We start from the raw sequence: 72,089 nt of genomic DNA on the forward strand, positions 1-72,089 counted from the left end.
TCTTCCGCCTTTCTGCCGCCAGGAGGGTGGCGTAGGGGGCGACATACGTAATTCATGAAATGACGAAATCTTGAAGACTGAGCAGGTTCTGTTCCTTCATTCCGTGTTTTTGGCTGGCAATGCGGCGGAGCATCCTGACGATCTGAGCGGTTGACGAGTCCAATTTCCGGATTAGTTGCGGATTTTTACCATTTTCCGGGTAGGTCATTCCCAGAATTTTGATTTTTCGAGTGAGAGAAATCTTGATGCCATCCAACATGACGTGAATGTCCGTGGTGGGATCCTGGTGGTGTTTTTGAACCAAGAGAAGCTCCGATTTGTGAGGCGCAGGCGAGGCCGCATCACTTAGCGTACGCATGCACTGCGTATGCGGCCTGTTGGAGGCGGTCCTGCATGTTTCCCAGCGATCTCTTACCCACCCAAATCGTTATATCGTCGGCGTAAATGCCGTGCATGATGTCCGGACTTTAGTTCAGCTCTTTCGGGAGGTTAATGAGGGCGATGTTGAACAGTATTGGGGACAGAACCGCGCCTTGCGGCGTACCCCTACTTCCGCATGGGAAAACGTCGGAATGTAGGTCTCCCATCTTGATGACAGCTTTGCGGTCTGTGAGAAAACAGCGGACGTATCCGTACAATCTTTCGCCGCAGCCGAGGTCATTGAGGTTCTTCAGAATGAAGCTGTGAGCCACGATATCGAAGGCCCCCTTGAGGTCTAATGTGAGGATCGCCTTCGGCGTGGTCCTACTGGCTGCTTCGAAGATGTCGGCTTTCAATTCAAGTAGGATGTCTCGCGTGGATAGGTTCGGACGAAATCCGAACATGGTATGTGGCATTGGTCTGTAGTTTCTAGGTGCCTTTGCAACCTGTATAGAACAACGTGTTCCATGACCTTCCCGATGCAGGAGGTGAGGGAAATCGGGCGGACTCAGGATATCCTGTCTTGATGGAGCCATGCACTGCAATGCTTTATTCCTCCTTTTCAAACTCTGAAATGCTTTCAGAACTCGCCAACAAGCGCATTTACCTTGGGTGGCCATAAGGCACCCGAGGCAAGTATCACTGCTGTATGAGCATCCATCAGATCACTTCAAAACTCGCTCAAAATGTGTTTCTGTCTTTGAAGCACCACTGGATGCATGTAGCAAGGACATCTTGCACTGAAGACGTACACCGCGAGAGTGAACGGCTCAAGCATGTTCCCTTTTGCTCGGAATAAACGTCCATGTCTCCTCCTCGTACTCGGTCTGGGCATTGTTATGGATATAGCTATTCGCGTGCAAACGTTGTATTTTCGGCACCTAAAACTTCTCGTGACTAAGTTCTTTTGTCTTTGGGGACAATGTATGCCTGACTGCGAACGAATATGCCGTTGCTACGCACTTCACAGCCTCCTCGTAATCAGCCTGGTCATCCGATGCAGTCTTCTCTAACGTGAGGAGCCTAAGGAGGAAGGGAAGAGGCAGCGGCTTAAACCGCAGGATGTTCAATTGAAGTCGCTCTCATCACACAGCACGAGCCGGGAGGGTGCGCTTAGACACCACGGGCAGGAACATTATGGTGGAGAATTGTGTAGTTAGTTCGAGGGTAAGGGTGCCGACGGTATAAGGGTTTCTGGGGGTAAGTAATTTTCCCGGGGTTTGAAACCTCGGTAATGTGTCACGTTGGGACAGAACCTGATTAGGTGCTGGTAATTGCTTTGGTGGCATTCAATCAGTAAGTACGCTTGGGTATCGGAGGAGGAGAGTACAAGCATGTAATTTTTCAGAAGCATAGCTGGCGTTTGCAATGCACTCATAAGGTTTCAGAAGCATAGCTGGCGTTTGCGATGCACTCATTGCTGAACACTTCGGCAGATCAGTGGAGGTCGAAAAGGAACGCATAGGAATCCGGGTCACTATTGGCGATTTTTTATCTAGTTATTACCCAGTGCCCAAACTGAAGTGTTACTAATTGGGACGAAAGGAGGAGAATAGCAATAGCAAAGAGTGCATCGGTGTTCCCCTTTTAATTAAAATGTTACTGGCTGGCCCCGAAATTCCCCACTCACGCCTTGGGGTCTCTGCCATTTAAATAACAGATTATTTCCTGGCAGCTTTTGTTCTCGCGCCGTTACCCTGGATTCCTCCTTTTTCTGGGTGTCGGTGGTTTGACGGATGATAGAAGTGGCTGCGTGTATACCGAAAACATGGCGGTGAGATTTGCGTAGACGGTGTTTTACCAAACGGCAGTGACGAGCACGCGATCTCTCCTTTAAAAGTTACGCCCCACGTAGGCGTGATCCATGGGTGAAAAAGCGCTGTTGCTCGGGCGGCAAACTTTATCAACTCATCAGACCGAACATCCACGTGGGGAGAATGAAGTTTCCTGAACGAACGCGGCGCCCGTTCAATTCCCGTGTAATTGCTATTCGTCGTTGTAGTATCATTGTCGGCATGCTTTTTATTAGAAGGGGGGGATCCTATATTTACGGATGAGGGTTAAGGTAATACTTCGTTTTAGGTGCGGAGCACCTGAGGACCTCACAATGTCCGTCCGCGTCCGTGTGTATACCATTTGCAATCGCAAAAAATCCTACAGGCACCGGCAGCATTCGAGCCTGTGCCTCATAGACCAGACACAGTTAGTGTCAGTCGTCTTACCCACTGGGCTACTACCGTGAGTTAGTACCGGAGAGTCAAACCGCTTACTCCCTCGCCTGTATCGGTGCGGAGTACATAAGGACCTCCCATTGTCCGTCCGCGTCCATCCGCGCGTACATCACCATCAAGCGATTTAGGGAATAATCAAGGTGAAACTCACGACTGAAATTGAATGACGGTCGGGGCGCAAATCGGATGTCACTGCACAACTTGGATGTCCTTTCGAGTCCCCGTACTCCGCATCGTCGCCATCATCCACGGAGAGGAGATGCTGCCATTTTTATGCGCACTTTCTTCCTTTTAAACTGTAACCTGCTGGTGTAAGGGTGCGAATGTAGCTACAAGACAAATTTTCAGGAATTACGACAGGGCCGTAGCCAGAAACTCTTTTCGGGGAGTTTTTTTTTTTTGGTGGGGGGGGGGGGGGGGCGTGTGTTATGGTTAGAAAGAAGTTTTGCCAAACGGGAGCACTCGTACACTGCCCGAAGGGGGAACACGTACATTGCCCGAACGAACGGGGGGAACACGTACACTGCCCGAAAAAAAATAATGTGGAGGGAGGGGGGTTGATCCCCAACTCCCCTCCTGGCTACGTCCCCTAGTTAAACAGATGAGGCTCAGAAAAATATAACTAAACGTGCAATTCCAACTTTCACTTGTGAAGAAGGAACGTAGAAAAGGATATGGGAATTCTTGAATTTATTCGAAGGCTGTCCTGCGCAACATTACTGAAGCAGCGCCGACGTGAACAATGTCAAGGCCACTGCTCCATGGCACCTGAAGACCTTAATTTGAGCGGTGGACTCTGGAATAGATATGGGGAACACCACTGAGACGAATTCAAGTATTTCAAATATATTTCATTCACTTCCTGATGCGAAGAGTACCGAGCTAAAACCCCATCAAAATGAATAATAATTGGGTATTTTTAAGCTGTCGCCTGCAGACATGACTGTTTTCCTCGGCAGGAGCAGGCGCCTTCCAGGATCTTCATTCAGTCCTGCACGTATGGCTCACACGTTGATAGCAATGTGCGAGAGCCCTGCCCAAACACGGCGTACACCCATCTTCCCAACAGCTCTACCCCGCCAAGTAGGGGGGTGGATGCCGGGCTGGCAGCGGGCGCCGTTGGAGCACGCCGCTGCGGTCCTCCCTAAGAGGGGAGGACAACACGGATAACATGAAGCCGCAACATGTGCACAGCTCGCTGCTGCTGGGGCGGACTACGGTCCAGATACACTGGCTGTCGCTGGAGTACCATGGGGTCGTGGTGAAGCCATGGACGCCGAATGGACGGCCTCCCTGGCTGCGGAGTTGCAGCGGCCTCCAAGGAGTCAACCGACCCAGGACGGCCGCCCAGAACTGGGAGTGGCAGTGCAGCGGCGATGGTCAGCAGCAGCAGCAGCACCTTGCTGGCAGTCGGGAGGCCTTGCCCATCAAACACACGACCAGCTGGGAATACGACCGAGAAAGTGGTCAGTGAAACAGGCGAACATCGCTAGATGATGGTACCGGCAGAAATAAGCGAGACACCCGCCCCTCCCCCCCCCCCCCCCCCCCCCACTAGATCCTCACCATTTCCCCAAACCCTTCCGTCGCAAGCAGGCGTGTAGTGTGCAGACGTCCTGACAAAGCACGTCTTGCTTTCGGTGATCTTTTGCCGCAGTCATCAGCAATGTTGCCGAACTTCGACAATGTTGCTGCGCTGCCTGGTTAAGGACCATGGGGAAACAGTGGTTTATCTGAAAGTGGCTTTTTTGTGAGCCCTGGCTCAGTTGATGAAAAGGCAGCAGCGTACCTTCTGCAGCTATGATGAGCTGACATTATAATAACGATCTTTGGAACACTCATTGTCATCATTGAAGAGATAGATACCGGTAAATATTTTTGATGTAGAAATGTTTGGGATTACCTCAGCGTCTCTTAATGTAGCCGGGGTGAGACGAAATAGTGTGCGATTTACGGAAACGTAAAATATGCTGATGATCTGTCCGCAATCTGCATTCCTTGCTACGCAGTGCTGGCCAGCCGCGAAGATCAATGTCATAAAATGAAGAAGAAAAAATAGAAGTTTCGCTCTTGAAATCCATCGCAGCTTGGTTATGCCTGTAAACGACTCTGATGGGCAATCGCAAATAGCATTAAAATGCGGTAAAAACGAATATATACTATTTTCCCTAACTGATGAGTAGGAAGACGCCCTACACGTGAATAACTTAACTGCTCAACTTAAAAAAATTGATTCTCAGAGGACGTCCCCGCAAGTTCCGTGGCACGCGATATTCCTCGTACACATACGGCTGCTTACGGTCTAAGAATGCGAAAGTCTAGTGATACTTATCAAAAACTTCTTTACCGTTCCATTGTATTTGCGTCTCTACGTTCGCTTTCATTTTTTTGTCTTTTCTCTGGGCGTGATTTTCTTCGACGGCGTCCTTTACTGCTAAATCATGTTTGCTCGTCTTTCTACATTTCTGTTTTCTCATTTTTTGGGGCGAATAATTCAATAAGCAGACCATAAACAGCTTCCCCAGATCCGGATTACTACGGTGCTAGGGCGCCCCTGTTCTACTTACTTGCTGTCACTTTCACGTGCCACACTACACGCGACACATGTAGAGCTGAGGAACTTTGGTTCCGCCACTCGCAACGTGCAGAAATAGGGCGTCTCGGCAGCGAAGAAATGGTTCCCGCTTCGCTCACTGTCAGGGAGGCAGTCAAACGCATAGAGAGAGTACGTTTTTTTTTCAGTGTGGAGCCCGTTTGTTTCAGTGACCACACTTTAGTAATAGTCAGATTTTGGGTGTTTAACGCGCCGAAACTACACCTGGGCTATGAGGCGCACCGTGTGGGCTCCAGATTAACCTCGACCCTCGGAACCTTTACCGTGCGCCCGAATATCGAACACACCGGCGTTTTCGCTTTTTGCCTCCGCCTGAAAAGCAACCACCACCGCCGGGACCGAGCCCGCGTCCCTGGCCTCAGCAGCACAAACCTTAGCCACTTAGCCATCGCGGCAAACAGTTTAGTTATAGTCACAATTGGAGTAAAGAAAAAGAAAATGTGTTGGGACACGTGGAAATTAAGTGCTGAATTGCTCAGGGATGATGAGTTTGTGGTCGCGACAAAGAAATATACGGGGTCTTCGTTGATGGAGTGAAGCCAAAGTAGTGGAGGAAAAAAGGGGTGTTTCGAAAAGAGAGAAAAATAAAGGTCAGGGAAAGTAAGAGTGTAATCAAGTTCACGCTCGCAAGGAAGCAAACAGTGTGAGGCAGCACCTATCCATTTACTCAAATTGGCGACAGATTGGCGATACATTGGCGACAGACAGATCTCGTACATCGTAGGGGATGTACGAGATGTGAAGAAAAACCTCGAAGTAATAGATGAGCAAAAGTGGAGAGGCACAGTGATTCGGGCGAGGTCGGAGAAACTGTGGGCAGGTGAAGCGCCGTGAAGAAGAGCCTCGTCGGATGACAAAGCCTTCGAGGAGCATTATGCTCAACTTTTCTGGCTTTAGGCACACCAAGGACAAGGGTTTGAGGAGGAATTCACAAAATAAGGAGGTACTGGCTACATCTAAACCCATTGTGCGTCCGTGCCAATACCGCTGAGTGCGCCGAGTATGCGTCTGCGTTTCGTCTTTCGATGCAATTTGTTGCGCGTTCACTGCGCTCTCTCGGCGCGAAAACTGAGCTATCGCTCCACAAATTTGGCTTAACCGACTACAACCGCGGCTTCTTTTATTACGCCTCGTCCGGCAGTGAAAACAAAAGGCACGGAAAGCGCGCAGTAAAAACGCACTCGCCTCCTACTCTAAAGGCCTGGGTTCAAATCCCATGCTTTGCTCTTTCCAGATGTGGTCATTTTTGGCACTAGTCAACAACGTCAACTTTTTTTTTGCAGAATGGGGAAACTAATGCTTTCGCATTAGCATACTTTTTAGATCTGCCTCTAGAAAAGCACAAGTGTCACCTCAGGCTGTTGCACTGTGTCGGGTGTTTGTCCACAGGGAAAATCATCAAGTGTCCACGTGATGTGAACTTTGTAAGCAAAATCCAAATAAATAATTTTTCTGTTTCTTGAATTAGGCCTAATTTTAAGGACCTATGCATGTAGATGGCAACAAAATTAATGTATGCGTTGGAAATTGATAGATACCCTTTTGTCACTAACCCTGGGTCCATTTCAAACAATGCTAACGTGACCTCCATTTTTTCCCTCAAAAGTGTTTTGTCGTATAACTATTCTGGGTATATGAATAGCTGATACTTTAAAAAAATCTTTAGCTGCCGAGTGTTCAGCCTGGATTACTTGGCATGTAATGGCCCGCTAATATTGAGCATTTTGACCGCAATCAATGCGAAGAATTTTAAATGGTAAAAAGTGCACAGCCAATGCTTCCTCTGTGTGTTCAAGTATGAACATTTTCCTGAAAAACAATCACTGAAGCGCTTGCCTGGCGGACTGACTGCGCCAACAGCAGCAGGCTCCTGGTTTGCCGGAAGCACTTCCCGACATGCGTCGGAAGTCCTGAAACCTGTACGCGAGGCACTCCGAGGCTGAGCTTGCCGTGACAGCAGCAGAATCCCCTGAAACGCAAACACGTCAGCATTTTAGCTTACTCAACCACCGCATTGTTAAGTCAGAGGGTCCCTTTCTTTAATTTAGGTCAAGAGTAGAAAAAAAAAACAGCGCACTGACATGTCCCTGGGCATCTCGGCAAACGTTTGTGCCGTCGAATTGTGCACACAGAGCGGTGGAAGAATAGAGAACGACAAAGCTCGTACAGAGATGGGAACGTCAAGCCAAAGCCCGAGCCGGTATCAGCATTGGCTGAGATGGTGACGCTGGGATGGTCAGAATGCAGAGGACGGTTAGAATAGTGTTCCAGGGACGTGAAAGAAGCACCATTCGCGCGCTTCTAAAACCGCGCGCATCGGGTCGAGCTTCATTATCGCGAGGGAAAGGAGAATGGTGCTTCTCAAACGTTCATAAATATCCACCGACAAAGCGAGCTCCCCGGTCATTTTGTTAACGAGAAATTGTCCGAAAGAGTACTGGTTAAGTGATATGTCCGCAGGGGATGTTTCATCATCGCCCCTATTTTAGCGCCCCACCTGGAGCTCCTTCGTGGAAAAATTGAAACTATATAATTCGCGGATTTAGTTCAGTAGGATGCCAAGTAAAAGTTTAGGCCCTTGCGATGGACATGGCCTTCCTTTCTATTTTGCGCCGATCCAACGATCGTTATAGAACACCTGATTCGTCACAAGGAAAGTTTGCGAGATCATAGAGAGCAGTGTCAGTTTAGTAAATATGTTGGGGTGTGATACAGGGATTGTGAAATACGCCCAGCTTTCTCGAAAGCGTTCAAGAGACAACCAGTATGTCTCATCAAACGCGAAAAGTGGCCGTCGTCGTCGGCTGTGGCGTCACCACAAATGATACCAAAATGGCCGCCGCTGAAAGGAGAAAACAAAAAAAAAAACACATCTGGGTTCGTCTGGGATTTCAACCCCAAGTGCGATACCACGGCGCTAACAGTCACTCTGCCAAAAAGGAAACAAGAAGCCTAGTGCCTGTCCCCTGACAATTCAACGTGACGGCATACGACTAGAACAGGTGCATGCGAGCCAGGGAGAGCTCTGATTCTAGGGAAGCCATCGCGTGAAATGCGGGGCGTTCGTGCCAGTCGACGAAAAACGAAAGGGAATGAACAGCCGCAAGCACTGGGTAGCAGGAAATAAGTCTCCGTTTATCGCTAGGCTTTCCCCTTCCTCGTGTGAGCAGTCTTGTGTGCTGTAGAATTTTTTTCATTTATTTATTTAAGATATCGTCATTGCCCTAGGGGCATTAATAAGAAGCGGGGTACACGACACATGATAAGTACAACGCTAAGAAATCCTTGACAACGCAATCATTCCCAGGTATCGTACAAAAAAATCTTGACAAGGTCGAGTGCCAGATATGCGGTACCAGTCTAGATATTTGCACTAGCTACGATATGCATGTTGTATTAGTGCGTAGCATTGTTTGCCGAGTACCCCCCCCCCCCCCCCTCCAGCCAGGATCGTGTAACACCCTCCATTTACACAATAATTGAGGTTTTGGGAAAGTTGCAAATGTAATCGTCCTCACAACTTAAATGGATCCAATTGATTGATGGAGCGAAATTTTGAAAACCTGAAAAATAAGAAAAATAATAATTACGGAAAATGTGAAAACGTATAACGCATGGCGTTTCTACAATAATGCAGATGTCGCGAAAGTTCCACCTGTAATAGTTATAATAGCGTACATGAGATAATTGGGCGAAAGAAATAAAAAAAATGAATAAGAAAAATACAAAATCATTACTAAAATTGGCAAACCGTGTAACGCCCTGAAATTTCCACAATAATGCAGATTTCGGGTAAGTTTCCAATGTAATTGTTATAATAACGTAAATGGAGATAATTGGTCGAGTGAAATTGAGAACTAAAAAAATAAGAAAAATAATAAAAATTGCGGAAAATGTGTAAGCGTATAACGCATGGCATTTCCACAATAATGCAGATATCGCGAAAGCCCCACCTGTAATCGTTGTAATAGCGTAAGTGAAGATAATTAATCGAATATTATTTTGAAAAAATTAAAAAAATATATAAAATAATTACGAAATGTGACAAACCGTGTAACGCCCTGCATTTCCACAATAATGCAGATTTCACAAATGTTCCAAATGTAATCGTTATAATCACGTAAATGAGGACAATTGGTCGGACGAAAGTTTAAAAAAGTAAACAAATAAGAAAAGGAGTGAAAAATGACGGAAAATAGTAAGACAGATAACGTATGGCATGTCCACAAAAATGCAGATTTGGCTAAAGTTTCCCCTTTAATCGCTATAATACCGTAAATGGAGATAATTCGCCGAGCGACATTTTGAAAAACTAAATATTGGGACAAATACAAAACAATTCCGTAAAATTCCGAATCGTGTAACACCCTGCATTTTGGCATTAATGTGGATTCGAGAAATTCTACCTGAAGTCGTTATCATAGCGTAAATTGAGATAATTGGTCGAACGAAATTTGAACAAAAAATAACAAACATATGAAAAAAATACGGAAAATGCCATCCCGTACACCGACCTGCATTTCAACAATAGTGCAGATTTTGCGGAAGTTCCACCTATCATCTTTATTTTAGCGTAAATTAGATAATTGGTACAAAAATTTTTGAAACACTAAAAATAAAAAAATTAAGAATAAATACGGAAAATGGCTAACTGGGCAAAGCGCTGCATTTGCATAGTAGTGCAGATTTCCCAAAAGATTCAAATGTAGTCGTTATAACAGTGCAGATTAAGTCAATTGGTGGAACGAAATAAGAAAAGGCTTTACATTCACCAGGAGCCCACAAAACCTCTGTAATGTGCAACAAAAAGCCACCCAAAAAGCCGCTCATAACACAATGCCCACTATCGTTTGCTGGCTACGCCCTTCCGCGCGTCGCGGTCATATCGACGGCGCCCCCACTCCAGGAATCGCTGTTTCTGCGCCTTCAGTCGCCCCCTTGGGAATTAACTCATCAAGGCGCGCATATCATGGACACCCCAGGTATACGTCACTTCCTGCCATTATAAGGAGCAAAAAAAAAAATGAATAGGCTAGTGTGACAAGAGCGGCAACAGTCGTCTTCAAGTTTTCGAAGTCCAGTCGACGCAATGGTGAAGCACAAGTGACACCCCTCTCTCTCTACTTAGGGGGATGATTGCCGGCGGGGCTGAGCTTTCCCCCCCCATAAGTAACGCCACCATAAGTGCGATCGTTGGTTTGTTAGTTTTAAGTGGAACTGACACCGAATGCAACGAAGGCGAGATTGATTGAGAGAATAATTAAAACGCACCTAATCGGCCTCATTTTTCTGTTGTTTTTTCGCGGAAGTTTTGCTGGAGGGGGGTGGCGGGAGGAATAAACTAAAAGCAGCAGCGTCTTGCACCGTTGGGTGAAGTGAAAGGAAAGCGCTTTTAGTAACATTTAAAGTATTAGGGTTGTTCACATAAATGTTAAAATAACAAAATCTGGTTGAAGGAATCCAAATTTACGTTAATTTTTACCATCTGCTACAGAAATTGGGTTTCACGTGGCAATGCTCCGCCAGGGTTTAGCGTTCGTTTCCACGAACGGCGGCGCAAGCACAAGTCTCGAACGTAAAATTATATCAAGTCACGAAATTACAATATTAAAGCTAAAATGTTCAAAGAATGCCTGGGACATCTCCTCACTCAAAATGTCTGGGCCAAGACGTCGTGCACCAAATGTCCGTGCACAGAAATGTCCACACCGAAACGTCCTGGACCGAAATGTCCGACACCGAAATGTCCGGATCCCGTTTAGCAGTCCGTCCGTTTCGTTGGCTACGTCGGGACCAGTCTGCTCCTGAGCACGCGGAAGGGCGAGTAGGAAGGGTGCGGAGGCACGTACATGGCGAAGGCAGGCCCGCGGAACTAATCCCCCTACCGCGACGAATGCCCAAGTGCCCAGCCGGGTCCTGGTCAAACCAGTAACAACGCATACTACAGAACGGACGGACTGCTAAAACTCTCTATTCTTTCCCCGCCAGGGAACAATTCTATCGGCCAGACGCGCATTCTGGCCTCCCCAGACAAACGATGAAGGGTGAAAAGCATTCTCGCGGCTACGCTATTCACCCGTCAAACGCCGCGTAAGCAACCAGCATGAAAGCAAGCACAAGCTGCGGCATGCTGCGTGGTTATTCTTCTGCCTTTGACCTTCGAGGAAGCACGTACGGCTGAAGGGCGGGCAAACTGACCAACCATCTTATAGGAAGAGAAACGCAGTAGCGCTTCGTGGATTTTTGTACTCGAGCCTTGGCATCAAAAACACCCAAATCCTAGCAATGTAACGGCAGGAACGCCGTTCCTGCCGTTCCTTCAAAAACATAACGAGTTACCGTTACAGTTCCACCGACCCTTAATGGAACGGTGGCGTTCCTCCGTTCCTCCAAAAAGGAACTAGTTCCAGGAACGCCGTTCCTTGTAACGCCGTTCCGTACAACACTGCATATAACAGGCTCTTTCTGGACTGAGAGAATGTGGCTGTATTGTATTAACTTAGCGCGTTAGGTCTTTGCAGCTGGGTCCCAAAGTTTTCGGGAGGCGGGATGCAAGAAGTGTGATTTATTCGCCATATTTAATTTTTTTGGTCTTGTTAGTGGAATAGAAATAATCGTGAATGCCGCCTTCTGTTTTTTCATCGCCGGCAGGTCCATTTTTATTGGTGTGCGGTGGCAGAACTCCATCGCCTTCGGGGTGACCTGCGTGCTCCCGTCCCAGGCCGGACGAGTATCCCCACGAACGTCACTAGAAGAACGGCAGCCCGCGTGCCAGCGAAGTGCATCGCCTGGGCCGGTCGGAGAAACGTCCCCTGACGAGAACTGCGAAAAATTTTGTTTTGTGTAAGGCACTGTGTTAGAGGGCTTATGTTGCAAACAAATTTGGGGGTTACAAAGAAAATGGGGTTCGGTCGGCACCAGAATCCCGCGACGCTCGCCGCCGAGTCTGTACACAAAGCAGCCGCGTCGGCGGATTGCCTCGAAAGCGCGTCATCCCTATTTCATATTTGCCGCGCTTTCGAGGCGCTTTTTCAAAGAAAGTGCTACGAGTTGTGCCGCGCATCCGCCAGATGGCGCCACGGGTCCCGCGACCGAGAGAAGACGCAGTGAAACATTCCCCTCGCGAGGGGCACGATCAAATGCAGAGCATTTCCGGGAGCGCACGACGTTAAGTAGTTTGCGTTACGTTAATGTTGTTGCACTTGTGGCAACTGCTGACGAGAGAGCGCTCGTCAGCAGTAATTTGAATGAGTCAACGATATAAGGCGCGTTCGTAGTACCCCATTCTGTGTCGGCTTTGTGGTGCAGTGGGTAGAGCACCATGTACGTTGCGTTCCGCCCGCATGGTCGAGGGATCGAAACCGGGCGCCGGATAGTATTTTTTTTATATAGTAGGGAGGGGTGCGGTGCGGACTACGGACGTCAACGCGGGTGACATCGGGAGTTACTGAAATGCTCTGCATTTAAAATATCAAGCAATTACGGAAACTGGCAATTCGGATAACGCCCTGCCTTTCCACAATAATGTAGATTTCACGAATGTGCCACTTCGAATCGTTATAGCGTAAGTGGAGATGATTGGTCAGACAGGATTTAGAAAAACCAAAAACTTTGACAGGCGGAATAAAAATGCTACGTATTAGTAGATAATTTTCTGAATTTCTGTAGAATGTTTATACCCCGCCTAAAATAGATTGTGATGCAAGCCTTTTTGCGTACAGTACACGAGCTAACATTGAGTAGCTCCATGTTCGTTGCCTTTGTAAGATAAAGTTGTTCTGGACGCACGAAGCGCCGTAATTTGTTCCTTCAGTTACAAAGGTTGGAATTGTCTTCTGCTCTGCCCAGCTTCATTTTCAGCGCAAATAATAAGGAAAGACGCGCTGTGATTGATTTTTTGCACCAAGTAATGCTACCTGCCGAATTCTTATCAAATGGAACGCGTAAACACATCTTTTGATGCCGTCGAACTTTCCTGTCATGGGCCAATGTATACAACAACCCATCTTGGATGTCATTAACAAGATGTGATTAAAAAGTTTAACAGATCATTCTATCATCTCGGGTCGAAACGCTTTTAAACTGCACTTTTGACATCGATAGAAGAGGCAGAGGCTAATTTTCATTGGCGAAAGCACTGGCAACTAACCATGGACTGGGTCTCAGGAGTATTGACCAGTATGCCTCCAGAGTCCATGGCTTGAAGTAGGGATGTCAGGTACCTCAAGACTGTGATTTTGTCCTGAAAAAAAAAGACTACATTTGCACGGCTTACATGTAGCAGCGCAATCAGATATTGCCACTTTTAACAACCCTTGATGAGACCTATGCTGGTCTGCATTGTTTGAAGGATTGTAGGCTCTGTTAAAGTGCAGAAATCACTGAACAAAAGTGTCGATTACTGGCATGCGTTTATTCTGGGAGGAGGGGGAAGGGCCTGCAGCAAACGTATAAAAAGGACTTTTCTCTGACTACGAAGGGCATAAGCTTTCTGGAAGTTATGTGTTCTTCGTCCTTTACCTCCACCAGAATCCTTGTTCTAAACTGTGATGCCAATGCTCGACCACTGGAATCTGACTTCGCAGTAGGTAATTGGAAATTGGGGGAAGTCATCGTCGCACAAGGTTTTAGTGATTATGCTAACGCGAAAGTTTCTCTCTCACTGATGGCGTCAGTGCGCACCACAAAATCCACTGCCAATGTTCTCTGGCAATGGTGATGATAGTGGATGAAGGGAACGAAAAAAACGCTCCCCGCAGTCGGAACAGAACCTGAGTACCTGGCGTTTTGAAGCCGACGTCTATCCGATTGCTCCGTCGCGGCACGGTCCGAGCAATGTAAAATCCTGCAAAATTAGTAAAATCCTGCACCCCTCCGCCTAACGTCTAAAATGGTTGGACCCAAAGCTTTCTTCGTGCGAAATGAAATGGCGAAGGGCCGAAGTCAAAGGCGCTCCGACCAAAGCTCCAAATTGTATGCGAGTCAAAGTAAAAGGTCAAACAGTCAAATACCATACCGTCCTCGTTTCAATGTCCAAACTCAGACGAAAACCAAGGAAGCCATCGTCATCGCTAGGGCAACGGGGGCATAATTTCTTTGGCATCGATAAGTGGATTAAACTCGGTGATTATCCGCAAGTGTTAGCTGCCGCTCAAAGCGACCTCGATGTGTATCTTAATCTTAGCAGGAACAGTTGAACTTACATGTGTTCGTTACACCGAGTCAGGGAAAAAGTGTGAAGTTGTGTAGGACATACACGTTTCGGTGTTAAGATGGGAAAAGCCGTTGCATTACTTCGTAGCCGAGGCATCGTGTTGAACAGGGCTTGGTCATTCACCATCTATGCCCCTAAAGCGCTTTCTTTCGTTCATCTTCGCCGTATTATATAGATATCCGGCCAGACTACCGGCCCGCCTTTTCTCCTACTGACTCCAGTTGTCGCTGCACCCGATTCCAGCTTCAGGCACGCGTTTGTTTCTTGCGGCCGCCGTCGTCCTTTCCGGTTAGTAGTGGTGATGTTTCCCCCCGACATTAAATTAGAGCGGCTGACAAGCACTACTGAGGACAATGGCCAGTGCTGAAGTCTTGTGTCCACAGATTAAGTGCTCAACGAGCGCTACTATGCTATCGAGTTTAAACGAATGAGTGGTTCCATCGGCAGTGCTTCCGTTTACCAGGCGCGAAATTTGGGTTCGATGCCCGCAGGTCACTGTGACGAAATCTCGCTCCTGGCTGCTAATTCCTTTTTTGGGGGACACGTCGCGGCAGACCAAGATTTGAGCTTTCCCAGAAAAGAATGCCTCCTTGAAAACCTCTGCGCGTTAGCTTCCCCCAATGCAGGTCAATCACCGATCCCCTTGTGCAACTGCACAAAACAGGCTAATAAAAAGTCGAGCTCTACTATTCGGCTCGAATATGAAGCCTCCGTTGGACATTCATGGAATGCCGCACTTGATCTCGAAAGTATCTCAGGCACAGTTCAAGTTTTCGAGCTGACTAGAAAAAAGTACAACGTCACTGGCTTACGTTAACCCCTATCATAGCAGTGATTTGTAATTCTGGTGCATACGGGGGAAGCGGACCGAGGGGTATTCTCTACAGTGTTGAAACAGGCTTCAGGATACTTGGCTAAGCAAGCGTGTGTGCAGACCGAACCCATACCCGAACCCGTACCCAAGTACCGTGGTCAGGTGCGCAGCGCCCGGATATTGCCGAGCAGCAGCAGCCAGCAGGCGGGCCAGCAGCTGCAGGCTTTGCCGCGAAAAGCCGCTGCTTAACGGTCCCTCGAAGGCCTGCACCGAGGCAAGGAAGAACGGCACAGTTGCGATGCATTTCTTTCCGTTCATTTTTCTATCACTGCAGATCTATTGCCAAAGGCTGGCATCACGCAAGGCGAGTTCGTGTTCCCGTGGTACATCAAAATTTCTCACCGTAAAAAATTTAAAGTAACACACACTCTTCCCGGCTAGCCGAGCCCTCGTAGCGGCTATGGGTGAAGTATGTCCCCGGAATCCATAGAGGGTCCTTTTAACATGGCTTTTTTTCATCCTGATATTTCGCATAGTCATCGTGGTGCGTGAAAGAAAAAATTGCCCCCAGATTGCACTTTTGGACATAAAGGAGTTGACGAAAAATCGCAATTTTTCGTCGCATGCAGGTTAAGGCTCCCGTGAATGAAACAGACGAAAGCAAACTGCTAGACGTCAGTGATGGTGAACTCACTCTTAAAAGATTTATAGCAGAGTGAAAAACTTATTTACGGCTGCTGCTTTCCCACGAACTTAGTGATTACACGACCCTCCAAAGACGCAAGGTCACTTACCCCCGTATTTCCAAATGTAACTTAAGTATCACTTTTACCTTTTCACCATTCTCATTGCGTTACCAGTTTCAAGGACCAAACTTTTCCTGAAAGGGCGCCTTTAGCGAGCTTGATGCTCTTTGCCGCACTCAAAATTGTTGAGAGGGTGCCAGCTGGGGTACCGTGCCTGGTGGCGACGTTCTTCTTTCTCGCCAGCTGAGAAGGCATTTAAAATTGCGAGCTCGCCTCGAAAAGGCAAAACCTCGTTTTTTTGCTGCAGAACTCATCACCGCCGCAACGACACCACAGATGGCAGTGGAGACACGCGGCTACACGCCGACAGGCAGGCCTAGCCCCTTTCCTACACCGCACTCACACTGGAAAGGTACGTTAGTTTGCAGTGCGGGCGAAGCTCGCTAAAGTAGTGCATTTCTCCAGGCCATTTTTCAGAAAGAGTGCAAAAAACAATAGCACATCAGCCTAGCGACTTGGTTACATCAAGGTTAACCGTTGCAGCACCTTCCTCACATAGAGGTCCCGAACACAAGGGTTTAAATGGGGCTGGAAATGGGGAATTGAAAAACTTTGTTAAATCCAGCAATTCGTTACATAGAAGCTCGTTGCATCCAGACTTAACTATATTGCGAGAATGTATGGCTTCCAACCAGCACGAAACCAACGGCAAGCAAAACGAGAATTTGAATGGGCTGTCGAGTAACCGCTCCGAAAATGTCCCATTGTACATTCAAGTCTTCAGAATTTTTTCCTTAATTATCTTATCCATTTACGCTATCATAACGAATACACACACACACACACACACACACACACACACACACACACACACACACACACACACACACACACACACACACACACACACACACACACACACACACACACACACACACACACACACACACACACACACACACACACACACACACACACACACACACACACACACACACACACACACACACACACACACACACACACACACACACACACACACACACACACACACACACACACACACACACACACACACACACACACACACACACACACACACACACACAATTTTCTTTGCGGGGTTAAATCTTGAGCACGCTGGCGTGTTTTGCTTGTAGGCTGCATCATGAACCCCCTTCTACAACCAAGGATATATCCCTGCCCAAACTCATACCACTAACCTTGGCTACTTGAAATCGCCGAACGTCGTATTCGTACTCGCGGATATCGGAGCTAATGCAATTTAGGCACTAACTTCCACTACTTGAAATCGCCGAACGTGTTCGTGCTCGTGGATTTCGGAGCAAATGCAATTTAGGCACAAACTTCGGCTACTTGAAATCGCCGAACATCGTGTTCGTGCTCGCGGATTTCGGAGCAAATGCCATTTAGGCACTAACCTCGGCTACTTGAAATCGCCGAACATCGTGTTCGTGCTCGCGGATATCGGAGCAAATGCAATTTAGGCATTAACCTCGGCTTCTTGAAATCGCCGAACATCCTGTTCGTGCTCGCGGATACCACAGCAAATGCAATATAGGCAGGCCGCTCTACAGTAAAGCACTATTGCATCTATCTATCTAGGCAATAACTCGTGTTCGCAGCTGATTACCCTGTGGTAGCGTCGTTGCGCGGCCTTGCGGTCGGGGTGGATGGACGAGGCCCGCGGGTGGCGCGGGCACCTCCTCTCGACCTGGCTCGGCCAACCGCAGGTGTCGGGACGCAGTTATGGGCGAAAGGCCCAAACTTACTTCATGGTGCCAATCTGAAATAAATCAAAAGGAGCGCACTACTCAGAGTCGGCTGCGTCAATACTTGGCACCATGCGGAATGCGAACAAAACGATTACTTCCTCACAGTTCAGGGACCTTCACTGTAGGGGGAGAAAATTGCATGAAGGGAGCGGAGACATAGATTAGGGCTGGCCCAGGGTTGCAGTGTTCGAAATAACGAGACAGCGCGTGCCGGGACCGCGAGGCACCTCGCGCCTTGACACCGCGATCAACGTGATGACGATGACGACGAATAGGCCAGGCATCTGTCAGAGGACACGGAAGAGCACAAAGGCGCCCAACGTGGTCTTCGTGTTTGTTGCGTGGACTGCGGCCGCGACGAACGTCAAAAGTCGACGAAGGAGAAGCATCGCTTTCCCCCTCTTCACCCCCCCTTCATCTTTGAGTGTCATTTCTTTTGAGGATGTTCCCGCCGTATGGTTCATAGATTTAAAAAATATAAAAATATACTCACACTTCCAAAAGAACCTGCCCAGTTTTCGCGGTTATTACATAGGTAAGAAAAAAAAAATGAAGGACCGGCATCTTTGTTAGTGAACGCCCTATGCACAGGCCAGTCTTTCCTCCGTCTTTGGGCCAGTGTCACCTTCCCGATCGGCATTGACTGCGTTGGCATTAACGGCATTGACGAAAACGACAACCCTTGGTGTCTGGCAGAGCGATGTGTTTCGGGTCCTTTACTTCACGTCACCGAAAAAATTCCGCCAGTTCTTACCTTAACTACTCCCTTTGCCCTCCTTTCTCCTTTCTAGATACAAAATTCTTGTGAGTTGTTCCTTAGTGACACTAGCCATTTTTTTATTTACAACCCCGCACTGTTTTGTTGTATTGTACTTTAGTTTTTATAATGGCTTTTGCGCTTATCTTAACGAGCGGCTCTGTCTTAATTGTACCAATTTCCTGCATCTCCGAAACATGGGTATGTGCCATAGCGGAGAGGAGAAACGAAAGCAAAACCAGAACCAGGGGGTTGTCGATGGTTTCGTGTGGCAAGGGTGGCGCTACAAACATTGAGTCTTTCCATTTCCTAAACGGTGCAGAGCTTCAAAAGGTAATCTTTGAACACAAATTGCAAAATATCACTGATGGAACGGTTCTCTCGTCGGAATGACACTTCTCCCAATTTTAACTCACATTGCCCTGAGGCCACATGTAACACTGAAACCCAACGGGAGGGTGGCTACTCACAAGCTACTTTTTGAACGTTTTGCCGTTTTGAAAAGGCCGGAAAAAAGAAAGCGACCTGAAATTAGTACAGTGGTCCGGGCTTGCAGTTAGAGCATATCGACTTTGAATTCAACATAACTCGACTTTGTCGTGTCGGCATTTAGCAATTAAAATTCGAGATTTCAAAATATACAGGAAAGCATAAGCCCAACGCGCCTTTTCTGATTCCCTTTGGTAACTGTAAGAAAATATTTCGAATCGACATAATTTTACAATAGATGCCCTGCGTTTATACCTCCGAGAAGCATGGAGGCTCCAGGTGAGGTTACGTCCTTGAACTCTGGCTGGTTCATGATTCATCAGAAACCAACTGCACTGCAGTCTCCATTCCCACGCAGGAATGGGAGTGCCGTTAAAGCTTTGTCCATCCTTGAGAGTACCCTGATCATGTATATGGAGTCACCTAGGAAACAGGGAATCTGATAATCATTACGCCGCCGATAATGTCACGTTGTCCCCGGGGGACTTTTTCAATGCCTGTGACTCTTTTTTGTGGCAGCTCGTAATAACAAATGGACTTTACGGGGAATGTTTTTAGTCCTCCATTTATAAACAATCAGGTGTTGACGAAAGATATTACTGAAGTATTGACAAATAAGTTTAGCTTGCAAGCGCGCTGTCCCCGCGGGCCTGGTCTAGCATTCCCTAGCTTATACCTGTGCTACACGGCCGTTTCAAAGGCCTTCCCAAAGGCGTTGAAGCAATTGTATATCGAGTGCCGCAGTGTAAATACACATGGCACACTCATGGGAGAGCGTTCAAAAGATGCCCTGTAGCACAGTCATTAAATCCGCTCCACAGTACGCACCAGGACACACGCGCACGCAAGCACGCAAGCACGCGCATAGACACACACAGACACACTCGCGCGCACACGATCACGCTCGTACACACACACAAACACGCACTGCACACAAAGATGCACACACACACGTGCACACGCTCCCAAGCGTGGGCACACACACACGATCGCGCACGTACACGCACGCACACATACGCACGCACGCACGCACGTGCACACGCTCCCACGCGTCCACACAAAGACGCGATGACGCACGTACACACATACGCACACACGCACGCACGCACAAACACACACACGCACACGCTCACACATGTACACAACCACGCACGCACGCACGCACATACACAAGCACACACACATGCACGCGCACGCTCACTGCGTACACAAACAAGCACGCGCGCACACACACACACACGGGCACACGCTCACACGTGTACACACACACGCACGCGCAGATACACGCACCTACGAACTTACGCTAACACGAGTACACACAAACGCATGCACGCAAGCACGCCAACACACGCCCGCACACGCTCCTATGCTTACATGGGCGAACGCTCACACACACGCACACATACGTATACGCTCGCACTCACGCGCACAAGCTCACACGCGTACACACACGCACGCAAGCACGCACACACACACACTTACGTACACGCGTACACACACACGAACATCCACATGCGCATACGCTCACACGCGTACACGCACGCACTCACGTAGCCACGCACGCACGCACACACGCACGCGCACACATACGTGCAGGCACAGGCACACGCTGACACGGTTACACACACGGACGCACATACACAAGCACAACACACGCACGCGCACCCTTCCGCACGTACACACACACGCACGCACGCACACACGCAAGCACGTACACACGCACAGATAAACTAGAACGCTCACACACACACACATGCGTGCACACACGAACTCACGCCTACACACACTCCAACACTCACACGCGCATATAAGGTCACACGCGTACACACACGCACTCCCGCTCGCACGCACACGTGAACGCGCACACACTGGCGCACGCACAGACACACGCACACGCACACATGCGTACACACACGCACGCATTCACACACACGAACACAAAAAAACACGCCCGCACGCAAACACGCACAGACGCGTATGCACACACGCACAGACATGCTCACACGGTCACACCCGTACACACACGCACGCACGATCACACGCATACATACACGCGCGCACTCACATACACGCACACCTGCACACAAAAGCACGCACAAACACACATGCAGACGCTCCCACTGGTATACTAAAGGACGCAGTTACACACGCATGAGCGCATGCTCACATGCATACAGCGCATGCTCACATGCGTACACACACACGCACGCATACGCACGCGCAGGTACACAAGCACACGCTCACACTCGTACACACGCGCGCGCAGACACATGCACACACAACCTCACGCGCAAACACACGTTCGCGCACATGCTCACACGCGTACACACACACGCACGCCCACACACGCACACAATCACTTCTGTACAAACCCAAGCACGCGCGCACACAAGCACGCGCACATACAGGCACAAGTTCCCACGCGAACACACACACAAGCACAGACGCTCACACGTGCACACCCACGCACGCACACATGCACACGCGCACGTGCGTACGTACACACGCTCATGCGCGTGCCCACACACGCACCCACGCACGCAAGCACGCACGCACACACACACACGCTCACAGGCGTACCCAAACACACGCCGTCAAGCAAGCACGCACACACACGCGCGCACGTTCACACGGGTACACAAACGTGCACGACGCACACGCACACACACGCACACACACAAGCATGGCCTCACACACAAGCGCACACTCAGTTGCGTACAAACGCATGCACGCACACACACACACACACGCGCGCGTGAATGCTAGCACGCACGGACACACGCACGCACACACAAACACACAGACACACACAAGCACCCACACACTCACGCGTATACTCACACACGCGCGCAGTCACACATACACGCACGCACGCACGCACGCACACGCACGCACACGCATGCACACGCTCACACGCGTGCCCCCACACACGCACGCACGCATTCGCACACAAGCGCCCGCACGCACAAAACACGCGCATACACATGCGCACACCACTGCTACGAGATACAGCATTGTTAAGAGTTGGTGGTTCTCAAGCGGAAGTCGCCGGACCTCAAGGGGTCCACCACACCACTTCAGGGGGTCCGCGAGTCCCTCCGCGACACAACATTCTTTCTCCTCTGAACCATACCTTGGAGCGAGCACACATTGGCTTTGCCGCACGACATGCACGCTTGACCTCCCCGCGTGTACGGGCTTAAAGTCGGCTTTTTTCGCCGCAGTGAAATAACGCCATAACGCTACAAAGCCATGAACACAGAAGGCAGACATTAAATTTCTGTGTATCGACTTCAACGGCGAGAGTGCATTGTTTGATATTGGCACACGTTTTAATGTACTTTGCGGCGTAATCCGTCAGCGAACGCCGCTCAGCAGGTACGTTCTGTTCAGTGCTTTGACGAAGGCAGTTTTTTAAGTTTAAAACCATGAATGCTTCATTCAAGGAGGAACAAAATGGTCGCCGCTGTAAAGAGTAAATAAAAGCCCCATGGTTGAGAGACAGAGAGATAGAGACAGCTTTATTACATGATAATGCAAGAGTGGTTTCTCAGTCTAGGAGCCCACGTGCTATCCAGGCTGTCATAGCCCTGGTCACAAGCAGGAGCTGGTCCTCAGGTCGACAGCTGGAAGCGGGTGGGTTCAGGGGCAGAAGGTCTGAGTTTTTTCTGCAGTCGAGTAATATGGGTGTCAGAGTTCTAGATTGCTGGCAGAATATACACTTATCGGGGTATCCTGTTGCAAAGAGCAAAGGCATACGGGCTGGGTGGGGAAAAGTGTATCTTTGAATTGGTGTGAGTGTGATTTTTGGCTTTTGGTCAAAGTTATGCAAGGACTGGGGAAGGTCTGTCTCGTGGTTCTATAGTACTGGGTGATTTCTTGGTAGGTGAGAAGAGGTATTGAGACACCCCCGGTCTCAGTGGCTCGGTGAGAGAGGTCTCGAACCTGTCGGTGAGCAAAATTGTTGCCCGTCAATGAAGAGTGAACGGGAGTCCAAACAAGGGATCCGATGAGACTTCAACCCAGGTCTGAACAGTAGCAGCCAGATGTGCCACCAATGCAGGATGTCCGCACATTGCCAGCGGCAGTACAAAAGTTGTTCAAGTCGTTGGTGTTACTCTTGTCATGACATAAATTCCGTTGGGTGATTGGCAAGCAATCCGGAGCTTGCCGAGGCGGTAATCTGAGTTTCTCCGTTTTGGAAACATCGATTTCGCGTCCATTTCATCGTAATGTGCTTCCGGGGTAGGCATGCAGCCTTTGGGGCCGCTGACTTTTGCCGAGCTATTCTTGAAAACACATTTCAAACCACTGAACATATTTTATACTATCTTTTATGTGTTTGTACGAACGCATTTTGAAAACGATAACACGTAAGATTTTTCAATGACGGCGTTCTCAAAACACCAGCCAGATGTGTCCTGTCGCAAAACGTCAACAATGCTACCCCTGCTCAGTCTTTTCGCGCTCGAGCCCCGATTTTTATGTCCGTGGCAATGACCGCTTATCACGATAGCTCTCCTGTGCTATGCTGACGCGAGCTTCCCCACAAACCTCGTATGGTGCGTAACGGCGCCGACAATTTTGTGGTACTCTCGGATTGAAAACATGTAAGTAATCGTGATATTTGTTTCTGAAATACCTGTCTGTGTCGCGTGAAGTCCACGAACTTTAAGCTCTTACTAAACTGGATTGTATACCGATAAACGTTCACAAACGCCCACTGCTTGTGTAATTTTGGTCATCTGCCCGACATCTAGCTAGCAGGTGATCGTTCATTTCATTGCGTCATGGCTTTCGCAATGGCGTAGATCCATCGGTTAACGGAGGGCTGTCGTTTATTCGCTACCGACCGCTGACTGAACGCCGAAGAAACGAAGGGCGCGTATCACTTGGTCCTCGACACTGAGCATTCTCTGCCGCCGGCCAAGTTGGGTATCACACCTCGTCGCAAGCCACCGCAGAATCCACTTTGGTAAGCGGGAATGCCGGCGGTATGCTTCTGCAGGCATTTAGAACTGGTCAAAATGACATCTTGCCCTCCTGTTGCGCCGGCAAGCGAACAATGATGCTATGACCGGTGCATTCATGTTGGAGCTCCCAAAATTGTCTGCTCGAAATCTTCCGCTCCGAGAAGCCATGGTTCGCGCAGTAGCTCCGCCATGCTTATATTGCAACACATCCGTTTGTTCGCCTTTAGCCAGTCAGGGCTCGCTCAAAAAGGACTTTTTGTAACGGACCCACCGCGGTGGCTCAGTGGCTAAGGCGTTGCGCTGCTGAGCACGAGGTCGCGGGTTCGATTCCCGGCCGCGGCGGCCGCTTTTCCGATGGAGGCGAAAAGCAAAAACGCCCGTGTGTACGAGATTTCGGCGCACGCTAAAGATCCCCGGGTGGTCAAAATTAATCCAGAGCCCTCCACTACGGCGCGCCTCATCGCCTGCAGTGCGTCGGCGCGTTAAACCCTACAATCAATCAATCAACTTTTCGTAACTGACACTAAACGGACAAAACTGAGAAATTCCGTCCCTGGGCCTAAATTCCCGCTTCAGGATTTGAACAAAACTATGAATGGCAACCTAGACGTTCTAGAATAGTGCGTGCTGCCTGACACCTGAACGGGATGGCTGGTGACTAGAAGAACATAAGCTGGTTGGTATAATTTGCTCTAACAGACAAAGAAACGAGAAAGAAAAAAGACACAAATAGTATGTAGCAAAAAAGGTAAGTATTCTTCATTCGACCGCACTCGCAAGTGCTCGCAAGTACTCATAAGCACTCAAGTGTGCTTACGTGCTTTAAAGGGACACCGAAGTGATGTGTAAACATTGCGACATTACTTGCGAAAATTGTAGTCTGGAGTCCCCAGGCCATGTTTAGACGACTCAGGGAACAGTACATGAGCAACAGTACTCAGGGAACAGTACTCAACATGCGTTTACGCGCCTTTACTTGCAAGAAAAATCAACTTAAAAGTGGTGTCCTCCGCTCTGCGTACTTCTTGCTGATTTCCTAGGACGTTTCGTATGATGCTCAATCGAGATGTCTTGGCTTGACTGCGCTACTGCGCGGCTCGCTACCCTCCGACAGAATCAGTCGGCCCAGCGTTTCGTCGGCCTGCCGCCGGCGGGTCGTCGCAATCCGTTCGCTCAGTTGAAACTAAGCCACGACACGGTTTGTGCCTGGAAGAATGGGCATTTAGTTTTTTAGTTTGTAGACTGTTTCAAGGTTTAAAGGAGCCATGAAGACAAAATACAAGTTGTGTTTATTAGAAAGACTGCTTAGTCCCGATAACAATGATACCAATATCATCGCAATCTTCGAACAAATAACGGATATATTAAAGAAAACGTGTGAAGCAGTCGCGACCCCCTAGCCAATTTCCCGCAACTTTTCTATGACGTCACGGAACCTTGTTTGTGCGATTGGCGGCCGCCTAACTGACCTGTCGCGACGAGACATGACTGGACGTCTGTAATGGGGCCTCTAGTTCCATTTGACCGCATTACTTGAATGCTAACGTGCAGTTAACGCACTGAAAATTATGTTTTATTGTTGGCCCGTGTGACGTCATTCTTGCTCATAACACGTCACTGTGGCGCAAATTTTGAAAGTTTTTAAATACTTCTTGCTTTTTTTTTTCGTTAAAAAACATCTTTTGTGGCTGTAATGGAGCTGAGTGAGATACTGAATCCTAGTTCGTTCAAATTAAACGAAGTTGTATTCTCTCTTCATGGCTCCTTTAAGTCCAACTAGCTCCACACATGCACGCATACGACGCTTCGCTAACTGGTACTATAGTAGAAAAATATTAGGCCATATAAAGGCGGGAAAAGAGCCAGCGAAGTTAAAATGGGTTCTAAGGAATTCAATTCAACGGGTGCATTACTAAGGCGCGGGAAGTCCTTTTTGCGCTGGCTGGACTAGCACACTGGTCAGCAACACGCCCACACCTTTGCGATCGTTTTTCTGTCTAATGAATGCTGTCGCTATAGAGATGAGATATCTGTAGGAACTTTGGGAATGCTTACTTCACGAGCGTTATACGAAATTGTCACCTAAGCTGCTTGGAATACTAAAACTAAATAAAAATCTAGAGAGGTTATACTATATGTACATTATATTTCCGACCCTGACAGCGCTGGCTTATGGCCGAATGGTTTGGATTACATGCATTGTTTTGGAATTCACAGGTTCGAATCCCCAATTATGCATGTTTTTTAACAGCGGAGCTGTTGTTGCTGATCGTAGTGTGTGCGGCAAAAGCAAACCGCATTAGAGCAGACTATAGAAAACGCAATACAAAGGAAAATCGAAGCACTCATCCCAGCGATTGTAGAAAAAGTTATCGAAATCCTGATTCCCCTCATAATAACACAAATCCAGACGCATCTACAAGGCCTCACAGCGAACAAGGAAGCCCACCATGCTTAAATAAATTGTAATATGGCAGTGGAACTGCCGAAGTTTTCGGAACAAGAAAGGAGCGTTACACCAGTACATACAAGCCCAAAACGACAGACCGGACATCATTTTACTTCAAGAGCCAGGCAAGCAACCACAACTTACTGGGTATATAACCTATCAAAGCAATGACACATTTGCCACCCTTGTCACAAAAGACTTGCATCTCGATGTAATACAAGAAACAGAGCAGGGACACACACTGCTCCTACGTAACAAGCATTACCAACATATATAGTCCACCAAAGGGGAAAGTGCATCATGTCAAACAAGCAATCAAAGCAGCAGCTGGGAAAAGAATGTGGCACCTTATAGCTAGTGACTTCAGTGCTGTACACACAGCCTGGGGATACAAAAGAGACTCGCCAAAAGGTCGACAGCTGTACAACTCCATGCAGGAAGCGAGATTTACTTTCCTAAATGACATCGCAGAACCGACAAGAACAGGCAACTCAGTCGAAAGGGATACCAACCCAGACCTTACTTTCTGCAAGGGACCTCTGCAGGCCAAGTGGACGAATACGCATAACACTTTAACAAGTGACCACGCAATCGTACAAATAAAAGTGGGCATTCGAGTGGCAAAAAGGCAAACCAAACATGGTATCACAGACTGGCATCAAATGCGCATGGAACGGCAAACTGTTCAGGCAAGAAGTGTATCAGAATGGGCACAACAACTAGAAACAGTCAAGAAACAGCACACAAAGTACGTGCAACAACACGAGGATCAGCCAAGCGCTGACACCCACCTTTTACACCTTTGGGAGGCAAGATTAGGACTCACAAGGCGATGGAAAAAGCACAAAACAAACCGTAGGCTGAAGGCACGCATCGACAGAATAAACAAAGAGATACAAGAGTACTCAGACCAACTCAGCCGATAACAATGGCATGAGACGTGTGACAAACGGAATGGTACCCTCAATCTCACCCACACCTGGAACCTTGTCAGAGCACTCATAGAGCCCAGCAAAAGCAAGACCATGAACAACCACAAGATCTTGCAGCTCCTGCACACGTACAAGGACAACCACGCACAACTCCTGCAAGATTTACAAAACATGTACATCCCAGCACGACAACAACCTGCCTACAAAGAGTATGAAGGACCCACCAAGAATGACATCGATGAACCATTTACGTTGCTTGAACTTCAAAGGGCCATTCACAGAATGAGAAGAAATAAAGCTCCAGGGCCTGATCAACTAACAACAGCCCAAATTAGGAACCTTTCTGAAGCAGATCAGGAATTTCTGCTCGAAACCATCAATGAGGCGTGGGCACTAGGCACAGTGCCAAGTGAATGGAAGAGTTCGAATGTCACCTTCATCCTAAAACCGTGAAAAGACATCGCCATACAGCAACTTAGGCCCATCTCCCTGACCAGGAATGCTGGAAAGATCATGGAACGAATGGTACTGGACAGGCTACAGCAGCACATAGAGCAACAAAACATTCTGCCACACAATATCATTGGATATAGAGCTCACCTATCCACGCAGGATGCCTTACTTGTATTATACGATGAAACATATAAGGAGGTTAGCATAGCTCAGCTCAAAGCAATTCTGGCCATAGACCTGAAGAAGGCTTTTGATAATGTGGCACATGATGCAATGCTAGAAGATTTAGCCAAGACTGGTTGTGGGCAACGCATGTACAATTATCTCAGAAGTTTCCTCGAGGGTCGAATGTACACATTGCACCTAGGACAAATCAAATTACAGCAGTTGCAACACCCACAACAGGGAATCCCACAGGGCGCCGTACTTTCACCAACACTCTTCAACCTTGCTATGCTCAGGATACACAGAGCCTTACAAATAATTGGAAATATCGGACACATGATATACGCCGATGACATTACATTGTGGGTTAAAACAGGCTCACCAGGCGACATACAGGCTACGTTACAACAGGCAGTCGGTAACATCAGTAAGGCAGCAGACTAAATTGGACTACAGTGCTCACCGAAAAAGTCGGAGCTTCTTCTCATACATAACCCAAGATGGAAGCCTCCACCCATTGTCATTAAAAACGGAAACGCCTCAATTCCTTGCAAAAAGTTAATCAGGGTACTTGGACACTACATTCAAAGCGACGGGGGAGGCCATGCCACAACTCAGCACATACGTCGGCAAGGAGAACAAGTCCTGAACATGATGCGCAGTATCACGAACAGACAAAATGGACTCAGGGAACACGACCTCCTACGACTACGGGATGCACTTCTTATTTCACTAATAAGGTACCATGCAGCGTATACCAACTTCACTAAAACCCAGGAAGAAAGAATCAACGCTCTCATTAGGGAGGCGACGAAGATTGCGCTAGGCATTCAGATCAATGCCAGCACCAAGCGACTTCTTGAGACAGGAACGCACAATACGCTGGAGGAGATCGTAGCTGTCCACAGGTACAACCAACACCTCAGACTCCAAGCAACGGTTCCAGGGCAACAGATACTTCAGTGTCTAGGGTACACACCCCAGCAGCCTATTTTACGACTGGAACGCACGGCCAACCTACTCAAAGTTGCACCCATACCAAGACACGTGCATTGCCAACGAAACAAGGTCAGAACGAGCATTCGAGCCAAATACCTCGATAAACGAACAGCTGCGGACCAATTCAACAACTACGTATACACAGATGCAGCAGTAACAGACACAGCAGCAAGCATAGCGTATGCTGACCTCAAAGGAAAATTGGAGTACCAGCAGTGCATCCCCCTTATGAAACCCATCTGGGCTGAACTCACCGCCATCGCCACCGCCATTGATCACATATCCAGCCCCACGAAGCACACGTACATATACACTGACTCAAAAAGCGCCTGTCACCAACTGCTAAGCATGGAACTGCCACAACCCATAGCTACGGCCATCAACAACAGCATCAAGGGATCTGTAACAGTGTACTGGATACCTGGGCACGAAGGAATGGCAGGCAACGAAAAAGCTAATCAGCTGGCCCGAGAAGCCGCAGCCCGGGCTCCTGCCAACTTCGAACCAAATCAAACGCTCACGGTCCCAACAGCACCTAAATTGAAGGACTACCCCACGGGAAGGAGGGAACTGCCACAGCTCTCTGACACACTTACAAGACACCAAGCAACCCTAATAAGACAAGCTCAAACAGACACCTTGGACACTCCAGCTAGACTACACAAGATATGGGGAGATCCTGACACGCCACCCCCTACTTGCTCTACCTTAACGTCATACTCGACCAAGATCACATACTCTGGAACTGCACAACCATACACAACACTACAAACACATTCAACAAAGGATGGCTGACCGCAACGAGCACCACCGAAGAGCAAAGGCAACTGGCGGCGTACATCAAGCAGCGGCTTGAAGACGTCACCAGAGGTTCTCTGGAATGTGAGGACTAAACAGGCCTGCGTGCATATTTTTAATAAAAGCTTTTCTCTCTCTCTCTCTCTCTCTCCCGGTTATAGTTACTCACGCTGTTTACCACGCATGTGAGCCCGTGCCTCACAAGGAGCGCCCGACGTCGTCCAGGCTTGCGCGTGACGCTCCCAATAACATACCAAGAAATCCGTTCACGTGCGTCCGCGAGTCAAGGACGGAGCACAAGACACCTGTCGCTACAGACGCCCAGTTCGCGAAACCGGTTGCTGCCGGTTCTAGCGCGTGCTGACGCGTTCCATTTTGGTATAAATGTGAAAGCCTGAGGACAAAACGACCCGGGCCCACCAGTCATGCATGAGGAAAACGAAGAATTATGTGAATATGACGATGACTACTACTACTGTGAAAAGTGACAACGGAATATGTAAATCAACAATTTCAAACTTAATGCAATGCGTGGTGGTATGTCCTTTAGTGTTTACATAGAAAGAAATCCTCCAGCTTCACTGTGGTTCAAGGCTTGCGCGACTTAGTTCAAGCATCGCCAATTTGTTTGCGTTGATTTATTTGTTTTTGGACAATGCTTTCTATACTGAATTCGCCATTTTTGCGCTGCAACATTCATTGCTCCACGAGCGAGTTTGCCGAACGCGTGCACTCTGACACTGACATGCTGGCGAGTTCTTGTTGGCGTGGAGTTGCCATAAGCACCGACTGCTTTCGGGCAAAAGTCCGAATTAGCCGACCCCTGGCCTGGTTCGAACACGCCTCTTACGATACAGGCACGAACCAGGGGAGCTTTAAAGGGGGGGGCAAAGCGCATCGCATTTGAGCGTCTCCAGTGACGCGGAGAGCGTTCATTCCCTCTTTATGTCTCAGGTAGTGACCTTTACGAATTCAAGCGCTGCTGGCAGTCTTATCTGACGCATTTTACAGTCGACAAAATGGCAGAAGCACGGTACTGAGATATTAGGAATGCCCAGCCAAAGATAACGTCGGATTCCAAGCATTTTGTTTCACAGAAGCGACACCCTTACTGGTTTGCATTCTAATCTTGGACCTCGTCCAATCACACATGCATCCCGTATGCGCATCACTGCTGTTGTTGCGGCTACTGCAAATGTCACATGGTATTATTTCTTCTTTCAGGTTTTATAAACTGAATACTGCTTTATCAACCGAACAAGCGATGAAAGTGTGTTCATTTGAGCCAGTCTATGCGATGTAAACAAAATCAGAACTTTGGAAAATTCACTTCAGTGTTCTTTTGCCTTCAAAACACGTCAACAGACCCAAATGGTTCGTGGAATTTCGTACTCGAACTACACCAAAATTCCGGGTGTGGGCGCGTTGTTTAATAGTACGGTAAATTTTTTCGCCAAGTGAAAACGCCAGTGCTAGCCTCCACCCCCTCTCCCCTTCCGCTAACCCTCCCATCACCCTCCGAAAAAAAAAAAGACCCCGATTCCAAGCGTTTTCCTTGTGGTGTCTCTCATCTCATTGCAGAGTACAGCTGTGCTGATATAGCGCTATTCAGAGGACATAACTGTTTTTTCTACGGGCTGCACAAGGCAGACGACATCAGGAGCGCTTGGGGTAGAATTTTTTATCCAAAAATTCTAATCAGGTAAATTAGTATATCGTAGGTGACGCTATCATTTGCACTTTAATTTTTTGGTGACTATCATTTGCGCTTTAATTTTTTGGTGAAACCACAAGGCACCATGGACCTTTTTCCAGTACGGGTCCCTGTAGCGGCCGCCACGGCGAACTAAAAATGGCAGTAAGACATGCCCCCAAGAAAGTTTGGCTTTCAGAGAACTCTTGCACAAAATATCCTGGTCCTGCAGTCCCTCCCGCACTGACCCGACACTCGTACCTTCAACATGAATGTCACGGTAGCAGGCGCAAGTACTCGTGACTAATCTGAAGTGTTTCAAGCGCCCCTTTTCCTTTTCCGCTTTCCGCGCCAGCTGTTCGCAGTGTGACTCATCGCGTCTACGACTCGGCAAGAGGGCGTTTGCTTGTGCGTTTTCTGCTTCGAACTTCTAGTCGCTTGTTTCCGCAAGGCCTATAAACAAGCACTCGGACTTCCGGTCTCCACCTCCACCGAAAGACTTCTTCGGCTCGGCATTCACAACACTGCCAAGGAGCTAATTGAGGCTCATCTAACCAACCGAAGAGCGAGGCTGGGGGTAACGGAAGCGGGGAGGGCGATCCTCTCACGCCTGAGGCTCTCGGCTCCACTCGACCATCCGCCTGCACTGACGGGAAACCTACCGCACGAAGTCCGTAAAAACATCACGGTAAACCCCCTGCCCCGTAATACGCACCCCGTGTACCACGTCGACAAGAGGGAAGCCAGAGCAAAAGCCATATACAAGATCTATGGCAATCAACCAACAACAACGTATACGGACGCGGCGTCTTATCCGGGTAGGTCCGCGGCGGTTTCCACCGTAGTCGTCGAAAACAAGCCCCGTTGCAGCCTCTCGCTTGCCGGCGACAATACTATACAAGCAGAGGAAGTAGCAATTGCCCTCGCCGTCGTACAAACTAATGCAGCGGTCATTGTCACCGACTCGCAGCAGGCTTGTCGAAATGTCGCTAGGGGACGTCTTCACACAACAACTCTACGCATCATTCAGCAGCAGCCCCTGAAAAGGCTAATCAGGATTGTATGGGCTCCCGCACATCACGGTATCCCTGGAAACGGGGCGGCGGACGCCATCGCTCGAGAATTGACCCACCGAGCGGGCGCCGAGAGCAGCGTTGCCGAACCCGAGCGCATCCAGCCCTTGACCTCTTACGCCGAGATCACGCAGCACTACAGGCTGTCGCGTCAGACACTTGCTCCCTCACACAAATCTCTACCCCGAGAGCACGAACGTCATTTACGTGCTCTCCAGACTAATACATTCCCCCATCCTATCCGGCTTCACCTTTTCGACCGACAGAACTCCCCGCTTTGCCGATTTTGCGTAGAACCCGGAACGCTACGCCATATGGTCGGAGGATGTGACCAATCTCCACCGGTTCCTCCCAACCTGCAACTTTCCACTGTCGAGCTTTGGGAGAGCGCCTTGGCGAGCACCAGCCTGGACGACCAGCTTCGGCTGGCTCTAAGGGCTGTCGATCGATGCTGCCCGTGCTCAAGGCATCCTGGACTGAGGACGCCTCCTTCAAGCTTCAGCACAATCCCCCCTGTTGATTTAAATAAACGTTTATTCTCTCTCTCTCTCTTTTGACCATTGCATTGGAGAATATAAACAGGCGCTCTCCCTCTCTCTCTCTCGGTGAGAGCAGTGAGTCCTTAGGCATGTGGAACGTTTCTGTGCCCGTTCGAGATATTATGTTTTAACCACATTAGTGTACTAAACTGTAGCGTCTCTGTGTACTCGTCATACATTAAACAGTTAAGTTTGACCTTTGGCTCTTCATCGTTGGAATGGAGTCAACGGTACGGGGACCCTACAAAAACGCCGTCGTCTTGTAGCAACAGGTGCCAGCGGTGCTGATCCAACTTTACGCATTTCAAGGCAGACTGGAACAGCGCAGAATTCACGGTGGTCAATGGTGACTGCTGGACTTTGCTTCACTGAGTTCTACTAGACCGCAGGGCATTAGCTCCTACAGAATATCCTTGTCATGTGGGTTATTCGCAGAAGACTATTTAGTTTTTGTGGGAAAGCAGCACTTCAGACAGCCACGAATAAGCAACGTTGAAAAAATTGCAATTGTTGGAGCTTGCACAACAGTTGCGTTGGGCATTTTGGATGCGATAAGGAAGCCAAAGGATGGGATAAGGAAGCTGATAGAAACCATTCTTAGTGTTGGGCTGACGATGACGTGCTGTCGGAATGCATTTAGCTTAGCAATGAAAGGGAGACCGTTACGGCAGGCTCTAGAAGCTGACAGCGAGCAAAAAAAGCTCGCTCGTCGTCTTTCAGCAGGAGGAAAGACGACGAGAACATGAGCGAGATATCCTCCAACGGGAGGAAAATAAGTGCGAGCACGAAATTCCACTCGAACGAGAAAAGTCGGGCCCGAAAGGCTGGAGCCCGAATCGTCACCCACTCGGGAACATCAACTGGAGAGAGAGAAAGAATTCGGCGGTAGGAAAGAAAGCGAGAGCAGGAAATCCAGCTGAAACGCCTCGAGCTCGAGATGTCAAGCACTGAGATTCAGAGCAACAGCAGTATGCAGTCTGCGGCGACTTAGAGAATTACCCTATTAATGACTGACCCCTGTAAGGTAGCAAAAGCCTTTTATAGAAAATATCGACCGTATGTGCGGGAAGGCGCAGTTTCCCCGCGAAACGTGGTCGCAGCGCTTGCTAATGCTTTTGCCAGTGAGGCGTCCGCCTTGATGGCCAGCTTGCCAAGAGAGGTGACGCAAGATTTCGAGAGGGACAAATGTAGTCTTCTCCACAAATATTCGCCGCTAGATCGGCATGTAGGTGGCGGCAGCGTCGCGCTCCTAGTGTGGATGCTCCGCTGAGCGGCCCGGGAGAATGCACACTGTGGGCGCGTTTCGTGCCTTTCTCGCGCCTTATGTGTGCCCGAAAGGTGCAGACAAGAGTGGTATGCTGTAGTTCGGTTCCTCAACGTTCAATGTATTGCATGGAAGCAGAAATAAGTTTTCATTAACGCCAAAAAAGTGGCGACCCATCGGAAATCTCAGAACGGCCGCAATAATGACAATGAACTTGTACGCTGTGGCTCGTGGCATGCTCGATCTTTCCAGACTATGGCTTTGAGCCTTCAATAAAATCATAAATAGAAACAAATCAGGCAGCCTCGATCTCTGTAATTCAGTTTACAACCGCAGTGCAATTGCTTTCACTGGTAGCATGACGCATTCTTGCATTTGTGGGATGCCCTAAAATGGTAACACCACTTAACTGTCCCGACATTTTTTCTAAAGCTTACAATATTTTTGTGTGTTCGAAAGACAACATAAAATTACTGAATTTTAACGGGCGCAGAGATATAAATGTAACCGTTCGAACAGGTCGTTTGCGTGCAGATTTAGTTAAATGAGATTTTAGTGACTCTGAAGGGAGGTTTGATGAATAACGGTGTCGGATCACTTATTTAAGGCTTTTGTCGCAACTGAACTTGCGAATTAAATTGCTAACGCGCGCATTGCAGCCAAAATCTCATGTTTAGCTCGACTTGCAAAGTGACAAGCAGGTTTACAGTGTTTAAACCAAGCTTCTGGGACCTCACAGTCAGCACTGACTTTCTGTTACGGCTGCTTTGTTGATTATTTGCTTTCCTTTTAAAATTTAACAGGTGCCTAGAACAGCGAGATGTGTTTGCATTCTTGCGTAATGTCGCTTACGGACCTAAGATGGCAAATGAAATTGTCCTGTTGCAGATTTAGTAAAACGTGCCTTTTTATTGCTCGTTACGAAAAAGCGCAGCGGGTGTCCGGGAACTACTTCGTGTTTTCAACTGAACCTCGCTTTTGTCTTGGCATTTAATCATTGACGATTGGTTAAAGTTTTCTGTGCCCTTCGTTTTTTTTTAACATCAGCACCTGGTCTCCAATAAAGTTTATTCATCATCATTTTGGTGGAGGGGGGGAGGGGGGTTCTGCCAACGTTCCAAGCGCAGCGAGAAGAGAACGCATGTAACGCGAAAAGCCAAACGTTGGTTATCAGTATTACTTGCAATTGAAACTACGCTAGGCATCGTGTTCCGTAGCGGTGAAAAAGCGGTACTTCAAGTAGACGCCAGTATTTTCAAAACTGATTTGACCCCCCTTTTGGCCCGAGATTGTCCAGGAATTGTCGATCGCCTTTTTTTAAAAAATTGCATTGAAAGCGAGCATTATGGGAAACATAAAAAAAATCCAGCGAGTCATGGCACACACCCTCCACACATGTGGGCAACAACGTACATTTTTATATATATTACGCAGTTTTTCCTCCTTATTTAAACTTAGGTCCACCTTAAGAGGTTAAGGGGGCCATGAAGAGAAAACACAAGTTTGGTTCATTCAAAAGATTATCTCGTTAGAATCATACTGACACCACTTTTAACGTAAACTTCGCTCAAATAAGCTACATAATTAGGAAAAACGGGAATGGTCATGCGACCCACCAGCTCATTTCCCGCAACAGAACCTATGTCGTCACATGAGCTAAGCTCTGCGATTGGCGGAGGCTGGCAGAAGCAGACGCAAATTTGGTAGAACTTACAAACTAGACGAACGAGCGATTTGCGCTTAAATTTAGGGCACATTCTTTACAAAGCAATAAGAATGATGGGACAAACAGTGGAAGTTACGAAAGCACATGTAAACATAGAAGTACTGATGCGTTCTGCTGTTCGTACTGCGCACAGCATGCTTGGTTTAGCTGCACAGCACTACGGGGCTTGGGGTTGTCTCAGACGACACTGACCGATTGACGCAAGCAACGGTGTCTTACGTGACCCCATTTGTCGAGCGAGCACTGTTTCAGGGAACGAATATTTTCTCCCAGAACAAAAACAAGCCAGGTTTAAATGCGGGCAAAAACAAACCAAACGCTTGCCACGGTATGGTGGCGCCATCTAGGTTACGGAACGTAAAGAAACGCGGGAACAAACCAACACCGCTGTACAGGGTGGAGACAACCTTTGAACGGTCCCGTGCCGCCGCAATTGGGCCAACGGGCTCAACGCGTTATTCTTTTCGTTTCCCACGAGACCTAGCAACGCGAAACAGACAATATGATTCAAACTTCTTCAGTAAACCGCGTTGCGGCGATAATTTTAGCGCGGTTTTGACACAATGACTTGCTTCGGCGGCGAGCGAGCAACCGAAAATGGCGGCGCCAGCGTATACGTGTCTCTACCCTGTACGGCGGATGCGTGAATGAAGGTACTCTAGGCTGCAGAGCGGTCGGTTCCAGTGATGTCACTTGGGACCACGAAAACGCACGATTGAGCGGGAAAATCAAAATTTTAACCTAAATTGTTTAATTTCTCAGTGAATAAAGCACCGTTTGTATCCGGACAAGCGCTGGGGGCACTATAAAACACGAAATCTTTCGAATAAAACCAACTTGCATTTTCTCTTCATGGCTCCTTTAATTAAGACGTAACCTTATTAGGCATTTGGTTATGCCGAGTGAAACACATTTCTGGACAAGGTGATTCATGTCGGAATTTGAAAATGGAATATATAAAAATGACACACGAAATGCCAATGGACAGGCGTTAACTCACAACTGCTTAATTAAGAAATCCCGCCCCCCTCCCCCCCTCCCCCCCCCCAAATACTCTTGCGCATCCACAGAAACGTATTTTAAATAATATGTAAAATTAGCCACACAGTATAAGCAACGACTGTCCAAAAATGGTATTTATTTTCGAAAAGGTACGAGAAGAATTCGATCACACAGGCGCTTGCGGGCGTAAAATATGTCCCCGCTAATGTATGGGCGATAGCGAACGGGTCGTGTTCAGTGTAATTGTTTTTGTTTTTTTCTTGTTTCTGTGAGGACACAGCGCAATTTTACAAGGGTGTGGCAAATGGACGGATATGCACAGGTATCGTCGCTTCTTAACCGTTTCGTGTATTAAACTTTTATCCTTTAAATAACCACAACGCCACCTTCAAAAAGAACCCTTTGACATTTCCGAAACGGCAGACGACCACACTCATCAATAAGAAAAATGCAATCTGTCGAAGCAATGTTTAGAACACGTTTCACACTCAAGCGGTGACCACGGCGAAGATGTTTCGTGGAAACAAACCAGCGCATTAACCCGCAACGGCCTCTGATTATTGCGTCTCTAGAGGAAATGCGCAAGCAGATCTAGGTAACTATGTCATTGTTTACTGCCCAACAAGTACACATATCTGTCGTTTTATCGTGTGCAGCACGCGTCTTGCATCGCGCGCAACGTGAACGAGCAGACGAGCAGACGACGCGAGAGCGCCATCCACACTAAGAACAGTTCGTCCCGCCGCCGCCAGGGGCCGACTGTGTTCGATCTCAAGGCGAATAGGCTGTCATCTGAGATATTTCTCTAGAAGTTCGCCTAAAACATGGCACACTATCCACCACCTTCTGAATCTGGACGGACGGCGGGTAACCCAGCGTAGAAAACTTCTGACCATCGTACACGCACATCAAGGGAATGGGTCCACTTTACTGTAGAAAGCGCAGTAGCTTTACATGCAAGAAGCCCCTCAGAAGCCAGCAGAGCCATGTGTTGGTAACCCCAATCTGGAACTGGACAGACCTATTATCAAAGCAGAAATCTGTGAAGCCATTACTAAACTGAACATTCGCTCTACGCCAGGTCCTGATGGCATCACCAATAAGCTACTTACCAATCTGGACGAGTCATCCATGACCTCACAGATTACATGAACAAAGTGTGGTACAGTAGCCGTCTTCCTCCTACGTTGAAAAGCAGTCTGAGTGCGTTTATTCCCTAGCTCAGAAAGCAACTGAAGCTTAAAAACCTTACGCCCGTTTCATTGACCTCTGTTTGTGAAAACTGCTCGAGCATGTAGTGTTGAACCGCCTGCACTGGTACATGGAAGAACACCAACTCTTTCCACATACCGTGGTGGGCATCAGGCCATCGCTATCAACGCAAGACATCATGCTCCAGTTACAGCCTCAGATCATCGATAACTCCGCTGTGTCCCCACTAGAAGGTCGAGCAATGTTGAATTTATATCTCACCAAAGCTTTTGATGGCCTGCAACTTGACGCTATTCTCCACAATTTGAGTGACCTCCACGTGGGCAAGAAGGTGTATAACTAGATTGTGGATTATGTAGCTCAGCGAACCACACAACTAACCGTACCATGCTTCCAGTCGGACCCCATATCTTTGGGCAGCCGTGGAAAACCACAGGGCTTGGTCCTAACGCCCTTTGTTGTTAATGGCCAATTGCACTCAAAATTTCGACCGTGCGAAATCACTGTTCCTGTATAGTATGACTAAAAAGACCGCGATGTACGAAGTATGACGCCTAAAATGTGCGTAATTACGCCGCAAGCGACCAGCAAAAATCGACATTTTTGAAAACGAAACTGGCCAAACGCTGCCATTACGGCCAGGCGGAAGTGACGTATCAGCCATCGGCGCGAGCGGCCAGGCGGCCTGGCCTGATGGCGCGAGCTGTGCAGACCGGCCGACGCGGCCGGCTCGGCCAGCCAGGAGGAGAGTGTGAGCGCGCGCGTGCGGGGGTGTGGGAGGCCCGCGGAAAAGTGGGCGCTTGTCCCGCAAGCACGACACTATTCGTGCGCTCCGACAGCAGCACACCGCGTAGGCATGATGTCGCGACGACACTCGAAAAGGGGAGAACCGCACGGTTAACAAAGGAAGCCTCTTCGGAGCCATGAAAGCCAGGCGTACGCGCGAAATACGAGTTTCCTGGATTCTCCCGCTGCGAGGCAGGCCGATCGGCCTGGACGGCGGGCATGTCACTTCCGCTAAATGGCTGTTTGCGCGACACGCCGTCAGGTGCTTTGTCGTCTGCAAGTGCATTATTTTGAGTGCCTGAAACTGAATAACCCCGCATTGCACTGAGCTACCGGTCGCGTCGCCGTAGTTCTCATGGTACCTACTACACATTCCGAAGGCATTTAGCCAGGGTGAAATTTGAGTGCAGCTGGCCTTTAATGTGGCGATGGTTAATCTACCTATTTTACTACGATAAATTCGGTATTTAAGAGACATAATTTATTCTGATGACATTCCGATGTGGACCATGGGAGGCAGCGATGGAGATATACAAGAACGCTTGCAAGCAGCCGCTGACACGGTAAAAGAATACGTAACCCAAAGAGGCCTCGGATGTTCACCACAAAAATCCGATCCCCTTCTACAATCCAGCTAGGTCCGGCAGGAGACAAAAACATGATCCTAACATATAAATGCTGCTGAAGGGCAGCCCAATACCCAGAACTGTCTGCATACGAATTCTGGGGCTGAGAATACATGAGTAAGGAACCAATACGGTTACCATACCGGCCCTGCACAACACAGCTGTGCAAATTGAGACTCGGCGCTAGTATAGCCAATAAACACCATGCCCTCAAGGAACAGAATTTCCTCCGGTTAGTTCAAGCCTTTATCATCCGCAAAATACCCTGCATTACTGCGTACCTGAAACTCAAGGAAGCAGAGAAAGACAAAACAGAACGAAATATATGAAAGCCACTAACGCGGCTGTAGACATTCCTATCGCTGCCTCCACAGAAAAATTACTGGAGAGGGGCATTTACAATACGTTCGATGAACTTTTAGAATCCCAACACATTCCCCAATACAACATGCTGGCTGGCAGCCCAACTGGGTGGTCCATTCTGGAGTCGCTGCACAGACACCATTGAAGTGGACCTACGAGCCAAAATCAGCGTGGCCCCGCTTCCTAGGAACGTGCATTCGCAGTACCATCAAGACCGACGGATTGCACGCGCTAAGGCGCTCCCCAAACAGAACAGCTTAAACCCACTGGTATGCTACGCCTACACAGCGGATTATCCTGGCCAACGTGTGGTAGTGGCCGTGGTGGTAGATCAGCAGGGAAATGCAACCTCATCCTGCTCAATCCCTACGTCCAACTCAGAAACTGGTGAAGAGCGCGGAATCAAAGGCCCCCCTGCACAACTATGCGCGCGTTAGGATATCCACCACAGCCACCAAAATCCTTACGAACAGCGCGTCCCCAGTTTCAAGGCACACCCACCTGGTATGGACGCCAGCTCACTCGTCTCTCCCGGGGAACGACATGGCACATGAAGCAGCCCGAGGATACACGAACCAGGCTGACTTCGACTGCGACAACGTGCCCTCTGTGGCGGGGTGGGGGATAGATTGACAACTTACCAAGAAATAACCCTGCAATACAGGCTGAGCAAACTGAAATTTCGTTCTGCCCACACTGCACTAAAAAAATGACACACATTTGAGCCGTGCAGGTTGCCTTCAAATACGTTCACTCACCCCGCACTGAGTCAACGCAGCTATCCCAATAGGCCCACGGACAGAAGCAAGTGGTGAAACATTGCAGCGCTCACACTACAACACGTGGTCTGGTAATGCCCGAATAAACCCCAGGCCTTTGAACAAGGCCTATACAGGGTGTCCCAGCTATCATGCACCAAGATTTAAAAAAAGAGAAATAGCGTAACTCGAAGAAAACCTAGTGCATAATGTTTGCAGTACTGTGAAGAAGCGGAGAGTTTTTTTCGTTAATGAGACTTAATTAATTAATTGTAATTAATTATCTAACTCGAGAAATACTGGCCTTATCACTAAAGTGTCGATGAGGCACTTGTAGGTAACTACGAGGGGCATCTAACTGCGCTATTTTCAGCGACGAACTAATTGCGTACTCATTTATTCTGACTGATAAAGGAAACCCGCGAAATATGAAAAATACCACGTGACGACGCTTACGCGTGCATTGTAAAGCAGCGTCCCCAAACAAAGCTGATTGAAAGCAACTGCTTCGCGTGTTACCCGCCCGAAGAGACAGCGCATCACCTTGATAATAGCATGCATGGAAGGAGCAGCAGCAGCAAGATTCGCGGGACGCGTGTGCAGATAAGGAACAAACTCGGTTGCGATTTCTTCTTTCTTTCTTTTGTCTATTTCATTCTGGCTATTGAGTCAGCCTGTTGGAGGGCGTTGCTTTACGGTGCGCGCGGAGGCGCCGTCACGTGGTATTTTTCATATTTCGCGGGTTTCCTTTATCAGTCAGAATAAATGTGTACGCAATTAGTTCATCGCTGAAAATACCACAGTTAAATGCCCCTCGTGGTTACCTACAAGTGCCTCATTGACACTTTCGTGATTAGGACAGTATTTCTCGAGTTAGATAATTAAATTCGTAGCACTGCAAACGTTATGCCCTAGGTTTTCTTCGAGTTACGCCTTTACTCTTTTTTTAAATCTTGGTGCATGATAGCTGGGACACACAAGAGGTAATGAGCAGTGGGAGGTCGCATTGCTCAGCTTCTCTTCCCGAGATACAAGCTGCTGTCATTCAACTGGCAGAGGACGCCGCCAGAGACCATGGGTTCCTTACCGCCGTCTGATGGGACGAAGACACCGGACATGTATACGACGGGTGCATTCGTCTTTAAAGGGGATGACAATAAAGTCTGTTCTTTCCTTCTCCCTCCCTCTCCAGAAGTTTGGTGAAACCGGGAAAACTAAAGAAGAATTACACTTGGAGTTCGGAGATGGCTACCATAGAAAAGTGGGTTAAGGAAGGGAGGGCTTTCGGTAGCATGAAATGTGGTTAAGGGCTTTGTACTTGAACAGTGTTACCGCCGGTTAGCGGGAAAGGTGAAGCACTTGGTGCTTGTCTTAACTATGTGGGGAGACAGCGAATTCTCCTGCGAGTCGCAAAAAAGATAACCTTGTTTTTTACGGTTTAGACAAGAGTAAGGACCGCATGCAGCGTCTGGAGCCTTACGTATTCGCTCTTGTTGTCAACGGCAAACCATGTCGACTACTTCACGATTCAGCAGTGGCAGTAGATATGGGCCACCGTTCCAACGTCAAGCCACATTAGGTCACGGGGTTCTTCATAGGCCGATCTCGCGGCGAACTTCCTGTGGGTGAAGCAGGCGATTCTCCGCGAGATCGGCCTATAGGTGGCGACAGCGTCGCGCGGATATATTGTGGATGCTCGGTTAGCGGTGGAAAGCGAGTGCACGCTGTGGACCCGCGCCGTGTCTATTTCGCTTCGTATGGGCGCATGATACTTGCATGCAAGAGTGGTACACTGTAGTTCGGTTATTCAAAGTTTTTCATTGCATGGATGCGGCATAAGCTTGCATTTCTACTTCAAAAAAGCAGCGACACATTGGGAATCACTGAACAGCCGAAATAATGACTCGGAATCTATATGCCGTGGCTTGTAGCAAGCTCTTTCCCGAGTATGACTTGGAACACTAAATAAAAACAAAAATATGGATAAATCAGAAAGCCCAAGTATCGGGAACTCGGTAGCCGACAGTAGTTTCGGTCGCTTTCATTGCTAACATGACGCATAATTGTATTTGTGGGATGGCCTGGAAGCCTAACAACACTTCAGTGCCCCAACATCTTTCATAAGAGCTGGTGATATGCTTTTTTTGCGACCGGAAGGCAATACCGTAAAAGGTCGTTAATTCGAACTCGAAGGGGACCATAAAAGTGTAAGAATTAAGCAGAGTTCCAATTACCGGGCGGGAGCTAGAATGAATGGACATCGCGCCACACTGCGCGGGCGGAACACGATGAAGCCACATCTGGACTCGTTATCGCGAATTAGGCGCTACTAAACGTTTCTGGCAGGCAATTTCGTAAATAATGTCCATAATGTTGACATAATTTGTTCAGATCAACAGCGTAGGGCGCGGGCTACGCTGTTGTTTTTCAGTTTCATTGTTTTGCATCTCTAGTAAATTTGGTTTTGTCTGAATTTGCAACACATAGTAATCACTCTGGGACAACTTCTTCGGTGAGGAGCGGTGGAAACCAGGGATCCCAGACACGAAGGGCAAAGACAGACGCAAACTCCGCCTGGAATACACTGGCACATCCACAAAAGCATACTTTAAAGCATTCATAAAAATTAGCAAGGATGCCACACACGATCAGCAACGGCTTCACAAAAATAGTATTTATTTTTGAAATGGAACGCGGAGAATTATCTGACCCATTCTCCTTAGCATGCGCCAAATGTCCCCCGCCCGTTCATAATGTATGGGCGAAAGCTTGCAAAATAATTGTTTTTGCTTGTTTCTTCTTTCTAAAAAGACTTAGCGTATTTTTAATAAGCCATATTGTGGCAAATTCACGGGTATACGCGCGGGTCTGGTCGCCTCTAGCCCGTTTCATGTAAGTAACTTTTGTCCTTTCAATAACCACCAAGCCACCTTCATCAAGCACCCTTTGACGTTCCCAAGACGGCAGACGACTGCACCCATCAGTTTAAAAAAGTGTAAACCGTCTAAAAAATGTTTCCAACATGTGTCACCCTCAAGTGATGACCACGGGACGATGTTTTGTGGAACTGAACTAGCGTGTTATCCCTCAACGGACGCTAGTTATTGCGTCCATCGATGAAATCCGGAAACCATGCAATTGCTTAGTGCAACAGAAGTACACATATTCATTTTTTTATCGTGCGCGCCACGCGTCCTGCGTCGTGCGCAGCGTGAACGAGCAGATAACGCGGAAGCGGGATCCACACCAGAAGGGTTCGTCCCACTGCCGCCAGGGGCCGACTGTGTTCGATCCCAGACTGGGGGCGAATAGAAGTTGGACGTGTGCGCCTGCTGATTGCTAAATTAGCATCGGAGTCCCTTTTGGTGTACTGCTCTCCAAGGCAGCTGTTTCGCTACGACTTTTCCAGAAGATACGTATCTTTCTCGAGCATGCCCGATCAGCTTACTCCGTGGAGAAGGCATAGTGCGAGCGCTGTCAAGATCAGGCGTTCATGAGCCCGTAGCTGAAGTGGTCGTTGCCGCTATGCAGATCAACGGAGTGGTAGAACGAGATAACAACGTCTCATCTGTCCAGATAACCGAGAGAGGGCAGCATAAGTCCACCCCACCCGCCGCGGCAGCTCAGTAGAGAACGCTTTGTGCTGCTGAGCCCAAGGACGCGGGTTCCATTCCCGGCCGCGGCGGCCGCTTTTCTGATGGAGGCGAAAAGCGAAAACGCCCATGTGTTCGAGATTTCGGCGCACGTTAAAGGTTCCCGGGTGGTCAAAATTAATACGGAGCACTCCACTACGGTGCGCCTCATCGCCTGCGTTGTGTCGGCGCGTTAAACCTCATAATCAATCAATCAATCAACCACCGAGCCCGCATCTATTTCGCCAGAGAGCTCGGTTTCGCGTGAAACTAAGGCTACTGGCGAAACCTCTAACAGTAGGGAGAAGGGTGGAGGTTTGGGGAGTAACGACGACGTCGCCACTGAGGGGGTCGAGTTTGTCCTACCGAGGCTCAGGCGCGCGACGCTCAAGGAGGCGTTCCGAAGTATTGGCCAATTAAAATTATTGTGAAGAGACCGCTGCGACGCTGGCTCCAGGAATGCGAGAGCTCGCTTTGATATAGAAGTCAGTCTCAGTTGTGTGACTTCCCGTAACCTATTTCTGACACCGTCACCGGATGCAGTGTTTTTATGGGCATGTTGAAGGAGTATTGGCGTACGCTACACACAAAACGTAGTTTTCGAACTCAAACTTAATTAAGGCATTCCCAACATAGTATGCCTAGCGAAGCTTTTCGTGGTTACGCAACCTTTCTGCCGGCAAGATTTGACGTAACATGTTTGTTAGCCGCTGCATAAGAACGAAGGAAGTGTTAAAACTATTCCTCTTAGAAATATTCGAAATATGGTCACCCTGGGTGACGGCTGTTCAAGCCTGAGAAGTGGCACTATCTAGGGAGCAAACCGCCACAGGGTCCACCCCTACTCCTTTACCAAGAAATCTTTATTGGCTGACTTGATTCCCTGCGCGACTAGTCAGTGTTTCAGGAGGGATCCCTCGCGACGCCATGACGGCGTGCGACGTAAGAACCGGACAACGTTCATTCATGCAAAATTACGTAGTTTTATTATTTTTCGGTCCAAGGAAGCTTGAAATCACCGGCCGTTGTTTTTAAGCTGTTGCGTGTGCCTTTTAATACTGTAGCGGCTAGCAGGGTTGATAGGCCAAAGATCCGCGCAGGCGCCACGCCACCTCAGTGCTGGTGCGACTGGACATCGGGGTCACATGCGGTGGCCGCGTTGTGGATCTCTCCGATCTGCTTGATCTGCGCAGAGGCATATTGGCTGCTTGAGAGGCAACTTGCAAAACACAGGATTAGTGTTAACTACGTATTCTTGACACTAGATTACCGCCAATGAATTGAACTTGGATGGGCATGTTAAACGCTAATTTCTTTTGAATTGAATTGAATTCAGTTCACTTCACAACCATGTTGCCGTAAGACCACGAAAAAAAGCTGCTTAAACAGCCTGAAGGGCCCTGGCCACCTTACTTACACGCAGAGCAGGAAGACAAGCATGACAAGAGGAACTACAAGACAAGTGTAGTCAGCTACAAAGCAAGTGCAAAACTAGTACAGAACTAAAAAAAAGAGTAGTACAAAAGAAGTGCAGTTTAGTTCTGAGAACAAATCAGAGCAATTAGGAATGTCCACCATGAAAACAAATGACATTACGGTGAATTCGGCTTACAAATCATATCAGGCAACTGTCTGAATGAAAGCTTTGAAACGGCGACTTTTCGTTGAATAAAAACAATACATGACATTGAAGGTAATAAGTATTGGATCATTAATGTCCGGTAGTTTGTTTTTATATACGCACCAAAGTTCTGGTGTAAGTGTCTTGTATAGAATTCAATGTTTTCTTTTAATCCGACAAGTCGGTTCGTGCATCGTCATTACAGATTAAGCCCAATTTATAAAAATGTATTAGCTGATAGTTATACTTGCCATTAATTTGAAAAATGGTGAATTTTTAAAGCATCAGGAGTGTGTGAGAGATAAGCAAGTTTACATCAGAAATGAAAGACCCGTTTTTGCAATACTGTGAGTTTGTGCAAGTTTTCATTCGGGGTGGTACTCGAAACAAGAATTCCATCGTTAATTAAAGACAAAAATAACGAGCTGAAGAGAAACATGCTGATTGATACAGGAAGATAAAATCGACCAGATTTAGGGAAAACCCCCAAGGTGGAGTACTCCACCCTGAGGATTTTCCCTAAACCTGGTCGATTAACACCTGTCCATTACTTCGAGTTGTTGATCAATTCGTTCTCGCGATACAAACGACTAGCCTCCTGGTTAGCTCAGTTGGTAGAGCGACTGCTCCGGTTAAGCGGTGGTCCCAGGTTCGAATCCTGAACCAGGACGAATTTTTCTTCAACTGCGAAGTTTCTGAGGAAGCTATTAGCTTTCCTTTGTAGCTATATGGCTGCATTCAGGTGAATGTCAAACTTTCCTTCGCAGGAAGATAAAAACAGCGCCGGCGTATATTTCCGTATATTGCTGGCAATTTGCAAATAATAGATGTAATATGGTTATCCCATATCATATTTTTATAAAGTATACCCACAATGTTTGAAAGATCTTAATATTTAATAAGAAGTAATTTATTAATTTTTTTGTTGCAATAGTGAAATATAACAGCCTTATTTTCATTTATCCTCAAACAAATATAAAACGCGCAACTATTAATTTTGGGTAGCGTTTTATTTGCCCTAGTTGCGAGATCGATATCAGAGCTACCTCCAAAGAACAAACTGGCATCGTCTGCATATAATGTACATTTTGCACCTTTGTCAATGTTTACTGCCTCATTAATATAAAGAGAAAAGGTCCCATAATGCTTCCTTGGGGAACACCTGATGTACCGGGATTTACTTGCGATGATTCATTTCCTTTAGCAACAAATTGGTGTTGATGTTGCAAATAAGAAGAACTTAAACCTTGAGCTGCGCCTCCAATACCATAATTATTGAGATTTTCATATAACATTTTCTGATTTATAAGATAAAAGGCCTTCGAGAAATCCAAAATCATTCCCACTACTATTTGCTCGAATTAAGGGTTATGCAATATATAAATTCTTTTTGAGCAAGGAGGGCCAACTCAGTCGATTTCTGCAGCTTGCGCAAATTGTACTGAGCAGGACTTATGATTTTTTGGCGGTCGATAAATGAGGATAGACATTTTTCTGTGATTTTTGTAAGCCTTTGGAGAAAACAGTCAAAACTGACAGGGGCGATAGTTAGTCTCGCCGGTTTTATAACCCTTTTTTTAAATATTGCTGTCACCTTTGCCTTTACAAGCTATAGGGAAAACGTCCGGATGACAAGCTTAAATTAAAAATATGTGTGAGATATGACACAATAACATCGACCCCATACTTAACAGGTGAGCCGAAGGACGCCGCTTCGATTCCCGGCCGCGGCGGCCGCTTTTCTGATGGAGGCGAAAAGCTAAAACGCCCATGTGTTCGAGATTTCGGAGCACGTGAAAGGTTCCCAGGTGGTCGAAATAAATCCGCAGCCCTCCACTACAGCGCGCCTCAACGCCTGTGTAGCATCGGCGCGTTAGACCTCATAATCACTCACATACTTGACAGGCACCATTTGAATCCTGAACGCATCAACCACTTTGCCCTTATTTAATATGAAAAATTCGGTGATAACTTCATTCGCCTTGACTGCTTCCAAAAACGTTGTTCTGCCATTGGGGGAGTAGATATGTTCCACTCAATTTTATTTTTTCCATGCGGGCAACAGCCAGAAAAAATTCGCGAGTGTGCTCCCCGCTAGCTCTGTACCATCATGCACAAATTTTTAAGCGGTTCTTGCGGGTTACCAAGCAGTGAGTTAAGGGTCTTCCAAACATTGTCAGTGCGTCCTTCTGGTGAATTGAACATGTTTAAGAAACATTTTTTGCCGCTCGAAGTTGTTTCTTAACAAATTTTCAATGTTTAAATGTTTTTAGGAGCTCAACTGGATTTGAATAAACAACTTGTACAGCTGGTTCCGTTTTTTGATGAGGGCTAGAAGTGGCTAATCCATGGCTTTTGGCTTTAATATGTCTTAAGGAGTAACGAGGTGGTGTAAGCTGCTGGGAATAACCTGAGCAATTCGGCTTCTAACAATCGAGAATTAGATATCTAAATCTGGAATCGGTCTCCAAATGTGGAAAGCGTGTGGGCATTACTGTCTGTAATGTGACTCCTCTTTTCTTTTGTTAGTGAAAATTGAAGGTTGCTTGACTGACTTAAACAGGTGAATAGTCACTAACCCCACGAACAATAACACCAGATGTTGCAATACCAGCGTCAAAGTTGAATATGAATAGATCTAAAAAAGTCTCTGTACTTGCAGTATACTGCGGGGGCATGGTTACAACGTTTTCCCATTTATGGACATCTAGAAGGGACTCAAAATCCAGTTAGTTATATGCTACTGTCAACCACCATATTAATATTGAAATCTCCGCCTAGAAAAAATTGATATTGATTCATATTGACAAACTCTATAAATCTGTCTAGGAAAGCAAAAAATGATGACAATCATCACCGTAAGGGCGATAGCATACAGTAAAAATGATATATCCCTATTTAACGGCTTACACTTCGTAACGTCGAGTTTCAAGAAAAATTGAGGAAGTAATTCAGAATTCATGGAAACAAAAACATAATATTGAGACACCAACTCCCCGTTTACCCAGGCTGTTTGAATAATATGGCCTACACGTTGGAATACTATAAACATCTTCAGAAGCAAACTATGTTTCAGAAAACAACATGATTTGAGGAACCTCTTCAGAAAACATCATGACTTGAGCCAAGTTCTTCGCGCTTGTTTCATCGCGATTAAAAATTCAAATGCATGCAGTTGCAGCTTTCCGGATTGTCACTTTTAATAATATGTGCTGGCTCCCCCAAGTCAATTGCTTTAGTGGGAGGAAGCTCCAGGCAACAAATAATGTAAAAAAAGAAGCAGAAAAGAAAACAGAAAACTGGGGGTCTGCTTACGTGCCCTGGGTTTCAGTCACCTTGTCAAGATCTCCACCACAGCGAATGACTATGGCACGTACACGTTCCCTTTTCTTTACGAGGATCTTGCGAAACGGTAATCGTTTTTAACTGTCCATTCCATGACATGGCACTGCAGGTCTCGGTTTTGAGACGTCATATTTTCGACAATTAAGACCTGGTACATTGTAGATTTCAGGAATTTGCTCCTCCCCAACCCGGTATCTCGTGTTCATTGTTTGAATCAACGTCCAATAATTCCAGGCACTGTACCCGGCTTGCAAAGAAGCCTGTGAATGGCGTCGAGGACATTCAGGGTTGAGTGTGCCCAGCCAACATTTTTTGCAACGTCATTAAGCTTAGCAATGAAATCTTCCTTTCCGGAATGCCGTGAACCTCCAAAATCAGCTTCCTGCTTCGCCACTGAGGTCATGCACTGCAACTATCAAGTCTTCCACATCAGATGCGGCAGAGCCTGCCTCAAGTTGTCATGCATTTTTTTAAGGCAGCAAATTGACTTTTCCTGCGTAGCCTCTCGGTTCAGGATGCCGTTATACATTTTGGACATAGTCTCAATTGAGGTCTTGAGCTCCTCTGTCTGTGAAGGCAAGCCAGCAAGGGCATCAAGCATGCCGAGTTAATTCTGCCGAGCAAGTTGTTAAGTCCGCAGTAGCGCCTGTTGCATCATCTGACTCCGTTTCAGCTGCGCGAAACTCCAAGCAAGGCAACGCCTTACGGCCCTTCGCACCTTTGCTTTTGAATGTCCATTTGGACCAAAGCGAACATTTTCCAATAGTGGTACATGTTTCCACATTCTGAGCATTTCAGTGCACGCCCACTATTGGTTACAGAAGCCTCGCAAGATGAGCATTTGTTTGATATTGCAATGCTAGGTACCTCTGGCAGCCAGTACACAGAATGCACAATTTAAAGGCTCAATCTGAACAGAAGTTATCGCGGCATAACAAACTACACAGCAGCAGCAGTGGTGGGAATACAACTTTGCAAAGAAACCGAAAGATGTTTTATGAATCCAGACAAAGTGAGAAGATATGACAAGCTTGAGCCTCTTTTGCGTCTACGGCCACCACCGGTGCGACCTGTCCCCGCCTGACACTGCTAGGGCGAAGCATGTGCACTGCTGTGAGCAGAAAACTCCAAGTTCGATACGTTGAGATTACGCTGCCGAGAGCGACTGCGATGAGTTGAAACTGATTCGCACGAAAACTGACAGCAGGTATAGCGCCAATATTTGTGAAAACGGACAGCAAAGTTAAAGTGAACGATTAAGCACAGTTCTATAGAAATCAAGATTCCGAATGCAGTTATGGACAGGAGCATGGCCGGGGTGAGTCCAATCTTACCCTAAGAAAATATGAAATATGAGAGAAGATCACGGAAAGCATGCAAAACCTTTCAGACCGTAGCTGATAGATAAACCGAGCCCTACTTTTTGAAATCCATTCCTACTTTGGGAAATCCTCCTCCTCCTCTTCGAATCAACGAAGAGGAGGAGGAGGGGTAAACTTTATTTAGGAGAGCCTTAGGTGCTCATGGCTGGGCACCCGCCTTGTGGGGGTTTCCTCTAGTCCGGGATTCCGAGGCCTGCGCTGGCCACCAGGGCCCTCTCCACCAGGCTAGACTGCTAGGAGAGGTCGGAGCTGGTCAGCCGTGCCACCCAAACTGACCAAGTGCAAGTTACCCCTAAAATCTTTGAGGGAAATTTTAAGTACATTTTAAACTACAGAAAACTGTCGATTGGAAAATTTGCTACCCGGGATTGTAAATGATAACTCTCACCTTTGGGACATTTATTATTAATTTCGGCTAAGGTTTTTAATTAGCTGTTGTCGGAAAAGCGGGGAAGCACAGAAGGAGCAGAATGTGTTGATCAATGTTAACTATGTGCACGCAGCTTTATCTTTGTTCAGTCATCCAGCGCCTTCCTGACCCAGCGTTTTTCCTCGATGCAGCGATTTTATTTTGTATCCGCGTCAACTATTATAATGTATCTACCATTTGAAACAACAGTGCCAACCGCTGTGGCGTTAATCGCCGAAAGTACACCATGTGCTATAATGCGAGCCGTGTATAGTGCAAGGTTGTCAGTTTAGGAAGGCCGCCTGTTGGTCTTGAGCGAGTAACGAGAGATCGTACATGCGATCTCTCGCAGTCCAACGTGCGAATCGAACCCACAGCCTTTGAGCCATCACGGCGACTCTATCTGGGGTTCTGAACCGGTGTATACTGCGGTGTGCAAAATAGTATTTTTATTTCAAAATTTAAGCAAGCTCACACTAACGCGTAATACTTGAAGGTAGCGAAGCTGTACGCAACCTTCACGACCATCACGACGGTTTTTTTTCATGATTGCAGCCGATTTGCTTCTTCTTCGCTGAAGCAACGACCTTTCCTCCATCGTTGTTGCTATAAGTGTGAGCTTATTTCATTTTTTGGAAGTGATAATTATTGCACATCACCTTAGAGGGGCGTACGCCACGACGTGTCTTTCTCGTCCCGAGCAAGTGTTGCCACGATTACAGTTTTTGTGTTTTTGTGTTTTTTACCAGTCTTGGCAAATATACCGAAGCTGGTATGCTTGGCTTGACAAACGTGAACCAGGGACGCTGGACTGTCGCCATGAGGCGCGCATACAGGACCTCTCCGGATTTCCTGGCTTTTTTAACGGTCGGGTGGTCGCCGCAACCTTCGCCAATCTCCTTTTAAGTGGGTATGCTTCCCTTGACAAACGTAATCAGCGGATGGTGGGCGGTCGTCGCGAGGCACGCACACAATGTGCGCTAGGCATTTTATTGGTTTTGTTAACTGCCGGGCGGTCGCCGTAAGGCCCGCGCACACGTGCGTGCGCTCAGCACTTTCTTGGTATTTTTAAGTGCGGACACGAAAAATTATGATTTGCTAAACATCTTCGTCGTTAAAACCTGCCGCAGCAGCATGAGTCGGGCATTAGTCGAGCAACACTGGTCACAAGTTTTCCGGGCTGCCAAGCTTCCTCGGCGCCTTTGACTGTTAAATACGATGAGCATCTCTTAGCTCCGCGTGCCTTCGTTGCGCATGGATCTTTTTCTTCACGTGTCACGTTCACTTCAACGCCATCGGCGAGATAGTCAGGGCCATTGAAGGGCACTTGCTCCAAAAGCGTCCATTGGGATTACGAGGCAGATGGGGGTTATGTGGCAGCACGGCTGGTGTCGCACCACGTCATGGCGGTGTGTGTAGCGCGCGAACCCGTTCGAGCCCAACTATGGCCAGGTTCGGTACAATTCACCCCTTTCACCGGAACACAAGAAGGGCGTCACACTCCGCCATTACCAGATGCGAAAATATCCCAAAACACGGTCCATGCAGTGATCATATCGGTTAACGGAACCTTGCCAGTGTTCTTTCTGGCTGTAGGATTCATGACATGGTCGCCATAACTGACACGCAGTGCAGCAAAAAGGTCGTTGTTGCGCAACAAATGAATCTGGAAGTTGATGGCATACAGAAACAAGCAAAAAAGGCGGGTTTCGCTCCACCATATGCATTGACGGAAAGAAGGCACAGCTGCTACACGAATAGGCAGTCATTGCCAGCGGGATATAGCACTCATTTACTTCTGGCAGGACCCATTACACGGTACACGCCTGGTAGGTTGATACTTGAAAGGGTCGCGGGAACTGGGCACTGCTGAGAAATAAGGGTTTCGGACGCCCCCCTCCGGGCCTATTGTTAGGACAGCTTAGGGCCACGTTTCAAATGTTCCGCTTTAGTATATTACACATCGGCAAGTTGGTTGTGTCTAAAACACGCATTATTCAACAATAAACGGCTACATTGTGAAAGCATGTCAGTGCATACATCCCTGCCGTTTTTTTTTAGTTTGTGGAATGCAGTAGGAGACAACATATTCTCCCATAAAATTACACTCTGTAGAGCCGAAGTTCATTAGGTTACAACTTGTCAACGAATATTTGCGGTTAACATGATATAACCTGTCGTTTTCACTTGGCATGAAATAGGGGAGGAATTTTAAATGACCAACCTAAACTCTTAGCTCTTTCTCCCTCGTAGCCTTGTATATTCGACAGCTTTGAGCGATTCCGAAATGCTCTTGTATTATCTTATTATTCGTCTTTTTTATAAAGAGCGTGATTCGTAAGCACAGACACATTGTTTTGAGCAACATCATAAAGCACCAAAAACAGTGCGGAAAAATGGCAATTCATTAAACTTCCCTGAGCCAGAATTTAGGCAAGCGTAATGTCTGAGTGAGTACTCACCGTAAAGTATTTCAACATTTCCTTATTCTGTAAGAAAGAAGGACAAGGCACAAATTAATAATCTGATCGAGTGATAAGTACTTTTTTTCTAGCAATGGAGTGGGCGTTTGGAAAAGAATAAAACCACCCTGTAGACCAAGCTCCTTGCTCTGGAAAGCTTGAAACATGTCTAGACACTCTAAAACTTCAGATGACGAAATGATTGGAGATTTTTTACAACGCAATTCAGTGTCCTTTTTAATAAGTTTCAACCAAGAAAGCTGATGGGCAACCAACCAGGTCTGCTGCAGTGCAGAGCTTTCGCATCGCGCAGGCCCTGTCGTTGCAGTTGAGTTTGGCCACTGCGGCCTGAAAAGCTGTATTGGCCTGGAAGGCAAAAAGGAAGGAAAGAGCGACCTCGTAACCACGAATGTCACATTTTTGCAAAATGGCGCAGTTTTGACCGCCACATGGTTGATTCACGCAGAGAAGATATCTCAGTTTTTGGCTTCAGGAATACTAAAAGAAATGTTGCACACCTACCTCTGCGGAAATGCGCTGTTCAATGCAGGCCAACTCTATGACCAACACAGGATCACTCTTGTCTGTGAAAGAAATGAAAGCGAAATTTTGAGTACCATATGCGCAGCTCAGAGCGTTTCGCAGACCTTCAGTGAAAACCCATCGCGTTTTTATGCTAGAAAAACCGTTCATTCAAACGTGTGTCTCCCTGTTTTCTTGTGCACCAAGTTAAAAGAACTCTGCAACCTTTCCGATAGACGCTTTCTCGCTTTCCTTCGCGTCTGGAAGCAACGTGAAAGCCACACTTATCGTCAGTATGGAGGGGCGCTGCGTGATTTGCTCGTCGCAGCCGACCCGACTTCCATTAGTGCTTTGCTTTTGTAGCATTTTTTTCTGAAGTGGCTATCAAAACGATTTATTGCAGAAACTAAAAGGAAGCCGGCCAATAGCTCCTGCATTGCTGTAATGCTGTAATTGAAGAATACAAGAACCGGGAAGAACGGAAAATATTTTGATCAAGTTTCCAAGTCTCCTGATAGGCATAGGGCAGTAACTTTTTGGCTGGGGTCGTTTGTGATCCACTATTATAAGTACTGGATTTGTTTGGCGGCTATCTGAAACCAGTTAGGATCAGAAAGAAAAAAAAAAGATGTTGCAGGGTTCCTTTAGCTCTTTCAGTATGAAACATGAATTCCTGTGCATCGACTTTAATAGATATTTTAAACTAGACAGGTGTTGAAACCTCTCTTAGCGACTGATCACTTGAAGTACGAATTATAGCCCTGTAAAGTAGTTAAACAATGATTGATTGTGGGGTTTAACACGCCAACGCAACGCAGGTGATGAGGCGCGCCGTAGTGGAGGGCTCCAGATTAATTCTGACCACCTGGGGATCTTTAACGTGCGCCGAAATGCCGCACACACGGGCGTTTTTGCTTTTCGCCTCTATCAGAAAAGCGGCCGCCGCGGCTGGGAATCGAACCGCGACCTCGTGCTCAGCAGCGTAACGCCTTAGCCACTGAGCCACCGCGGCGGGTAAAGCAATGGCTTACGGAGATTGAAAGCGCGTGGTATTTTCGTGTTTCCTTGATTATAAATGGAATCTCGTTATCGGCAGTACAAACACCGAGAACAAAACGACGACAAGTGAAATGAACTCGCAACACGAGCGCTGTTGTGCGTTACTTTCAGTTGTCCCCGTTCTGTTCGCGCTGTTTCCAGTACCAGTCATGATCCAACAGGCCCAAATTTGCACTCGGCTGCAGTTGATTTCGTCACCTTTTTCACCTGTTCTTCACCACCATCATCAGCCCATTTATGCCAAGTGCACAACTTGCAAAAACTCCGATCTTAAGTGGTGCGAATCGATTCACTGCCCCTTAAATTTTATTTCGCCCCTCAAGCCAGCTCTCTGTCATCGCCTACTTATAAATCCCGCATCTCTTTACCATTCTGTTACAGCGATGGCCCATCGGTTGTCCTTTCCCCGCATCACAACTTAACTTTTTTGTTTTTATTTAAGGTCGGGTGTGTTTCATCCCTTTTTGCTGTCGAATCCAATACACTCGAATTAGTCATCGCTTTGGATGCTCTCATTCTTCTTTCCGTGTCTCGTTGGGATGACCTGAGGTACCTTTCAAAATTTTTCGTAAGTAACCAAATTTCCGCACCAAAAGTGATATTTGGGAGTCCGCACTAGTTTCAGACAAGTGGGAATAAAGTTTTTCTGACAGAATTAATTTTTCAGCCATTCGCTACTTTAGCGTGCTTGTTCAATCCACCTGAGCCGATACTATCTCTACGGCTGATTAATTTTTTGAGGGTACCTTCGGTACTAACAACTTGATTAAGATAACTGTGTTCCTTCGCAAGTAGCAGTATTTCATTGCCTGAGCGGAAGAGAAGGATTTCGCCATGACTGTCCACCGTTGCTCTCGATTTTCGAGCTTTATCTTTAGCCCTAGAACTGAGGTTCCGGATTTTAGTTTCTGCAGCATTCTTGGATATTATCCTTCCTACTCGCTGTGCACAACAATGCCACCAGCAAATTTGAAGGGCCTCAAATATTCCCAATATGTTTGTATCTCTGACTCCCCCCTAGCTTTTCAAATAGTTCCTCTAGTGATGCGGTAAAAAAGTTTGCTTGTTGGCGTGAATTTTATACACATTTGAGTATCATTTCCTCAATCAGCCGTCTGATCTAATTTATAAGAAATCTAGGTTGCCGCTTATGCGGTTTACTATATCTAAGCTAACTACTTGTATACAACATAGAGTATGCTGAGGGGTTGAAATGATTAAGATCTTTGACATATAACGAGATCAAATCTGTTCAAAATAAGTCTACTCCAGTCAATAAAAACGTTTGCACCCAAGTGACAGGGTTAGCAGTGCCTCGAATTATGGTTTGAGAGGTGGAAGTTGGCTTTTCAAACATACAATTGCTTTGTTTTCCGGCTTCATATATTGAGACAATGGCTGGTAGCAATGCAGATGCTGGAAATCATGATCTTTTAACAGCGAAGCTCTTGAGCAAATTGTTTGTGTATGGTTTCCGCTCATGCACGCCTGCCTCAAGAGCACGTTCGTCAAGCTAAGCATGCCCGCTTTAGAAGACTTATTTATTTATTTACAAAACACGGCAGGCCACAAAATGTCCCAAGCACGAGTGGGGGTGTTACAAGGCATATACACACGACCACGACCAAATGGGCAACAATACACAGGAAAAAAATAAGACATCTATGGAATAAAGTAAGACACAAAATCAATATCAAACTTCATAATAATTGTCAATGTATTTTAGAACATTACCACACTCAAAGATTTCTTGTAACAGTTCGTTCCAATTTTTTATAGTGCGAGCCAAAAATGAGTGTTTGAAATTGTTAGTACGGGCAAAGATACGTGTGAGGTTGTGTGAATGATATCGGCTCGTCGGACGCGAAGATAGAGGAGAAAGGACGTTTTATAGGCCTAGTATGCTTTTTTTTGCTAGTTAAGTAGGAAAGATGTTTTAGTGTTGCTATTTTTCTTCGGCATTCTAAAGTTTGAATTTTGTTGTTTATCGTCAGATTAGTTGGCAGTTGGTCAATATTGGTTTAAAAACAACTCTAGCCTTCGCCGCAAGCCTCGAGCGCACGTTCGTCAAGCCAAGCACACCCACTTAAGAAGATTGGCTAACATTGGCAAAAAAAAAACTCCAGCGTTCACCGTACCATGGCAACATTTGTTCGGAACGAGAAATACACGTCATAGCGTATGCCCCTCGTTCGTTCGTCCTCGTGTCGTCGTAGGCATGGGGCAATGCCATAGAAGAGCCATGACCTGAATGTCGAAGCTGCTGTAGGCGATTATTGACTCCCCAAGGCCCGGCCGTAAATGGTTCGAACATCGGAGGAACACGCTGCGCTTTGAAGAGGTTTGGCATGCAAAGCATTCGCTAGATACGATAAGTCGCGCTTGCAGAGTGGCGTACCAAAACGTCGACCAAAACGACTAGCTCCCTCTGGCCTTGCTCAACATAAGGTAATTGAAATGCCATGCCGCCGACGACAACCACGACGCCACAAGGATATTAAAGGGACAGACAACCGATTTTTGTCGGGTATATATTCTCTATCCCAAATGAAAGGGCATCACTTAAAGCACCTTGACGAGAAACGGTTTTGCTGATAACGCCCTAGAACTTTTCAAATCGACATGGAGGTCGGCAACATACTTTTGTCTGTATGCGAAATGAAAAACGATATTTAAAAACTTCTCCCCGCTAAAAAAGTTTGAACCGCAGGCTTCCCTGTTCCGTTATGTGTTTTTTTTTTTTTAAATAACGGTCTAGTTTGCGTGAATGCGCCATCTGTTGGGATAGACAATAGGTAGAATCTGGCTTCACGTTGTGGAGGTGGGAAGTTCGATTCTCCCCGGGCGCGACGGGTTTTTTTTTTTGTTTTTTTTTAAAGCTGCCGTTGGCGTATTTGCAAACTGAAATCAAATATTTTGGCAGAAAAAACGCCCCTGACTCAGGCAGAATCGTCAAAGCTCCTTCACTGGGTATGTTTACTGAACGCTTCCGTTGATTGTGGGCATGGAGGCTCAGTTAGCCACACTGAGAGCACCCCAGCGACGGTGGGCGGCGTGTTTTTTAAATTTTCAAAATAACGTTTAGAAATACATATACAATTTCACCTTGAACAAATACTTGTATTAAAAGGTTTTCAATACTTAAATAAACGTTTCAGCAGTTACAGAAGCTGCTATGTTTGCAGGTCACGTGACAGGGACACATATTGTAGTGTCAAGTTTCGACACTACGAACCGCCACCCTTCCGACTTCTGGAAGTTTGCTTCCAAATTAAAATTATTTCCGACAATCTTTTTAGAAATTGCTTGGGGTTAACGGGGGTATTAAAACGCTGGCTTTCATATGAGCTAGAGAACATATACGCCACAAAAATCGATTGTCTGTCCTTTAAACTCAACTTTGTGTCCGTCAATGATCACCTACAACAGTTTCGCCATTAAAGTCTTGTGCTTGTGTGCAAGCTTCCCTTAACTTTTATGTTAGGATACGCAAAGTCGAATGATACGTTTCCAACGTATTGGGGTTAAGGAGTATCGGGGGAACCGAAGTAACCAATTAACGTTTAAGTGTATCGGTCGCATTTATGAACTACTACGACACCCAGCCACCGTTCGAATAGGCGATGGTTTTGTATAGCGATCGTGCTTATCGAAATACTCTGACGCTTCTCCTGGGAAGTTCGGAAGGTTATATCTCTTGGCCTTTCTGTGATGCTGGTGTACTTGTTTCCCAGTAAAGTTTGCTTTAGGAAAAACCCTCACAGGCACGCAGCGCTTCCCATCCCCCTCACGGCACGAAACAAATGATTACGAAACGTGTATATGCAATGGACATATGGGTGAGCAGGTAGGCAGCAAGGGTATGTAACAAGGGGAAGATGAACACGGCCGCAAACAAACCATACAAATTTCTATTTTACACTTCAAGTTGGGCTCAGGAAACGCGGCGTAGTGGAAGGATGCGGATAAAGGTAGAACATCTAGGCTTCATTGACGGACATCTAAATCTCGAGCACGCGGTCGTTTTGGACAACGCTCTCGAAAATGGGAGCAGAAAACGGGTTGCAGGTGCTTGGAAAGGGAATCGAAGAAACTGGACTTATTACTCGTTTTTTTTTTATGCAGCCTCAAGAAAAGACAGTTCACTACTTGTCAAACTATCAGTTCGTGCTGATTATTTCAATTGACTTGCAACTGGCACTGTTGTACGCTACGGCTGAGACGATGTTTTGAGTTATCGCGGGTATCCTTCGAAAAATGTAAGCATGACATAGGTGACAGAATTCAAAAAAAAAAAAACCTTTGAGTTGAGTGAAAATTTTGGACAACCGAGTTAAAATTTACAGGGATTCGTTTATGTACAAATTTATTTGTTTAAAGAATGCATAAAATGGTGCGGCGAGTGTACGGTAATCCTTTTTAAAGTCACTAATATATAATGAAATGGCAGGAATTCGCTAATGATTAGTGTAAACACCTTAAAGGAATTTTAAAGCTGTTCATCTCACAAGTGCATAACCAACCCTCCCAGACTTACGGCATAGCTCTTGATGATGGGCGGAAGCCGCAGCCATGAAAGCAATCACGAGAAGTCCGGAAGCAAAGGCAGCGTTCATCGTGGCTGCTGATCACTCGGAGAAGTTAGCGACTTTGGAAAGACAAGAGAGTGCGGAGGTACTGCATTGGCGCTCCGACCCAAACATTTATATACCCTTTTTTAAGGCAGTGAAGCATGGTGTCAGCGAAATTACAGTAGTGCGTTTTCATTGGCTGAACCGTATCGACACTTTCCGTACCGGCCGGCCATTGGCTCGCGCTGCCAGCCATCACTCACAGCCTCGTGACTAAGGCGTGCGGGAGTGTGGCATGGGATATGACGAGCTTGCGTAATCAGCGACGGCCTTGTTTCGTTCAACCCGCTTCCTTACACAGCTCAGGGCGACTACGTGAGCTCAAAAGTTCACTGTGTGCGAAAAAGGGAGAAAACGTGGAAACAAACAAACAGAAAAACTGGAAGGCGTTGCGTGAAGCGAAGAAATTCCTACCTAGCACCTCGTAGGTTTGCTTGCGTTGTACGTTCCTAGGTATTAATTTCTGCCACGCTGGGGTTAATTGACCGCACAGTTACTGTATAGGGGCCGCAGGGGAAAGCCTCACGCGATATTGTCATGGCAAGACTGCCGAATGTGGACATTTTCTAGCCTGCTAGCCAATGCGCCCAAAAAATGCGCACTGCGTAGGTACCATTATTTAAACTCGCCATTATCTCAACTATACCATTATCTCCATTCGCAAATAAAATGACCCCGTGGTAGGCATGCCCACTAAACTCCGTTGTATCACGGTTGTTTCTCTTGTCCAGAGAACGTGGACCACAAGAACATTCTTAACAACGACGGCTACTTGTCCTCCAGTGTAAAGTCGATTCGAAGTTCACCGGCATAGAGCTTCATACTAAAAACTAGACGGGACACTGGCGCTGCAATCGTGCGATTGCACGTTCATTCACCAAAGAGCTGATTTTGTGGCGTAGACTCGTGATTTTCGAATTTGGCTTAACTTGAGTCTTGGCGGTTGTTATGTGCACTTGGCTTCGGGCTTTTCTGCGCCATCAGTTTCGATTTCGGCGCCAAAAGCGTCGAGGGCTCGTTCCGGGGCAGAATTGCTGTTAGCGGTCGATGGATGCAGTGGCTGCAATTATCAAATACTCCTCAGCTGGAATAAACTAGATGCGCTAAGAAGTAGCATCGCCGTGTAGCCGCTACACTAGAACTAGTCATGTTCTACGGCATTTCTGAAAACTGACGCGAACTCGAGGTTCCGCACAAGGTAGACGGTACGGGCACGCTGTTCCATCCTATTCCCGTTACACGACGACGCTTGCGAGAACAACACCAGCGCGGCAGCGGTTGAGCCAAATAAAAAAACATTTAACATGAAGTAAGTATGTGTGCACAGCCGTGTAATTTTTTTTGCACGTAACATTATCGCGGGAGCTTCGTCCGGCGGGTGGGTCACCACCAAGTTGATCGTGGCCAGCGCCTTATCGCGGTAGAAAGGGGCGAAACAAGCGAAGGTAGGTCGCATGCACAGAAAGATTCCGCCGATGCAACCGTCATCGGCTATAGGCTGCCATTTTCCGCCGGTAATCAGCTCCCTGTAGTTATTGGCGTGAACAAGGCGCACGCACAATCGCTGTCACCGCCCGTAACCATGCAAACTTGTGGAATACAGTACAGCCGCCACGCTTCAGCCGCACGCCATCGCTGACTCGCACGCAAAAAAACAAACGCTTCACCGCCTAATCTGCCTAATCGTCGGCTCCGCTAAGCTAAGCCGTGTATACTCTTTACACATACGCTCGCGTCTGATAGAAAAATTCTTCTAAACCTCAATATAAAATTAACAGGAAGTACAATTTCTTTACGTGATTAATAATTTATACACTACTCAACATTAGTTATAGCTTTTGTATTTCAAAAAAAAAAAAGTACGTTGAGTCAAGTCGAGGTAACGGCTGGATCACGCCAAGTTCGAAAATCACGCATCCTCCAGAAATCATAGAGGGCCATAGGCCCTAGGGCCCTATTCTCGACTGCACAAATTCCCGGGAAATTAGGCAATTTGCCTGAAGTCTTCTCTGATTGGCTTTCAGTTTTGGTCATGTGCTTCCGGTTGACAAAGCGGTTATGTGTGCTGTCGTCATTTTGATGTTTTATGACGTTTACGGGTACCAGTTCTAAAGTTTGCCTTATTTCTCTTTACTGAAAGCGCATAATTCTTGGCCGGCCATGAAAAACCACACTAAAAGCACTAGACATGACAACGTAGGCCTGTCTTTGCTATTCAACAACAATAATGCCTGTAATACACGCCCTCTCTCTGATTGGCTGAGAAGGCATGACGTAATTTAAACAGTTGGCGGGAACGATTTCGTCATACCTTGGCAACTTCCGCCTGCGTAAAAGTGACGTATGCTACGTAACAGCTTGAAAATGGCGGCTGTTTTCGTCGCAAAATACAAGCAAAATAGGGCGAAAAATTGCCCCGGCGTTCGGCGCCGCGAAATGTCCGGCAATTTGCAGCAGGCGCAGTTTCGCATGCACGCTGTTTAAAGCATGTGTCCTACCGAAACAAATTATAGTTTCAACTGCTTCCAAGTCAGCGATCATGGAGCATACAAATAACGTGCAGTATTTTGCTTTTATGTTTGGCAATAAAATAAAAATTAGTTGTTTGGCATAACCGCAACATAAGAGGGCAATACAAGCCTCTCCATGACAAAGAGAACCCCATGCATGGCATTTGTCCACACTCCTCCTAGTAAGCTGTTGGGTCTCATCATGGAGGAAAGAAAAGGTTAGGAGAGGCCCTGGCGTCACATTCGTGAGGCCGAATCCCGCCATTACTTGAGCCCAGCACTGTATCCCATCATCCTTTGCTGTCTCCGGTTTGATTTGACTAAGATGGCGTCGCCCTGCCCTCCCGCTTCGAAGCGAAAACAGCTTCGCCGCTGATTCCTCGGTGCGATGTCATGTTCTAAGCTGTTGATTTCGCCTTCAATTTCCCCATTCTAACCCTCACCAAAAGTTTCAATCGAAAAACGGCCTTCGTTTTTGAGATAGAAGGACGATTTTTTAGCTCTTAAGCCTGGCAAAGTAGCGTTTGTCGTAGTCATAGCAACGAGCTCGGGGGATGACGAACGCAGACGACGGGAGCATTGTTTGGGGTCGTACAGCACTGCGGTCTTTGTGCGCTACGTCTCAGCAGCGATAAATTTCACTTCACTTCACAACGAAGAAACACAAAGTGAGCAAAGAACGAACTGTGGCTCTCCCCAACGCTGAGCGAAGGGGATTTTCCCGGCAGGTCGCCGGCGGCGGCAGCGGCTCGCTCCGCCGATCTCGACGCGACGTAAGCGCCGCTGCGGCCGGGGTACGAGTTAAGGCCGCCTCCGACGGCGGAGTTTTCAAACTGGCCTAATCTAAAAACGTTTGTCGTAGCGACTGCGCTGGTTTTCAAGCGTAGCGAGGCAGCGGCATACCAAGCGCCTTAAAATTTTGTCCGTTCTATTCGCCCAAATTTGGCCGCCGCAGTTGTAAACAAGTAAGCAACATTGTCCATGGACTCAAGAAAAATGACGTCACTTCCTCCACACTTTTTACAATTCATTGGGATGCTAGGGGCCTCTCCTGAGTATTCTTTCCTCCATGGGTCTCATGATGGAACTCAAGATAAAAATAACAAAGAAAAGTGACTCTTTGGTTGATTACAGCGCTGACTGAATGAAGTCCAGATTGACGAATGAGCGAATCGGCGACATCGGTGCGCTCCGCGGTTATCAGGCGTAGCGCTTCGCTGCTCTTATGTGTCATAGAAGCGATGGTCGCGGCCGTCTTTTTCTGTGATCACGCCATAAACTTGTAACATAGTAGCAGACGATGGCGTGGCGGCGGTGGCGGCAGGGAAGGTGACAACGCAGCAAGGCTTGCATTGAAGCAGAGAGCCCAGCTATGTTACTAAAAGCGATTGAAAGAAATAAATAGATAGGGTAAAAAAATTGTGTGATGTGTGATGATATCAGCTCACAGAACGCGATCGTAACGCGGAATTTATTGGATTGTTTAAAACAGCTGCGAGAGTTTGGGCGTGCTAAGTTCATTTTGACGCGCGCTAAGCTCCTCTGAACATTGTACACCGGCAGTGAGTTTGACATCGATTCGTCTCCGCCGTTTCGTGCGTGAACTTACCCCAGTTGTGCAACGTCCTTTACGACGAAGAAACACCAGCGAACTCGCCACTAGTTTAATCCATTTGAGAAACTGGGCTACTTTCCTTGTATGGCGGGCGTTGTTCCGGCAGCGGACGCTTTCTTTTCGCCGCCGCTTGTACTGAGTAGCTGGGGGCTGTAGCCAACGGTAAAATCGGTAGCACTCATCGTTTGGGAGCGCGCACCTCTTCGACATTCAGTTGTGCTTCTCCGCGAAGCTCCGAAACGAAAAGTACGCTTTCGCGCAACCACACTCAGAGAAATGCTGACTGCAAGCAGCATATCATTTTCTGCTGGGGATGGCTGCAGAGCACGCATTAATTCATTTAGGATCGCAGGGAACGTTATAAATAATATCACGCTATCTTGCCACCGTTGTAGTAGGTACTCAATAAAGCATTTGCACCCCAGTTTTTCCTTGCGCAAGAATAAATCTCAGTTGTGTGAGGGCTCAACGACTACCGCGGCAGACTTTCCCTTCGGTTTAGTGTTTTGTGCCTTCTTTTGATTGTTACCGACTCAAAACCCATGCCTAGACACGTTGAAACACTGGGGAGAGCGCGAAGGCTTTCGCACGGCTTTCTTTAAATTATCGTCTGCACCACCGGCCAGCGGAGTCGGCCAAGCCGCGGCGAGCAGGCAGGGGGGTAAAGCGAGCTCCGAGACCGTACGAATCGTGGGCGCTGACCATAGAGTTTCATACTAATATTAGTATGAAACTCTATGGCGCTGACATGATACAATTCCCATGGTTGCCAGATCAATTGTATTCAGTTTTGTAAAGAGTTGTTCTTTAATTATTTAACTAAAACAAAGAACTGAAGCAAAACAGTTGCAAATAATTGCCTCCGTAATTAAAACTAGCTCTACAAAAAACTTTTAGTGTAATTAAGCTCTAATTTGCGAACAAAAAGTAAGTGCGTAGCTCAGTTTTGGTTTCGATTTCTTTAAGTGTGCTAGGAAGTGGCGAGGCTCTTGCGCCTGACTTGTGCAGTGTGTGTGCAGAATCCAGCTCAAATCTGCGTGCGTGCAAAACGCGTACAACTGGTACAACTCGGATGCACGCTGAGCAAGTGCTTCCCGGGGCGCTTGCGAGGCTGTCATTTGTTTCTTCACGTTAAGCACCCTGTCTATTGCCCCTGAACTGACGCCGGAACAGCGATTCCGATCTGACCTTGACTACCGCAAGTTCACTACAGGCTACGGAGTGACAGCCAGCGATTGTTTCCGTTGGAAGAGAAATAAAAGGAACTTTTATAATTGTTCGGTTCCAGTTGTTTTATTCATGGAACTTCTCACAGCTCTCCGTGCTTCGAACTTTCGCGCAAACGCTCGTGAAGGTAGAACGAAAAAATAGGTAACGAAATGCGGTTTCTTTTTTAATCAGTCACAATAAATCAATACGTCAGTGTTCCCTCCTCGCGCGCTCTGTGCGGCAAATTACTGCCCATTCAGTCCCGCAAGCTTTCCCTTTGAAGTGGTGGAAAGCAGCTAGAACTTGACGAATACAGACGGAAAGGAAAACGGGACACGCCGCTGACTGTATTTCGCATACTCCCTTGGCATGCATTCTACCACTCCGTTGGCCTGCGATCGACCGCGCTCTTTCATTCCTGTGCTTCAAAGCGCCGCGACTCACCGGCAATATCAGCGTTGGCCCATGCGATAACGTTTTTCTTTTTTTGTGTGTGTCAACAAAGGTTTTACATTCAGCTACAAAGCCACAGTTCTTCACTTCACTTCGTTTGAAAAGCATTGAGCGACTCGCAAAATGTCACAGAATAGCAAACAAAGCAGCACAGCGCAAAAATGCACGGAGATCATGACGGAGATACATTTTTTCTGTGCGCCCCAGTACGGATCAGCTGATTCCTTGACGCCCTCGCGCATGCAATCAGTCGCATTCGAGCTTGCGCGCAAGTGTTGCGTGAGCGTTGCCACATCTTGCTCAAATAGCCTCAGTACATATAAGCCACACACTACACCGAAAACACGTCGGTTACCTACCCACAGGAGATAAACTACGCAATGCTGTCGACGCCGCCTATACAAAATCCGCCTGGCCAGCGGTCCGCCATGTTACAATTAATCCCGGCATGCTTCGCTAGCCGGACGCGGAAACGCCACAGTAGCCCGTTGCCAGATTACAACCCATCGCTTTCGCCGTTTTTAGCAAGCAAAAACTCAGCTGGCAACCTTCAAATCGTTGTATCATGTCTGCCACTGTGTGTCGTACGGTTCCAATGCATTGGCTCAGCGGCGCGCTTTCCCTCTAGAGTCAGTAGAGTCTCTATGCGAGCAGGCATCGAGCAGACGACTGGTTACGGAAGCTGTCGAGAAGGCCCGACAAGGAGCCGAAAAGATCCGAACACCTCCGAGTAGCCGGCGCTCGGGCAGCTTCTTTTCTCTGCCTCTGGAGGGCGCTGCCGTCAACGGTATCAGCGGCACCAGTTTGGCGACTTTATTAAAACGACGAGTACACGTTTGTTTTGCAAGCTGTGTCCTCACCTAATAGTATACCTTACACCGTGGTTCAAACTAAGCAAGACGAATACCAAAATTCCCTGTACACGTATAGGTAATAATGCGAACGCAATGTTTGACTCGGTATGTCGAACATCCGGCATTTTGCGTAAGCCAGCAATTTGCACGCCGAATAGCCAGTGACACAAAGAGAACAAAAGTAAAGTAATAAAGTTCAAAACAAAAATGCATACCTTTCAGTCTGAATGGGAATCGAATGCGGTGCCTCAGGAAAGCCATACGAGCGCATATCCCCACCATCGCTCCATCTCGATGACTCTATCCGACCAATAGTGAACCTTGTGAAGGCGCTGTGAACTTGGACTGGGAACCGTGCGTTGGAGACTTAAGGAGTACGTGTATAATTTGAGCACGCTAATTACAGAACGAGATATGACGCGAGTAGCAGACCACATATTACCGCTAAACGGTCTCTTAAATTTGCTTGGCAATGCCTACATGGGGAAGTTCCCAGTCACAGTAACGGAAGCAAGAAGATAATTACGCAAAAGAAAAATCTAACTCCCTTTTCTGGAAGAAAGATGGTTGAAAGGCGCAGATTTTTTCGATAAAAATGTAAAGTCCACAATCCAATCAGCCAAAGTCCTAATCTACGACAATGCTGAGCTCACTGAATGGGATGTTATGATATTGTATCTAATAGTTTGTGATTGAATCATCTGACTGTGCTGATTCAGTTAGCTCTACGTTGTCGTTGATTTGGCCTTCCCATTGGTTAGGCGTGTGGCGTGATGAATGTGCCATCTGTGCGCCTGCGAGAGAATTGTTTCATCATCATCACCGCTAACCGTATTGCGCTAAACTGCATTCGTCTACGACAGTGGAACCCGTTATGCAAGTAAAGACATCGCACTGTTTATGCGGTGTGTGATTGATGTGTCGTTTCTTGAAAAACATTCTGTAAAGTTGGCTTTCCTTCAGTGCGTTTCTTCCGACACCTGCATAAGTGAGACATAAAAGGCATGGCGTTAAATGACGATAAGGATAATCAGACGACACGTTCGGCCATTGCATACCTGTGCTTTCGTATTTAGCCCATCATAAAGAGGGCTGAAGTGTTCTCGTAATTCTTTCTTCAGAGCAACCCCGTATTATTTTGGTTTCCTAGCATAGATTCTGTCGTCAAAAACTGCTGCCAAAATTCTAGAATGCTGAGCAAAGGGTTTGAAAAAGTCTTTGCTTCAAAGGTTTTAGGCAATATACAATTAGCATGTGGCTGTTTATTGCTCACGGAAATTTTTATCTCAAAATGTAATTGCAATGGGGTGTAAGTTGTGTATGTCATACGTAAGCGCATTCGACGTCGAAAAACTCTTTAAGTGAATGAAATTCACCACAAGCTGATGCATCTCCTTGCAGTTGAGGTTAGATCGGGGGACAGATGAGAACAGCGGTGCACATCCCGCATAAAGAGGAGCTCACCCTAGCGTCCCAAGTAAAGTTGAGGTTAGCGGGTTTTAGTTGAAAGTGATGTCAAAGCTGGCGAGCTTATTTGCGCACATGTGATGGTGGTGTTGATTCACGATCCTTTTGCCTGAAAGCGGCTTCCTGCCACACCGAGATAAGATCCCTTACCACGTGAATGCAATATTTATGTTAAGCCTACAGCGACGGCATTCACATAGACTCGCTATCACACTATGTAAAACTATCTAAGGGAGGGTTTCATCACACTTTACCCAGACAATGTACTTTCGCGCAAAAGTCTCGACATCAGGTTTCAGTGTGCTTGGAGATATACCTTAAGTGTTAAGATTCCTTCTTTTTCCTGTACACGCCGCCTCCCCCCCGGCCTTGGCAGCCCAGTTCTATTTTGCGTAGAGTAATTGGGAGTCTGGGGTTTGTAATGTATGTATCCAGATTCGCTGGCCATCCACTGTCATGGAGTAGAATGGCTCCTGAAGTTTTACAGGAGAGCTGTTTAGTCTTTTTGTTCCGCCGTACATCTTTACCAGAAAAATATACCAAGAAAAATACCGAGCGCACGTGAATGTGCACCTCGTGAGGAGCACCCGACGTCGGCCAGCTCGACCTTCGAGAATACGCTGCCCAGCAGCCGGGGGGTGATCTCCCGTGTGCTGTTCTTCTCTCCAGTTCACGTGCGTTCACGGCTGAAGTGGGAACCACAAACGCCCAGTCCGCGAATAATGTTGCTGCCGGTTCTAGCGAGCGCTGACGCTGTCCACCTTGGGGGAAAGAGAGAGAGAGAGAAAGAGAAGGCTCTTTAATGTGGGACAGAGATGTGAAAGGCTGCGGACAAAACGATCCGGGCCTGCCAGGCATGGAGAACTTTCAGCGCAAGTTCGGAAATAAATATGAAGTGCAACGGCCGGGTCTCCGACGAAGAGAGAGGGGCCAATAGCTCGCCTTTTTTTCCAGCCTTGCACCATTAGTGCAAGTTGTGCCAATTTTTTGCCCGCTTTTTTTTAAACAAGAACCCTTGTAGTAAATGTACCCATAGGACGCAGCGCATCCGAAGAAGGTTCACACGGAAGCAAGTGTAGAAAGCAGTGTTGTCGCAACATGCTGTCCAGCTATTAAAAATTCCACATATGGAGACTTTTTCGGCTCTGGGGCTGTCAGGTCAGTACGATACAACATAAAAAGACATTTGCAATGCAGAAAGACATGATCCATTCTTGTTCAGAAAAAGAAACTGCAGTCACACTCAGCCCTAGTGTGGCGACGCGACGACCATGTAAAAAGGTGACGTCATTCACGATTTTGACCTTAACTCTCAGGTATAGGTGCGGGGAAATGTTACTCCCCTGCGGGATGTAGTATTGCCGGAAATCACACGCCAGGGCGATCGCGGTCAGGCCGTGCATCGAAGCGCACTTTTTGGAGTGAACATTTGAAAATTTTCTTTCTGATTTGGGCGTGCTCCCACACACCATCCCTCCCCCCTATTCCCTCCCCCAACCATGAGCAGTGGGAAGGCATGCTAGCCAGCCCGTACCCCGGCGATCAGCTTCGGCTGGTTGAAAGGGCCCCCCTGGCAGAGACCGCCCTGAGACTTCTGGACTGAGAAGACCCCCCATTGCCACTACTCCAGAACTAATATAGAGATAAGGTTTATTACTACTACTACTCGTGTGGATGCAGCATGCTCTGTAAAATCCTCCATGCCACTTGTTGAAACTTACAATGTGCCTGAACCTATGACGAGCCGTTTTAAATGCATGGGATAGTTTACTTGAGTTCATGTTCCTGCTCTTCAGTTGTAAAGAATACATCAAACCTATCGATTAGATTTCGCAAGTTTCCATTGTAAATCGATTATACGAGGTTTTGTATGTGTATTCTTCCTACGATTTCTTTGCGCCCTTTCAAATATTTGTGTTGAGCTTTATTCTTGTCAATAGAATAGGAGACAAATATTATGACGAGCCCGATATTGTTGTTCGCCAATATATTCTCATATTTCGCACGCTTCAAGAAATTCGCTTCTCAGATTTCGCACCGCGCTTGCTTTCTTCTCCAGGCAGTTGTTTTGGCGCCGCTTTCTTCTCACCTCAGGAGTCACGTCGTTTTTGCATCAGGCAGTTTTCGCGCTCGTAATCATGCTACCTGAAGGAGATTGCTATTTTTGCGTCAGCTCTTTGGGCGAAGCCGATGCGGCGAAATTCAATGGTGATTCCGTAATGAACACTTGCACAGCCGAACGCATAGTCAGTGCAAATACTCCCCGGCTAAAATATGGAATCCCACTTTGTGCCGTATATGGGAGTGTTATACAGCGAAGCATTTCTGACGTACCTGATGAAAAGCGTATTGATGAGCACGGGCGCATTGCTTTTAAGTATTGCACATAATCAGGCATCGTTCGACAGCCTCAATGAAGGCAATGACCATTTATTGGCGCATGTCGCGGCAAACAGAAATCACATATTCAGAAAAATAGAAAATACATTCTGCGAATAGAATGAAACACTAGCCCGACGGTGCGAATGGTAACACATTAGCATGACGGCGTCGAGGAACCCATGAAGCCGAAATGTAACTTTGTTGCACTCGGCAGATTTGCATGTTAGAATTACAAGTATGTCAACCTCAATAGAAAATACATTTACCAAAGCCTGGTGATTAGGAAAACCGAAGACTGGGAGATTTTTCTGGCTGTGAGAAGTGGCTGCACTCGACTTTAACAGCAGCGGGAAGTAGAACAGTAATTACAGGTTTGAACCTCCAACAAATCAACGTTGAAATATAAAAAAGCGATATTTTTGAGAGCTCGAGAACTATCTAATGGCTACGGAACTTAACTTCACGCGAGGCCAACAAAATTTTGACCAGTGTTCGGAAAAGTAGCGTCCCTTTTGAGTACCTCTTGTAACAAATTGGCGGTGTCTATGCTATTAGAAAATTCCGTCATGCCGTTAGAGCCCTTCAAACAGTGGACGCATCTACTCTCAGAAGCACCGCGCTTACAGCTAGTTAAGGGCATCCTCAGCATGCGCTTCAGATTCCGAGTCCGAGCGCAAAGTTACACAGACGATATGTCCTACTGTGTTTTACTTGGTTTAGTTCACGATAGCCCATCTTCCCATTACTGTCGCGCTTTTCTTTATGGCGTGGGCTCAGCGTGACACTACCATACTTAGTTTTTTCCTTAATTTACATACTGTTATGCAGGAGAGCAGGAAGAAGAAATATGCTCCTTTTTTCGGCGATTACTCGGCGATGGCCGCATCGGTTCCTGTCGAATAAGAATACAACATTGAGGCGTGCAGGTCCTGATGTTTTCACTGAAGCAAAGCAGTACGTACTCTCCGTGATCCCTCTAAAATAAGGGTGACCCCTGGGCAGTTTGACAAACTGCAACGACCAAACATCGTCGTTATAAAATGCTCTGGTGCCGACTCATCACCTGTTCAATGTATACTGAAATTTGCCTGCTAATAATAATATTGTCATGTTCACGTTTACCCTGTTACCAAGTGTATATGGCTGACTTAATTTTATTTTTTTTCCCAAATCACTAGGCTTGCATTTGACTGTTCTAGAGCACGAGATTGCACTTGCTAGAGGTTTATACAGAACGTATACACGGCGTATGTCGCTTAAGTGAGGCACTGGAACTATAGTAACACACGCCAATACGAAATGCCATGTGCTCACCAGTGCCTATGTAAATAGAAAATAACCAAAATTTCCACTATCCCTTAAGATGAGGCACAGCTACGACAGCAGTGGAAGGTTCGCAGACGAACCATTTTGAAATTTACCCTTTTCTTTAACCTACTACAAAGATTGATTGATTGATTGATTGATTGATTGATTGATTGATTGATTGATTGGTTGATTGATTGATTGATTGATTGATTGATTGCTTGATTGATTGATTGATTGATTGATTGATTGATTGATTGATTGATTCATTGATTCATTGATTGATTGATTGATTGATTGATTGATTGTGTGGTTTAAAGCACCGAAGCTGCACCTGGG

At 47.2% G+C, this 72,089-nt stretch overlaps 1 protein-coding gene and 1 long non-coding RNA gene across 2 annotated transcripts; both read right to left on the reverse strand.

The window, feature by feature from the left end:
• Positions 1 to 11,821: 11,821 nt before the first annotated feature.
• Positions 11,822 to 40,768, reverse strand: LOC144169302 (uncharacterized). The gene is made up of 5 exons (XR_013322420.1): positions 40,636 to 40,768; positions 17,694 to 17,846; positions 15,447 to 15,557; positions 13,415 to 13,507; positions 11,822 to 12,087 (listed from the first exon to the last, which is right to left on the reverse strand). It is a non-coding gene; the product is annotated as an uncharacterized LOC144169302 (long non-coding RNA).
• Positions 40,769 to 45,487: 4,719 nt separating this feature from the next.
• LOC144144534 (antimicrobial peptide microplusin-like) lies at positions 45,488 to 60,021 on the reverse strand. Its single transcript, XM_077676036.1, has 5 exons — positions 59,862 to 60,021; positions 54,266 to 54,327; positions 54,020 to 54,109; positions 53,744 to 53,770; positions 45,488 to 45,709 (listed from the first exon to the last, which is right to left on the reverse strand). Exons 1-5 carry the CDS (start codon positions 59,938 to 59,940, stop codon positions 45,638 to 45,640), a joined length of 330 nt encoding a protein of 109 aa, XP_077532162.1. The 5' UTR covers positions 59,941 to 60,021; the 3' UTR covers positions 45,488 to 45,637.
• Between the last annotated feature and the right edge of the window lie 12,068 nt (positions 60,022 to 72,089).

This window comes from Haemaphysalis longicornis, unplaced genomic scaffold (assembly GCF_048455015.1).
Source record: "Haemaphysalis longicornis isolate Haplotype H1 unplaced genomic scaffold, Haemaphysalis longicornis Haplotype H1 scaffold_1, whole genome shotgun sequence".
NCBI classification, from domain to species: domain Eukaryota; kingdom Metazoa; phylum Arthropoda; class Arachnida; order Ixodida; family Ixodidae; genus Haemaphysalis; species Haemaphysalis longicornis.

Excerpts from the sequence above, each read along its gene's own strand:
- LOC144144534 (XM_077676036.1), bottom strand. The coding sequence starts at position 59,940 with ATGAACGCTGCCTTTGCTTCCGGACTTCTCGTGATTGCTTTCATGGCT. Across the intron at positions 54,110-54,265 it reads AACAGCGCATTTCCGCAGAG|GCCAATACAGCTTTTCAGGC; the intron begins GTAGGTGTGCAA and ends TTTGCCTTCCAG. Across the intron at positions 53,771-54,019 it reads TCTGCACTGCAGCAGACCTG|AATAAGGAAATGTTGAAATA; the intron begins GTTGGTTGCCCA and ends TCTTTCTTACAG.